This window comes from Pinus tabuliformis, chromosome 7 (assembly GCF_031772625.1).
Source record: "Pinus tabuliformis cultivar Carrire ecotype Pingquan chromosome 7, CPIR1, whole genome shotgun sequence".
Taxonomy (NCBI): domain Eukaryota; kingdom Viridiplantae; phylum Streptophyta; class Pinopsida; order Pinales; family Pinaceae; genus Pinus; species Pinus tabuliformis.
Window position 1 is genome coordinate 1,369,424,714 of NC_142293.1, and position 72,089 is coordinate 1,369,496,802.

The following is a 72,089-nucleotide window of genomic DNA, read 5'->3' on the forward strand; positions in this document are numbered from 1 at the left end:
TACTATCTAGTCTCTAGTTATAGGTGGATTTTTCAAGGGAATTGGAGTCCCTTGAGAGATGGCGTGGATGTGTTCAGTTGCAAGAAAGTGCTTGGCACAACAAGGTAAGGTAACTGGTGTATTGTTATATTTATTTATGCATTGACAGTTATGTGTTTATGGCAGCATGATGTAGGAGATTGCATGGCAAAGAGACTGCAATGAAATCTGGAAGAAGGTTTAGGTTGAGCTTTCCTTGGAAGCACTTGGAACCATGGGGATTAAGTCATGGTGTTTGTTGTCAGTCTTGTGATTTTGGTCTTTCGTGATTTGTTGTGCTTGATTGGCGGATTTTTTAATGTCTAGTGTATGGCCATACCACTTTTTTGTGGAGTCGTGTTGTTATTGGTTTTCATGGTTTTCTTATTGCTTGTTTCTTGTGCTTGCATTTTAAGTTTTGAGCCTTGGGAACTGGTCGGGAAAGAGGAAATTTAATAGATCTCGGGGAGCACTGTGTGGTACCCGAAAGGTAATGTAAGATTCATATGAAGCTTTGTGCATAAGTAAGCACATCGGAAGGTAAGACTATGATAGTTTGTTGGACTGGTTTGGTCCATTGGTGTAAATGGACAGTGGTAGGATAGTCATGAGAAAGATAATAGGAAAGGAAAAGTAAATGGATATGAGGTGCCAGATGCCTTGGCTATGTTGGGAACTTCAATTCTCGATGTTGTGCATGTGTTACACGCATAAAGGAATTTCTCTTAACCTCGACCTTGATATCTGGTAATTAAGTTATGATCATGATTATGTTAATGTTTATATATATACATGCATGTATGCATGTATGTCGTTGTATGATAGTACCATGATTGTTTTTTGCTAATGTTTATGTATATGTATGTATGCATCCATGTATCTATGTCACTATCTAATAGGGTCATCAGGAATCATTCTTGTGAAGGAATGATTGCTTACTCAGGTGAATGACATGAATAGGTTCCTAGTTCATGAGGAATCAAGTGGAAGAGTAGCCTAACAAATCTATGAGGTCAGTATCATGTTGTTATGAGTTGATATTATGTGATTATATTATGTCTATGTTCTGGAGACTTTAGACCAAGGGATACATCAGTGAAATGGAAGTAGTGTGGTCTACGATATGCTGAGACGAGCATGGATAAGACACCAGAAGCAAGGTTGCTTGGTCGAGACAGTGTGGTTTTGGATGTGTGGTACTACTGTGTGCATATGTTGTATACGTTGTATATGTTGCATATGTGATGTTGTGTGCATGCAGTGTTGTGCATATATAGTGTGTGCACATGTTGTTTATGAAATGTTATGTACATGATGGTAAAGATAGTGTTGTGTGAATATTGCATATGCAGTGATGGGCATAGATGATGTTATGTACAGGTTGGATATGCAGTTCTATGTACAAATGATGCTATGTACATGTTGGATATGCAGTGTTATGTACATGTGGTGTTGCTTGCATGTTGTACATATGGTGCTATGTACATATGGTGTTGTTTGCATGATTGTACAAGTGGTGTTGTGAGCATGTGGTTCCATGTACATGTTGTACATAGGGTGTTGTGTGCATGTGGTGCATGTGATGTTGTGTACATGTGGTGTCGTGCATGTGGTACTGTGTATATGTGGTATTGTTTACACGTTGTACAAGTGGTGCAGTATACATGTGGCACTGTGTACACATTGTGTAAGTGGTTGCAATGTACAGGTGGTACCGTGTACATGGGGTACATATGGTACATGTGTACCTGTGGCATTATGTGCATGTCATACATGTTGTGTTGTGCAAATGTGGTACTATGTATGTGCATTGTGTAGTCATCGTATCGTGACATGTGTATTCATTGTGTTGTACTCTGTGTGGGTACATGTATTGTGTGGTGTTGTACATCAGGTATAGATGTATGAGTTGTGTTGTATATCGGGTGTATGTGTATGCATTTTGTGGTGTCGCACATTGTGTGCAGAATGTATGTCTTGTGATGTACATTATGTATGTATACGTGTTGTGTTGTGTCATACACCGGACGTAGGAGTATGTATCGTGTTGTGTTGTACACTGGGTGTAGGTGTATGTGTTGTATGTTAGGTGTAGATGCATGTATTGCATGGTGTGGTATGCCGTGTGTGGTTGTATGTGTGGGATGTACACTATGTGTGTGTGCACATGGTTGAGGAGAAGTCACTTGGTGTTTTTCAGGGCTAGAAACCGATCTAGAGTGTGTATGAAATAAGGACAAAGGTGGAAGCCAATGATTGATTTAAGGATAACTATCAACATTTTATTCAGTTTTATTATGCATGTGATATATGATTATGGTATATGATAATTATATGTGAACTATGATTCTAGTTTATGATGGTTACATTTGATTTATGATGTTGATCTATGATGGTCATGTTTTGATCTAACCAAACGTGATATGTTTATACATGATGTTTTGATCAAACAGTTAATTTGATTTGTTGTGATAGGAAATAAACAAAATTGCAAGCGTACCTTACTGAAAAGCTACCAATGAGGTATGATTTGAATTTATTTTGATTTATTTTGAATCTAATGGAATTTATGTGCTTGGTACAGGAAGCATGGAAATGGTTAATTAGATGGTTGAAATTGACTGCAAGAATTAGCAGCAACAGTGAAAGAAATTGGAACATGCAGCAGTATGTAGGTAGAGCACTTCAGGAATAGGGCCATTGTGGGACACTGCTACCCAATAGTGTCCATTGATTTCTGAGCATGCTATAGCCAGTATGATGGTTGAGGCAGGTATATGCCTTGGTTTTTTTATCTTCCGATGTGAGGAAGCCTTACCAAGGGATGGGCTGCCCAGGATCGGGGTGCCTGTGGAACTTGGAAGGTGAGTGACTACATGGAAGGGGTTGACCGGATTTCCCGAGGGACTATATAGCAGAGAAAGGAAGACTTGGGATGGATTTGTTTTTCTCGTTAGCATTGATGGATGGAATTAGATGCACATTGGGAGTGCGTCGTGGAACAATGAGTCAGTAACTGTTCACTAAGAGGACAGGTGGTGCTGGATTGTAGCATTACACATTAGATGCATATTTGACTTTACAGTGCATTCTGGACTTCTTAGGGAGGAGTTGAATCTTGGTATTACATTGAGGGTGGAGGTTCAATCCTTTGGATTCCCTTGTTGTGGATGCAAGCATCTTATCCTTTTATTTGCTGGTTGAGAAAATGTGCATATATGTATATGTGTGTATTATTGTAAATATTGTATCGAGCTGGATTTATAAATCTCCATAGACAATATCATTATTTGTTGGTTGAAGCAAATGTGTATGTTGTTATTATTGTAAATATCATAATGAGTTGTGTTATAAAGCTCCAGTAAACAATATGTTTGTCATGTTTTAGCAGATGGTCATTGTAAATACTATAACAATTTGTGTTATAAAGCTCCATGGGTAGTATTTTTTGTTTTCAACGGTCTTATTGGTTATAGGTGTCATTGAACGTGAAGGGCAGTGTTCCCCTAAGGGGGAGGGTTTTGTAACAACCCTGGTGAAAATTCCATGTAAAAAAATATATAAGTCCATAATCGATGGGACATGTATTCCAAGTTGAATGGTGGGAGAAACATCCTAGTGGGTGTTGATTTGGTTTATTATGGCTAAGGAGATTGGAAAAGGTAATGGAAAAGGCTTTGGAAAGGAAAAATGGCATTTTTGGCACATTTATTTATGAAAATAATGGAAATTATGAAAAAAGGAAGGTGAAAGGTCATAGGTTGCATGTAAGGAGGAAAATGAAGGAAAATAATGGAAAATGAAGAAAATAGAGGTCTCATTCATAAAAAGGAGTCTGAGGATCAGTGGGGAGGACTTGGTCAGTTCAGTTTTGGAGCTCTCTCATTATTCGATCTCTCTCTCATATTCTTGGAGACCTGGAGTTTTTTTGGAGCACTCTTGGAGGGTGTGTCATGCTTGGATTCTTGGAGCAAGAAGGCAAAGGAAGAGCAGGAAAGTGTAAGAGGGCATTGATATCAACAACTAAATCATATTTTCTTGTAGGTTCCGAGTTGCATGTATGCTTCCTTTGCTAGTTTTGGCATGCGTGGAATATGCATGTGGATTTTTGGTTGTGATTTATCATTGGCATGGAGGATGGCCAGGATTGATAGTGGATTGCCTAGCCTTGCCATTTCCTAGATAGCCATGGTGATTGTGGATTTATTTTCATTGTTGTGTTTTTTGTTGGTTCTCATGTTTCCTTAGCTTGGGTTGAGTTACTAGTCCTACAGCCTTGGTTGAACAAACACTTTGGAGCCATGGAACAACTTAGGTTGAGTTACTAGTCCTGGAGCCTTGGCTGGAGAAATGCTTTGGAGCCCTTGGTGGGTTGAGTTACTAGTCCTAGATCCTTGGTTGGACAAACACTCTAGAGCCCTAGAAGACTTGGATAGAGACCGATATGATGATGGTTTTGTGATGTCCAAACATGAGGTGAAACCACTGTTTGACGGGCTGAGGTGGATGGCCTCGAGAAGCCCTGGATGGTTTTTTATTGATGTGTTCTATGAGATCCAACATTCATGCTTGGAATATGGCACAGGGGTGAATGTCTGAAGAGAGATTTGGCTCAGTCATTCTACGGTTGCGTGGAGCATGGAAGTCCCATCCTAGGTTTGGATTTTGCATCATTAATGAAAGGTTATTTCTCGTTGTATATCTATGAGAATTACGATGGATTAAATGTGGTTTATATGGATGTGATTTCATTGGTATTTCTATCCCTATTATGTCTTATTATGTTGTTTATTTACATGTTTTATGACAACAACCATGAGTGGCTCTCATCATGTTCTTACTTGTTATTGAGAGATCAATGTATCTATGACCTAATGGATGAAATGGAAGCTAATGTGACAAGGAGACAATGATTCATAGAGAATCTCAGATAAGTATGAGACCCCTATGCTCAGATCTATTATTTACACCTGTAGGTTACATATTTACTAAGTGTTTGACAAAATGGTTGTCATGGCTAGTAGGGGTCTAGTCAAGGTCTTGAACAAGTATTTGCTTTAGTACTCACATTTCCATGCTATTTTACTGATTTGAAGAGATGGTTTAATTTTGGCTATTGACCTGGGCTCTAGGCCTAAAAGAGTGGCTCAAATCTTGGAGTCGCTGGCATAACACTGACAAATTGGGTCTCTAGTCGCTCGCAGGCAAGCCCGAGAGAGCTACTATAGGGTTACAGTCACATGCATAACTTGTCATGGGAGTGACTTTGGGTTTAATTCATCTAAATGCTAGGTTAACTCGGGGGTTGCACACCTAGAGTGGTGGATTAGCCCCTGGGGGTCCTGAAGCACCCGAGGGAGGTCTGTGTGTTGTGTTTTCATTGATTCCATTTCCTTAAGGTTACATAGGAGGTTGAATCATATCATAGTTTCCTCTCATCGCATGTTTACCCCGGCTGGTTGGTTGCTTGGGTTGATGTGGGGGGAGGGTGTTATATATATATATATATATATATATATATATATATATATATATATATATATATATATATACTTCTTGTTGATGAGTTGAGAGACTTATGTTGGAAATAATGATGATACTGAGAGGGGGTTGAATCAATATTAAGGATAATTTTAACTTTTTAAGCCTATTTACTTTTCTTATTCAAGCTTGGCACCCATCCATATTATCAACAAAAATATGTAATATGGCAGCAACATTAACTCAACATATAAGCATACACACCATGAGCATCATACACATGAGAAACAAGGTTTTACGCGGAAACCCCTTCAGGAAAAGACCACCAAATATTGTTGTTGTTATTGATGTAAATAAGGTCACCTACTCTATTACATCAATCTTTTTTGTGAGAACCCACTCATAGGAAGCACCAACTCCCTTTGATTGTTTTCTAGCACCGACTAGTAGGAAGCATCAACTCCCTTTTTTTGTAGATACCTATTCAAATTACCAGAAGCACCATTATGAGGCACTGATCTTATGGATGTTTTGCAAGCACCAACTTGCAACTCCTTGTATTTTTGCAAGCCAACTTGTAGGAGGCACCAACCCCGAAGCTTTCTGAAACACCCACTAGAGATGGAAGCACCAACTTCCTGTATGTAGGCACCAATCCACACTCAAATAGGAACTGAATGTTCTTTGTAGTTTGGCAGCCACTCTACTTGATAAAAAATTTGTTCTCTCTGCTCACACTGCTCACTCTGCAGTAACCCACTGGTTTTCTCAACAAAAATCACTCATCACAGTCCACGTAACTTTGTTCTCTTCTCTTCATCAGCAGTTACTAAGCTCTCAGCCTTTTTCTCTCCAAAACACACACACAACTCTTGGCCTTCTTTCCTTGCACATGCACCTTCGTCCTTTCCTGCAGCATGGACACTTGTGACCTTTCTCACACAACATAGGTGACTTCAACCTTGCTCACACAACACAAACAACTTTGGCTTTGCTCACAACAACACACAGGAAACTTTCTCCTTACTCATAAAGCGCATAGGAAGCTTTCACTTACTCACAGAGAACACAGGCAACTTCCACTTTACTCATAGATCGCACTGGAAACTTCCTCGTTTACTCACAACAGCGTAGTTCTCAGGGTCTCTTACCTCTGGATAGGAATTCTTGGCCTTTCTTTGCAGAACTGGCTCTCTCTTAGCCTTACACAACAGTGCATTGAATCAGAGCTTTTCCACTTAGCTCACTTGTAACTATGCTTCTTTCCCCCCATTTCTCATCTGAGATCCTAGGTTTTGCTCCTCTCTACCCCCCAATCGATGTTACCCCTCTGTCCTGTTTTCACAATGTGTGAGTGTACCTCGACATGGATCTTCCCTTCTGCTTTTGTGTCTACCTTGGTCTTTGCCACTACATTAATCATGAGAATGGGCAATTGACGGTTTCTCCATACTGAGAATGAATTCTCAGTTCACCTGCACACACCAACCAGATACGGTCCTCTCTGTGTGTAACTCTCCTATCACTGAAGCTCTATATGAAAGGTAGAATTTGCTACCCATCCTTTGGATTCCCCCCTGTACTTAGGCATGGCCTTCCTTGCTTTTGTAGCATCTCCTGTATGTTTCTTGTCACAGTGCAGAAATAGTGATCGACCTTGTAGTCCTTCATCGACTGATTGCATGGAGCTCCATGCTGAGAAATTAATTCTCAGATGACCTGCACACTACTTCATGAGTCCCATACTTTAATTTAACTGACTGAAGACATGCATTGGAGCACAGAGATGTCTTGTCTCACCTTAAGGCAGATCCAACACTCCTTCCTGAATATCGTGGTCCTTGTTGCCTTGACCCAACAATATCTGATAGTCATCATTACTTCTGAGACCAAATCCTATGTTTCCTCATTCAATCTCGCAGCTGCCAACCCATACGCCTTTACCTCTCTATACTGTGCTATCAGATAAATTCCACATTGGTACAATGTTCCTACGGGGGCCAATATTCCTTTGCTCCCTCTTTTTTCACTTGGCTCAATGGATTTACATGACCAACAACCTACCCAATATCGGAAGCTACCTCTATCAGAACTTTTTCAATAACTAATTGTTCTGAAGTTCTGATATCATAATCCTCTTATCTCCAAGCTCCTTTTGCTTATCCCTCACAGTGCACTTCTCACCATAGGACCACTACCTGTGACCTACCACTTAGCATTAAGGTGGTAAGTCTTCAAACACTTGTCAGTGGCCATTTTCCCTTTGTTAACAACTCTGCACCCTTGGTTCTTTAACCTCTTGTGACCATGTTTTGCCAATTATTGGAAGCCCTCTATATCAATACTTTTCCAAAGTCTAACCATTCTAAAGTTCTGTTGACGGTTCTCAACCCACCAACATGTCAAGGGGATCTCCCTGGTAAGAAGCCCCAATTAGACCTCAAACCGTTTGGTGTAGGAGTCCCAGCAGTGGGTCGTAAGGTAATGCCTTGACCATGATGTCGCATAAAGGCAAGTAAGATAACTCTGTCAGTAGAAAGGGCGTGACTGATGCAGTGAGTCAAGGAATGAGTATGAGAGGTTCCAACACTTCAAAGGGAGAGGAAGGTGAAGGTGAGTTCCAAGTTGAAAGGGATCAATCCCAACTCAGCTAGGAACACACAACTCAAAGGACATGCACAACTTCTAGCAGAGTAGTTGACACAAATGTGGTAGCCACAACATATAAGGTAAGACAACACTAACGACACTCGCAGATGAGTCCGAGATGAGTGTGATGGTTGATATAACAAGGTTCAGAGAAAGGTCTGTCTAATGTCCGGTAGAGAAGTCAGCATGGATGGTGACAACATTAACAACATATGAAACAAATTAACAACAAGATTCATATATTTGCATACAAATCAATTCATATACAAGTACGTAAGTTAAACAACAAATATCATTAAGGCAACTGGAGCAATCCAACTACAATAACAACATATGCATGAAAATATGTTGGCTTTTACTATATAAAGAAGTGTAAGTCACAATCATACAATACGATATGTAAACTTGCTAGCCCCATTAGTGGAACGTTACAGCCACATCCGCCTGCTCCTCCAAAGAGATGTACTAGCTCCATGCAGTGGAGAAGCCAAGATGCATTACAATACTGTCGAAGCCTTCTTCAAGATAGTCTTAGTAAAATCTTGGCTGACCAAAAGCCTATACAATGAGTTATGAGGGACTATTTATAGCAAAGGGTGGGTGGTGTTATCACTCAGGTTGTTCCCCAAAAGATATGAGAAAAGGGAATATGGCCGAGGTAACCACTAACCAATCTTTTAGATGCAGATTCTAGCCAATCTGCAGCTAGAGAGGGCTCTCTCTTTATGATTTAGCTTTGTTTTTCTATATGTTAGGCTAGTTATGAAGTGCAGATAGTTGTTTGATGTTTGGATGGTGACATTCAATATAACAGGGCTGCAAAGTATGAGAAGTTATGACCATTGGGTTAATGGATTCAAATGAAAATAAACTTCTGGGTATGGTTTCTTTGGCAAAAGGAGGAACTACAGAGCAAGATAATTAAATATGGAACAATTTTCAAGCTGGAATAAGATGAAATGGAGTCAGGGAATGAAAGGCAGTTAAGAATCTTTCATTATGCTAATATAGGGAAAGTGTGTAAATATTACCAAGGAGCAGTTAAGAATTCCTTAATTATATTTAGGGTGTAAGAACCAGGGAGATAGGAGCAGTCAAGAATTCCTGCCTATGTTAGTCCTGAAGAAAACATAAAAATTGACAGGAATTGAACACAGAGTACAGCAAAGTAAATTCTGGGCTATTCTTTTTTCCTGCAATTTAGAACATGATATATAGATGATATATAAAACACAAGAACAATAAAACAAGAGTTAAAAAGACTTATTGATCCATGAGGTAATACAAGAATTCTGTAACATATTCTTCTGCCATTAATTCCACAACCAGCAAGTTCATCAGCAAAGCATTCCAACAATCTTTATTCAGAAGAGTTCTCAAATCTACAGCGCAGGTCCAGAATGATATTCACCAACCAACCCTCAATACATCTCTAGAGGAGGTATTTATACAAAAAGAGTTACAAAATATCTCATAGAGAAAATATCAAGCAATAACTTTATCCATCTACTTCTTCAAAGGCAGTAAATGACATTGAAAACAGAGTGCAATGAATGTAGGAGTAACTCCCGCTATACTGGCTGCCTTAGGTGGTCTGATATATTTGACTTTTTGACTCAACAAGTCGGCTGGTAGTTGTCTCTTTAATTTGCGTTCCTGCATTGTTGTCCCGGCCTTTTCATCTGCGCCTGATTCCGCTTTAATGCGTTCTGGCGTGCCTTCCTTTTTCTGTTGTTTTCATTCTCATGATGTGTGGCACGTACACTAAATTTGATTAAATGCAGATGATCAAAAGCAAGAGAACCAAAACTACCTTGGTAAAACCTCTAACATGCCCTGCCACCATTGGTCTGTTGGAAACTGGTGTCTTTGTAGTTTTAATAATGTTTCATCAGCTTTAGTATACCTGTAGTAATTGGGCTAGACTTCAAAAGGATGTGTTATCTCATGCTCAATGTAGAACAGATTTTACAATTTGTCATATAAGCTCTGTCCAGAGGGAGGTACTATGTCTTCTGAAGTGCTTGATGATGTTGTGATCTGATTGGTAACATATGTATTCACCCTGTGTGCATATTGTTCATGTGTCAACAATCTTTGATTGCTGGTTAACAAACTGGGAAGACCCTTTTGCTACAAGACTGTGAACTTTGTTGTAAAAGCATTTATCTCTATCTACATTTCTTGACACTTTCTCTCCATATTTTGTATAAAATTCCTCATAGTCAGCACCCTTTTAATTGTCAAAATGGTGCCTATTCTGTCCCTGATATCCAGAGCTGCCAGTTCTTCTTTGGTGTGAGTGTTCAAAAAATTGATTAATCTGTTGGCCTGGTCGGGCATGTTTCCCAATAATGTCCTGGCCTTTTGAATCTCTATTTGGGCCATTTCTATCAGTTCAATTTGCTCATGGATTGTTTGAATTGATCTCCATTGATCAGTGATGGACTGGCCAATTTTAGTCCACAAAATTGTCTTGATTTCTGATAGAGTTTTATGAAGAGTAAGATCTTTCTCCAAGGATTTTACCTTATTTTCCAAGGCCTTTACCTCTCTTGTTTTTTCAGCCACAGTTATTTTGGATTTATCATATCTTACCTCTAACTTGGCCAGTTTTTCTTTGCCTTCCTTCAGTTCTGATATCTGGAGTTCTAACTCTTTTATTTCCTTTATCATATTTTCCATGCTCATGCTGGTATTTGGTACTATTGTTGTTGCTGCTGTTGTTGATGTAGTGCTTGGTGCTGTTGATGCCGGATCAGTAGGAGGGACTGCTGTTGTGACTGTAGAAGGAGTAGTTGTAACAATTGGAGCTGTTTGAGATGGCTGAGAGGCCAACTCTCCCTGTTTTCCTTGTAGTGCTTCCTCCAATGCCTTCTCTGTTTATGCCAATCTCTCATTCATCCTCATCAGTAACCCCACCATGTCCTCCTCTTCTTTCTACTGTGAAACTTCTGTGGTTTGAGGGTGCATTGTAATTGGCAACTTTAATTGCTTTTTGAGGGCTGCAATATCTTCCTCCTTCTTTCTTATTAAGGCCTGTATGCCCTTGGGATCCTTGGGATCATGTCCCAGCTCAATAATAATTTCCTCCAAGGATTTGATCCTGTTATCCTTGGCTAATGCGGAGGCCTTTTCCAACTCTAATTGGGTAGAGGTGTTATGTAATGAATTTTGCAATTTGTGAGCTAATAATGCTTTGTCTGCCAAGGTGGAGTACACCATTTCTCCGGTTTGTTTATGTAATTCAATCTGGTCCATTGGGTGGATGTCTTTGGACAGAACTTCCAGATTGGTCTTGATATAATCAGCAACTGACTGTGGCTGCTGCATTGTGGGCCTGAAGTGACTAAGGGTCATTTTCCCTTCTTGAATATCATAGGCTGCCATTAGCCTTTGTTGATTTGTGGGGGCCATTCTCAGCAATTGATTATAAAGTTGGATCCTTACTGGCTCATTTCTAGTCTTTATTTCAGTAAATGCTTTCTTGATATCCGAGCCTTGCTTGCTCTGTTGTTTGCTCTGTGGCCTGGTGGATGTAACCTCCACACCATGCTGCCTCTCTAGCTCTTGCTGATATGAGCTAGTTGATGTTTCCAAAATTGGAGGAGCCTGCTGTTCAGTTCTTCCCTCACCGCTCAGGTTGCCTGTTGTCTCTCCCAAGAGTTCCTCTTCAGAGTAAGGATTTAACCTTTGCCTCTTTTCCCCTTGCTGTTCTGCTGATCCACTTATAGGTGTGTCTTCCTGCCTGTCTCTTTTCTTGGCTCTTTCCTCATTGAGAGGAGTTTGTAATACAGGGATTTCAGGTACCTTTGTTTGTGTTGAAGGGCCTTGCCCCTTTGATGCATCTGGCTGGTCTGCCATTGTTTCCTGCTCTGAATGTAGCACTTCTTTGCCTTTGGATGTCCCTGCAGGTGGAGTACTTTCTTGGGCAGGCTGTTGTGAAGTTGTAGCAGATGATGTGCCCGCTCCAATGTGTTGAGGCAATTTGAAAGGGACTTGTCCAAAAGAGTCCACGTCAAGTTTTTTCTCAAGCTCTTTCATTTCTTTTTCCAATCTTTCTTCCTCAGTAATCTCTTCTACTAGTGTGCCTTCTACCCATTCTTGTTGGTTAGCATATTGTTGAATTTCGTGGATTTTGTGGTGAACATATCCTGTAAGCTTGTTTTTGACTTTTCTATAACTTATGAAATGTTTAGGGTCATATGGTGACCAATGAAAATTTTGTTTCAGCATAAGTTGATCCCTTAAAATCTTATCTGCCTCCTCCCAGGCTTCCCTTTTGTTGAAGATAAAAGGGCCCAATTGATTTCTTATCTTGAGCTGTGCCTTTTTCCTAGCTCCATAGAAATGAGTCAAATCTGAACTAATAAATTGCCTAAAGTATTCTAGGGCAAATAGTCTCATAGGGACATACTTCGGCAGCTTGTAGGGGGATAGTTCACAGCCATAAATTCTGATCACTGTGTGATTTTGGTAAAAATACCAGTCACCAATGCTGTAGTCCTTTGAGAGATGCAAAATTTTTTGCATTTCAGCAGAGAGCCTGGCAGGAGGAGTTATCATCAACAAAGAAGTGGCTGGATATATGAACAGGTCAACAAACTCACAATATGTATAAGGGGAGTTGTGGACTTCATGGAATACTGGGGTCCAGAAAATTACAGACCTCCTTTCTCCTTTGAGGTCCAACTTTCTAAGGGGAATTTGAAAACTATCAGGTTGATTGTACAACAGCAAATGATATATGTAGGATGTGTATTTGAACACTCTTTCTCTGTCCAAGTTCATGAATTGCTCATGGATTTTATTGGCTATGAAGGTGGCATAATCATAGTGGACAACAGGGGGCTGTCCTGGAGTGAATATGGACATCAATACTAAAACAGTTTCATCAATATGCTCACTGGTTTTGAATCCCAAGATATATGAAATCATATCAGTAATGAATACACCAGCTTCATTGAACCAGACCTGATTAAAAGGAGGTGGATGTGTGGGTTGGCTTTCTGGTCTCATGAATAATTGAGCTATTCTGGTTATCTCTGAACTGGGCAGTTTGGCAGCTTGGTCAAGCAAGAATTTCATGGTGAGAGGAGCCAGAGGCTGAGTTGGCTTAAAGTGCAGCATCTCATTTATGGATTGAGGAGTAATATAGAAGAGGACAGTCCCAGATGGAGCCATAACTGCTCTTTGTGTGGGGTCATAATTTGCACAGCACAAATGGATGAGATCAGGCAGCACATTTACTGAAGGGAGGTAGTAGATGGGCATGTTGGACTCCCAAATTCCAAAGACATCAGTATTGCTTCTGTAGCTATTCCTAATTTCACAAAAGGCTTGCAGGTGAGGCTTGTCACCCATCATATCCTTAATTTGGAAATCCCTGTCAGCAAGGGGCATCCACTCCAACTCTTTATGTGGTGCATTCAAGGGGGCAACATTCAGGGCCACTGGAGCCTCCATTTTCAAATTATTTTATGACTTTTTAAATTGGAGTTAGGGGCTTTTGCAACAACAATATGGTAAAATGACAATTTGTGGGCTTTTCTGTGGTAATTGCAGGCGGAAATAAGCTTAATTTTAGCTTGATGGGCGAATTTGCAGAGGGAATCACAATTCACGGGATTTCTTTGGAAAAATGGGTAAAACAGTGATGTTAATACAAAGGCGTAGAGGCAGCACTGTGATTTTCATTCAAATTTTGGTTTTGCGGGCAATTTTTTATAGAAAAAATTGGAAAAATAGGGTTTATGAGCAGGTTTCAGGTAAATACCTGTTCTATGAATGCTTGGTGCGAAATGCAGGTAGAAGACCGAGCTGAGGGGCCGGGCTGCAGAGTTAATTTCCCTGGGTGGCGAACTGTGCAGCGAAAATGGCGTTTTGAACGTAAATAACGATGCAGAGCTTGCACAGAAAAAACAAAGAGAAATGGACAAAAAATGACGTTTAATGGCCTTTTGACAAAAATTTTGATTTTGGCGGGTTTTTGGTGCGCTTTGGTCGGGTGACGTTAGCATGACATCATCTTTTTCGGGTAGCGGGGGTACAGAAGGTGACTTGGCGCTGATGTGGCGGACACGGCAGACAAAACAGTGACGAGGTGGCAGCTGATGTGGGTGCTGACGTGGGCGCTGATGTCAGCGGCGAGAAGGGAGAGTGGTTTATGGTTTTATCGCACTGCTTTATGTATGACGGTGGTTTTCGGTAGAACGGATGCGATACAATATGGTGGTGACACGTGGACTTTGTACGACGGTAAAACCGCCATCTTCCCGGAGCCTATCATTCGGTCATCGGGGCGCTTGCGATATCGACGTGGATCGTCTGATGGGAAAGCCCTGATCAGACGACTGATAGAGGGGTGAGTTGGCAGAGACTTATGACATGGGGCCCGCCGTAATATTAACGTGTTATATGTTTTGCAGGGTATAAAACTTTGGTTATCGAGGTTATTATATGGTTTATGTTGGCGGCCTTGGTTATTTTTTTAACCAAATGTTAAACAAATCCCAATGGAGCACGTGGAGGGTTGTTATTGGTCCCGGGTGGATCAATAGCTCCTGACAAAAATTACAATATGGCCATAACTTTAGCCGTGGGGGGGGGGATATTTATAATATTTTTGGGATTTTTTTTATGTATCTTTACATAGTTGGGGGAGGGAAATATACATAGGAGATATATAAATAGAGTTAGGATGTTAATATGAGAAGTAGGTTTACATAAAGCACTAAGTTTGAAAAGTGACTTAGGCTTTAAAGAAACAAGAAAGGAATCCAAGTCATGAATTTGTAGAGACTTAGCATAAAGGAAGAAAAAGATTTTTACACAAGAAATGTGGCTTGTTTTGGCTAAGTAAACACAGAGTTCCACTTAGTAATTTTCATGAAATGAAGTGAACTAGGAACAAAGAACAGATCTCAATGTCCTTGTGGGGATGTTAGTAAATGATTTTTGGGGAAATGAGAAGGGAAATTAGTCATGCTCCACCTGTTTTGCAGCCACTTTGCCATGGTACTTGTGATATCCATGAGATAGAACATATTCCAAAGGACACAACTGATCACAAACTTGCTTCTGCAACATCAAACTGCCTACCCAGCCTAATACACCTAACATTTTTTTCTTCTTTCTCCTTGGGTGCATTTGAGCTAGCAAACCCTTTCTCTCTTGTTTTCTTTTGACTGCCCTCCTATCTAAGTCTGCCCTTATCTCTTCCAGGGGCTCAGATTTCACTGTTGAGCACCCTTGCTTCTTTGCCTAACTACTGATTTTCCAAGCTCAAACTCCTTGGACAGAATTCACTCCCTATTTCTAAAACAAGAAATTTAAACATGGACTAGCCAAGATTGAGTTGTTTGGCCATCCATCAAGTGTGACAGAAGTCACTGATTGCATATTTTGAACTCCTTTGCAAAAAATAGGATAGTAGTGGCATTTTGACTAACACACTTTCCTGGTCTTTTCTTTCTTGACCAATTCATTCTTTTGCCCTTTGATTTTTCTTTTAGGGCATACCCTCCTTACATTTTTTAAATTTTTTATTTTTTAAAATATGGAACCTTTGCAGCATGGAAAGGATGACCATATTTGGCATTTCCACAGTCAATCATGAAATATGACACCTATTGGTATAGGAATCTAATAGTGACTCCACTTGGGGATGGCTTTTCCAGGTGAAAAGCCAAGAACAACAGGTCAGATGGCCTTGTATTCAACTCTTGCTGTAATCTAAAATTTCCTTCTGCTGGAAACAAACAAAACTGTATCTCTATGGTATATATACATTTATCATGTGCTGGTTTGAACAGAATTACAGTTCTGTCTTTGATAGTTTGTCTGAGTATTTGTCATCATTTTTATAGCTCCCAAGTTTTCTTCTTACACTCCTTCTGATAAACTCAAAATATAACGCAAAAAGGTGGCACAATCCCTTGCCTTTTCTCAAAATTTTCTGCATCTTATTCTCTATCTTATTGCTGAAATAAACTGCAGAAAAATAGACACTATTATGTACAAAATACAGTCCTAACACCTTAACAAAGAGGATCAAAATAATTCTTAAGCATCCAACCATTGACTGGCCCATCCTCAGCTTCTGTATCATCCAGGCTTTTCAAAAAGTAAGTGTTGTTTCCTTGTACAGCCTGAATAGCAAAAGGTCCTTTCCATAGGAAATCAAATTTGCCATGTTTTCCTTTATCTTCCCTTCTGGAATCCCATTTCAGCACTTTGTATCCTATGAAAAAATCCTCTGCCTTTGTCCTTTTGTCAAAAATCTTCTTCAGTTTCTCTTGTAGGATCTGAGATCTCTGATACACTTCCTCTCTGGTCTGCTGTAAATGAATTGTTTGATTAATTCTTCTCTGAATATCATTGGGTTCTGCCTGTATTTCTTGTAGCAATTTTATCACAGGGATTCCCAATGATGAAGGCAATACAACCTCCATGCCATAGGGGCTTGTTCCAATAGATCTCTTTGTGGTCAACCTGTCTGCCCACAGTGCATTAATAAGCTTTTTGTGCCAATTCTTCTTGTTTTCCTCCAATACTTTCTTTATGATGTTGATCAAGCTTTTGTTGGATGATTCAGCTAAACCATTACCTTGAGGGTAATAAGCTGTGGAATGGCCTAAGGTAATGTGGTACTTGTGGCAAAAATTAATCATTCTTTTGGATTTAAAGGCAGCAACATTGTCAGTTATTATCTTTTCCGGACAGCCAAATCTAGAAAGAATATTGGTTTCTAGGAATTGCATTATGATTGAGTCATTGGCTTGTCTACAAGGGATGGCTTTTATCCACTTGGTAAAATAATATGTGGCAGTCAAAATCCACTTATGCTGGCCAGAAGAGGAAGGGTGAATTTCTCCAATGAAATCTAAACCCCATTGTTGAAATGGTCTTTCGGTGGAAATGGGTTTTAGGGGTAGGGGTAACAATTTTCTCTTGCCTTCAAAGATTTGACATTTATGGCAAGAAATCACAATTTCTTTACATCAGAAAATAGGGAGGGCCAATAAAAACCAGCTCTTAAGATTTTATCAGCTGTTGATTTCCAATACAAATGTCCACCACAGTCCCCTGCATGAAATTATTTTAGCACTTTGTCAGTTTCATCCTTTGTTAAGCAGCTTAGTAAAATCCCCTCATGATTTTTCCAAAATAAAACATTGTCTACAATATAAAACTTTGAAGCTTTCATTTTCAAGAATCTCTTTTTAGTTCTGGATAACCCTGGAGGAGCCTGTAGGTTTAACAATACATAAATTATATCAGCATACCAAGGTGATTGTAAGAAGGCTTGATTGATCTGTGGAGTCGCCATCTCCTGTTCGTTATCCAGTTCATTGATGTCAAGAGCTTGAAAATTGGTTTCAGTCATCAATTTAGCTAAACCTTGTCCGTTTATCAGTTTTGTTAGCTTAATTTGAGGGCCATATTCCAAAATGTTAGCTATCCATTTGCCTCTTTTTCCTTCAATTCCTTCTTGAGTCAGAATGTCTTTGACCACGACATTTGGGACATAAGCTATCACATGAGAGTAAAAGATGTAAACTCTGAAATCCTTGATAGCCTTTACAAGGGCATAAGCTTGCTTCTCCATGATTTGATATTTTAAATGTGCATCTCTAAGTGCTTTGCTAAAGAAAGCGATGGGCTTCTCACATCCTTGGTCATCTTTTTGTAATAGGACAGCAGCAACAATATGCTCAGATGCAAAGGAAAAGATTATGAAGTCTCTATCAAACTTTGGGCTTGTGAGGATTGGTGTTTTAGTTAAGGCTAGTTTGATATCTTCGAAAGCTTTCTTGGATTCTATGGTCCATTTGACTTTGGAATCTTTCTTCAGCATATTATTCAACAATCTTATTAGTTCAGCCAAGTTGGGTATGAATCTTCTTAGGAAATTGATTTTTCCTAGAAAAACTTGCAATTCCTTGATATTTCTTGGGTGAGGAACTTGGAGAATAGCTTGTATTCTGTCCGGGTCAATTCTAATGCCATCTTTTGAAATTATGTGAACTAAGAGCTTTCCCTCTTCTAGGCCAAACAATGACTTCTTTGGGTTCAATGATATGCCATATTTTCTGCAGATTAGGAACACTTGTCTGAGATGTTCTAAATGTTCTTGATCTGATTTTGAAAAAGCAGTGAGGTCATCAAGATATATGACTAGGAAATCATGGATCCCTTTTGCAAAGGCTATGTCCATTGCTCGCTAAAATGTTGCCCCTGCATTTTTAAGTCCAAAAGGCATTTTTACATATTTGAAATTTCCCCAAGGTGTTGTAAAGGCAGTTTTATCTTGATCATCCGGGTGAACTAGAATCTAATTAAAGCCTGAGAACCCATCTAACAGTGAAATCCTAGAAGCTCCCACTACCCTTTGTAAAATGTAATCCATCTTTGGTAAGGGGTAGTGGTCTTTGAGAGAGACTTTATTTAGATTTCTTAAGTCAACACACAGTCTTATCTCTCCCGTTTTCTTCCTAGTGGGCACTAGATTTGAAATCCATTCTAAGAATCTAATAGGCGCAATTATTCCAGCTTGGTACATTCTTTTGACTTCTTTTTCAATGAGAGGAAGGAGAACTGGATTAACCCTTCTAAGTTTTTGTTTAAAAGGCTTTTGATTTTCTTTTAAAGGTATTGTGTCTTGGATGACCGAAGTATCATAGAACTTGAGGTCCTCATAGCTCCATGCAAAGACATCTTGAAACTCTTTAAACAGCTCAATATATTTCAGTTTTTGAATTAGAGGCAAGGCTTTGGGCAATTTTACCATCTTAGGATTTTGTGCAGTTCCTATATTACAGTCCTCAATTTCTGCATTTAAAGGCTGCATTTTTGGCTTTCTTGGTATATCATTTGAATCAAAAATATCCTCCAAAGGAGTCAAGCCTGTGGGCAAAAAATTGTCCTTCAACTCAATTACTTCAGCTTCTCCCTCAGCAATTTCATCAAAGTCCATTTGCTTCAGCTCTTGTAAATTTTTGCTAGTAAAGATGGTTGGATGCAAAATCTGATTTGCTGTTTCAACTGATGTATGTTTTTCAATTTTGTCTATTTGTTGTTCTTCACAAATGGTACTTGTATCTATGTTTGTGCTTGAGAATTCCTCTTTCAAAGTCAAGAAATTATTAATTTGTGTGTCACTTTCAAACACTTGCCAATTTTTGACATTATCTAGAATAGCAAGTCTGTGTTTAATTTCAGCAGTGAAGTGGTGGTTAGGCTCAAATGGCAGCTTACAAGTGCTGGCAAATGTTGCCAAACTGTGAGCATGTAAATTGTGGTTTCTCAGAATTTTGGTTAGCTGAGATTCTAAGAAGGTGTTGAGTATTTCAATTGCTGCCCCTCTGTAAGCTCTCAGCCTGAGATCATTTGTAACAAAGTTTCCCTTCATCTGTTGGATAATCAAGTCTGAGTCCCCTAGAATTGAAATCTTAGTTGCCCCTAGACTTTTAATCAGTTTGAGACCTAGCAAAAGGGCCTCATATTTAGCCATATTGTTTGTACATCTAAAATTCAGCCTATACCTTCAGCATGATCATTTTGCATATTGTGTATCCAAACCCTTGCCCCTGCTCCTAATTTATTCACTGACCCATCAAACTCTAAGTACCACAAGATTTCTTGATTATCACTAAGATGAGGAGTTTAGAAACTGTCTTAGTGGACAGATTTGGATTTTGTGACTCATATGGTTTGGCTTGTTTGTTTGTTGCATCAATCCCTTCAATAACTTTTAGATACTGAGCAGTGGATTCTTCATTTATGCTTCTTGCTTGTGCTAATTCTAGGAGCTTGTGATCAGTTTTGGGGCACATTTCAGCATTGTATAAGATGAATGAATCCATATCCGAAAGCATGGAATAAATGGGAAAGTTTTGGGGTTTTTCTTGACTGCTGACCACATATTTCATCAATGTTTCCTTGTACAATATCTTTGGTTGGCCAAAGACTGAAATGGTGGCATAGGACATGTCTAGCTGCAAAGATCCTTGGAGTTTTGCACCCCAAGATCTGGACAAAAGCATTCCATACTTTGGTGGGATATCAGCTACCACTACATCCATTAAAATAGTCTTGGCAGGGTATTGTACTAGAGATACACACAAACCTTTGATTAGGTCCAGACACCTAACCTAGCTAGAATCGAATGAGAACAAGTCTTTGTATGGCCTTGTGATATCTAGGTCCAATCTTTCCATCACAGACTTAGGCATTAGGTTATGGGAAGCTCCCGAATCAAACATTGCATTATGTAGTACTTTGTCATGAATGTTTAAGCTTACATAGAATGGAGGGACTCCTCCATCTACTGTTTTACCATTTACCTCAAGACCAAAAATCAATTCTGGTTGGTCATCTAAGACATTCACTGCATCTCTATTCTCTGATATTTGAAGTGACCTGCTGATTTGTTCCCTATAAACCTCATGTTTAGCCAATTCGGACAGTGGAATGGCTATTTTTAACTTTCCTATTTCTGTTTCTAGGTTGAAAGGTTTTTCCACTTGAATTTTTGCATTCCGGGTAGCAAAATTTTCCTTTCCTGCTGTGTTCTCGGTGATTTTTTCTCTATCAGGATTGCTGTTTGAAACTGGATCTATTTTGAAATTATTTTCAGGAGAGCTGTTTGCATTTTCTTTTGGAGGAAAGGATGTGGATGGCTGATTTTTTAAGGACGGTAAGTCTGATATGTCCTCAACCGTAGGTTCTTTTGGGTTGAGGTCTGTTTTAGCAGGGAGTTCTGTCAGGGAGCCTTTATCCTTTGCTTTCTTAGGCTGCTTGGTATCTTTCAGCTTGCTAGGTTCAGGCATATCTACTGTTCTGCTCCTCAATTTGTATTGTTTATGAACCTCATAGACAACTGCATCATACCCCTCTCTGAAATCAAATGATTCTCCGGATTTGGTTTGAAATTGGTTGAAATTATGAGCTTCTTGGTCATCTTGTGTTAAAAATATTTGTTGTTCACTATTTAGACCCATTAGGTTGATTTGAGTATCCTCTGTTGGCTCACTAGAGGTTGAAGCTTCAGCATAGTTCTCTTGGAATGAAGGTCTGATATTCTGATCAGGGCCAACTTTCCCGGTGTTAGGATTTTGATTTTTTCTAAAGTTTGGATTTCTAGTGGTGTTACTTGGTTGACCTTCCCAAGAAGATTTCCTTTCAATGGTGTCCACTCTATTACCCAGTCTATCCATTCTTTTGATAATTGCATCTAGTTTTTGCTCAAATGCAGAAGGCTCTTCTTTGAAGTGAGTCCTTCTTTCAGCTCTAGCTTGAGCTCTTTTAGAGATTAGATTGGCCTCTACACTAACAGCTATGCTCTGCATGTCTTCTAAACTTGGAGGGGCTCTTTCCCTTAGTTGATATGCCATGTCGGAATCAAATCCATCAGGGAATTTGATCAAGGCCAAGTCAGGTGGAGGTCTAAGGTTTTGAGGGATAGCATTGTACACGTTATTGAATCTAGCATAGTAGTCTTGGACTGTTTCTTGTGGGCCTCTTTTCAAACTCTCATACTCTGATAGGACATGCAATGGGTCCTTCTTCTTTTCTCATCTGTTCAAAAAGGTTTGGTAAAGGGCATCCGGATCAGCAATTGTGTTTGCAGCAAGTGCCCTAAACCAGGTCCTCACATCACCGGTTAAACTTTGAACAAAAATTTTCATCCTGACATCGTTATCATCAATTTCATAGTTCTCACAATAGTCCATCATCTTCTTAGTGTGTTGTTGGGCTGTATAGGAGCCAGTACCATCAAAATATGTAAATTTTATTTGATAATCCTGAGGCATAGCCCTTGGATTTGTAGGCAACTGCAAAGGAGCATATCGGTTTGCCATATTTATAGGTATAAATGGGACAGCTGGAAGCACAGGGATAACAGCTGAGATAAACGGAGTGGATGGGGGAGTGGAAGAGGTGCTTTGAAGTGATGATGGTGAACTAGAAGAAGCTGCAACAACAGTAGAAAGGACTGCTGCTTTTCCAGGAGGTGATTGGGTAAGGTTTTGCTGAAGTATATCAAGATTTAAATCAGCAGAATTTTCTAGACTTTCTTGTCTTCTAAGGGTCTTGGAGATCAAGTTAGGATTTTCAAAAATAGCTGGAGGATTGGGATCTAGATTTGATCTAGTGTAACGAGTTTTCTTCTTTGGAGCCAGCTTCTAAATCTGTTTTTGGTATTTTCTGGAGATATTTGAAGAATGATGCTTTTGACAATATCTTTCTAGGAAAATATAAATTGTGAAAGTCTTGAATTTTCCTAAAGATCGTTTGAAAACAAAAGGAAAGTGATCAAATTTTTGAGACAGTTATATAAAGCCTAAAGTTATACTGGAGATTGACTGAAGCAGCTTTTATTTACTCCTGTAAATGCAAAGCAAAAACAGTTTCAAAGGCTACCTGGCTAACTTCAGGCTCCATCTGTAGCTTTAGAAAATAGACAGCAGTAACAAATAGTCATTTAGTTCCCCAGTGGAGTCGCCAATGATGTTATCACTCAGGTTGTTCCCCAAAAGATCTGAGAAAAGGGAATACGGCCGAGGTAACCACTAACCAATCTTTTAGATGCAGATTCTAGCCAATCTGCAGCTAGAGAGGGCTCTCTCTTTATGATTTAGCTTTGTTTTGCTATATGTTAGGCTAGTTATGAAGTGCAGATAGTTGTTTGATGTTTGGATGGTGACATTCAATAGAACAGGGCTGCAAAGTATGAGAAGTTCAGACCATTGGGTTAATGGAGTCAAATGAAAATAAACTTCTGGGTATGGTTTCTTTGGCAAAAGGAGGAACTACAGAGCAAGATAATTAAACATGGAACAATTTTCAAGCTGGAATAAGATGAAATGGAGTCAGGGAATGAAAGGCAGTTAAGAATCTTTCATTATGCTAACAGAGGGAAAGTGTGTAAATATTACCAAGGAGCAGTTAAGAATTCCTTAATTATATTCAGGGTGTAAGAACCAGGGAGACAGGAGCAGTCAAGAATTCCTGCCTATGCTAGTCCTGAAGAAAACATAAAAATTGACAGGAATTGAACACAGAGTACAGCAAAGTAAATTCTGGGCTATTCTTTTTTCCTGCAATTTAGAACATGATATATAGATGATATATAAAACACAGGAACAATAAAACAAGAGTTAAAAAGACTTATTGATCCATGAGGTAATACGAGAATTCTGTAACATATTCTTCTGCCATTAATTCCACAACCAGCAAATTCATCAGCAAAGCATTCCAGCAATCTTTATTCAGAAGAGTTCTCAAAACTACAACGCAGGTCCATAATGATATTCAACAACCAACCCTCAATACATCTCTGGAGGAGGTATTTATACAAAAAAAGTTACAAAATATCTCATAGAGAAAATATCAAGCAATAACTTTATCCATGTACTTCTTCAAAGGCAGTAAATGACATTGAAAACAGAGCGCAATGAATGTAGGAGTAACTCCCGCTGTACTGGCTGCCTTAGGTGGTCTGATATATTTGAATTTTTTACTCAACAAGTCGGCTGGTAGCTGTCTCTTTAATTTGTGTTCCTGCATTGTTGTCCCGGCCTTTTCATCTGCCTCGGATTCCGCTTTAATGCGTTCTGGCATGCCTTCCTTTTTCTGTTGTTTTCATTCTCATGATGTGTGGCACGTACACTGAATTTGATTAAATGCGGATTATCAAAAGAAAGAGAACCAAAACTACCTTGGTAAAACCTCTAACATGCCCTGCCACCATTGGTCTGTTGGCAACTGGTGTCTTTGTAGTTTTATTAATGTTTCATCAGCTTCAGTATACCTGTAGTAATTGGGCTGGACTTCAAAAATATATGTTATCTCATGCTCAATGTAGAACAGATTTTCCAATTTGTCATATAAGCTCTGTCCAGAGGGAGGTACTGTGTCTTCTAAAGTGCTTGATGATGTTGTGATCAAATTGGTAACATATGTATTCAGCCTGTGTGCATATTGTTCATGTGTCAACAGTCTTTGATTGCTGGTTAACAAACTGGGAAGACCCTTTCGCTGCAAGACTGTGAACTTTGCTGTAAAAGCATTTATCTCTATCTACATTTCTTGACACTTTCTCTCCAGATTTTGTATAAAATTCCTCATAGTCAGCACCCTTTTAATTGTCAAAATGGTGCCTGTTCTGTCCCTGATATCCAGAGCTGCCAATTCTTCTTTGGTGTGAGTGTTCAAAAAATTGATTAATCTGTTGGCCTGCTCGGGCATGTTTCCCAACAATGTCCTAGCCTTTTGAATCTCTATTTGGGCCATTTCTACCAGTTCAATTTGCTCATGGATTGTTTGAATTGATCTCCATTGATCAGTGATGGACTGGCCAATTTTAGTCCACAAAATTGTCTTGATTTCTGATAGAGTTTTATGAAGAGTAAGATCTTTCTCCAAGGATTTTACCTTATTTTCCAAGGCCTTTACCTCTCTTGTTTTTTCAGCCACAGTTATTTTGGATTTATCATAGCTTACCTCTAACTTGGCCAGTTTTTCTTTGGCTTCCTTCAGTTCTGCCATCTGGAGTTCTAACTCTTTTATTTCCTTCATCATCTTTTCCATGCTCATGCTGGTATCTGGTACTATTGTTGTTGCTGCTGTTGTTGATGTAGTGCTTGGTGCTGTTGATGCTGGATCAGTAGGAGGGACTGCTGTTGTGACTGTAGAAGGAGCATTTGTAACAATTGGAGCTATTTGAGATGGCCGAGAGGCCAACTCTCCCTGTTTTCCTTGTAGTGCTTCCTCCAATGCCTTCTCTGTTTCTGCCAATCTCTCATTCATCCTCATCAGTAACCCCACCATGTCCTCCTCTTCTTTCTGTTGTGCAACTTTTGTGGTTTGAGGGTGCATTGTAATTGGCAGCTTTAATTGCTTTTTGAGGGCTGCAATATCTTCCTCCTTCTTTCTTATTAAGGCCTGTATGCCCTTGGGATCCTTGGGATCCTTGGGATCATGTCCCAGCTCAATAATAATTTCCTCCAAGGATTTGATCCTATTATCCTTGGCTAATGAGGAGGCCTTTTCCAACTCTAATTGGGCAGAGGTGTTATGTAATGAATTTTGCAATTTGTGAGCTAATAATGCTTTGTCTGCCAAGGTGGAGTACACCATTTCTCCGGTTTGTTTATGTAATTCAATTTGGTCCATTGGGTGGATGTCTTTGGAGAGAACTTCCAGATTGGTCCTAATATAATCAGTAGCTGACTGTGGCTGCTGCATTGTGGGCCTGAAGTGACTAAGGGTCATTTTCCCTTCTTGAATATCATAGGTTGCCATTAGCCTTTGTTGATTTGTGGGGGCCATTCTCAGCAATTGATTATAAAGTTGGATCCTTACTGGCTCATTTCTAGTCTTTATTTTAGTAAATGCTTTCTTGATATCTGAGCCTTGCTTGCTCTGTTGTTTTCTCTATGGCCTGTTGGATATAACCTCCACACCATGCCGCCTCTCTAGCTCTTGCTGATATGAGCTAGTTGATGTTTCCAAAATTGGAGGAGCCTGTTGTTCAGTTCTTCCCTCACCGCTCAGGTTGCCTGTTGTCTCTCCCAAGAGTTCCTCTTCAGAGTAAGGATTTAACCTTTGCCTCTTTTCCCCTTGTTGTTTTGCTGATCCACTTATAGGTGTGTCTTTCTGCCTGTCTCTTTTCTTGGCTCTTTCCTCACTGAGAGGATTTTGTAATACAGGGATTTCAGGTACCTTTGTTTGTGTTGAAGGGCCTTGCCCCTTTGATGCATCTGGCTGATCTGCCATTGTTTCCTGCTTTGAATGCAGCACTTCTTTGCCTTTGGATGTCCCTGCAGGTGGAGTACTTTCTTGGGCAGGCTGTTGTGAAGTTGTAGCAGATGATGTGCCCGCTCCAATGTGTTGAGGCAATTTGAAAGGGACCTGTCCAAAAGAGTCCAGGTCAAGTGTTTTCTCAAGCTCTTTCATTTCTTTTTCCAATCTTTCTTCCTCAGTGATCTCTTCTACTAGTGTGCCTTCTACCCATTCTTGTTGGTTAGCATATTGTTGAATTTCAGGGATTTTGTGGTGAACATATCCTGTAAGCTTGTTTTTGACTTTTCTATAACTTATGAAATGTTCAGGGTCATATGGTGACCAATGAAAACTTTGTTTCAGCATAAGTTGATCCCTTAAAATCTTATCTGCCTCCTCCCAGGCTTCCCTTTTGTTGAAGATAAAAGGGCCCAATTGATTTCTTATCTTGAGCTGTGCCTTTTTCCTAGCTCCATAGAAATGAGTCAAATCTGAACTAATAAATTGCCTAAAGTATTCCAGGGAAAATAGTCTCATAGGGACATACTTCGGCAGCTTGTAGGGGGATAGTTCACAGCCATAAATTCTGATCACTGTGTGATTTTGGTAAAAATACCAGTCACCAATGTTGTAGTCCTTTGAGAGATGCAAAATTTTCTTCATTTCAGCAGAGAGCCTGGCAGGAGGAGTTATCGTCAACAAAGAAGTGGCTGGATATATGAATAGGTCAACAAACTCACAATATGTATAAGGGGAGTTGTGGACTTCATGGAATATTGGGGTCCAGAAAATTACAGACCTCCTTTCTCCTTTGAGGTCCAACTTTCTAACGGGAATTTGAAAACTATCAGGTTGATTGTACAGCAGCAAATGATATATGTAGGATATGTATTTTAACACTCTTTCTCTGTCCAAGTTCATGAATTTCTCGTGGATTTTATTGGCTATGAAGGTGGCATAATCATAGTGGACAACAGGGGGCTGTCTTGGAGTGAATATGGACATCAATACTAAAACAGTTTCATCAATATGCTCACTGGTTTTGAATCCGAAGATATATGAAATCATATCAGTAATGGATACACCAGCTTCTTTGAACCAGACCTGATAAAAAGGAGGTGGATGTGTGGGCTGGCTTTCTGGTCTCATGAATAATTGAGCTATTCTGGTTATCTCTGAACTAGGCAATTTGGCAGCTTGGTCAAGCAAGAATTTCATGGTGAGAGGAGACAGAGGCTGAGTTGGCTTAAAGTGCGGCATCTCATTTATGGATTGAGGAGTAATATAGAAGAGGACAGTCCCAGATGGAGCCATAACTACTCTTTGTGTGGAGTCATAATTTGCACAACACAAATGGATGAGATCAGGCAGCACATTTACTGAAGGGAGGTAGTAGATGGGCATGTTGGACTCCCAAATTCCAAAGACATCAGTATTGCTTCTATAGCTATTCCTAATTTCACAAAAGGCTTGCAGGTGAGGCTTGTCACCCATCATATCCTTAATTTGGAAATCCCTGTCAGCAAGGGGCATCCACTCCAACTCTTTATGTGGTGCATTCATGGGGGCAACATTCAAGGCCACTGGAGCCTCCATTTTCAAATTATTTTATGACTTTTTTAATTGGAGTTAGGGGCTTTTGCAGCAACAGTATGGTAAAATGACAGTTTGTGGGCTTTTCTGTGGAAATTGCAGGCGGAAATAAGCTTAATTTCAGCTCGATGGGCGAATTTGCAGAGGGAAATACAATTCACGGGATTTCTTTGGAAAAATGGGTAAAACGGTGATGTTAATACAAAGGCGTAGAGGCAGCACTGTGATTTTCATTCAAATTTTGGTTCTGCGGGCAATTTTTTACAGAAAAATTTGGAAAAACAGGGTTTATTAGTAGGTTTCGGGTAAATACCTATTCTATGAACGCTTGGTGCAAAATGCAGGTAGAAGACCGAGCTGAGGGGCCAAGCTGCAGAGTTAATTTCCCTGGGTGGCAGACTGTGTAGCGAAAATGGCGTTTTGAACGTAAATAACGATGCAGAGCTTGCGTAGAAAAAATAAAGAGAAATGGAAAAAAAACGATGTTTAACGACCTTTTGACAAAAATTTTGATTTTGGGGGGTTTTTGGCGCGCTTTGGTCGGGTGACGTCAGCATGACGTCATCTTTGTCGAGTAGCGGGGGTACGGAAGGTGACTTGGCGCTGACGTGGCAGACACGACGGACAAAACAGTGACGAGGTGGAAGCTGACGTGGGTGCTGACGTGGGCAATGACGTGGGCGTTGACGTCAGCGGCGGGAAGGGAGAGTGGTTTATGGTTTTATTGCACTGCTTTATGTACGACGATGGTTTTCGGCAGAACAGACGCGATACAATATGGTGGTGACACGTGGACTTTGTACAACAGTAAAACCGCCATCTTCCAGGAGCCTATCATTCGGTCATCGGGGCGCTTGCGATATCGATGTGGATCGTCCGATGGGAAAGCCCTGATCGGACGGCTAACGAAGGGGTGAGTTGGCGGAGACTTATGACACGGGGCCCGCCGTAATATTAACATTTTATATGTTTTGCAGGGTATAAAACTTTGGTTATCGGGGTTATTATATGGTTTATGTTGGCGGCCTTGGTTATTTGTTTAACCAAATGTTAAACAAATCCCGATGGAGCGCGTGGAGGGTTGTTATTGGCCCCGGGTGGATCAATAGCTCCTGACAAAAATTACAATATGGCCATAACTTTAGCCGCGGGGGGGGATATTTATAATATTTTTGGGATTTTTTATGTATCTTTACATAGTAGGGGGAGGGAAATATACATAGGAGTTATAAAATAGAGTTAGGATGTTAATATGAGAGCTAGGTTTACATAAAGCACTAAGTTTGAAAAGTGACTTAGGCTTTAGGGAAACAAGAAAGGAATCCAAGTCATGAATTTGTAGAGACTTAGCATAAAGGAAGAAAAAGCTTTTTACACAAGAAATGTGGCTTGTTTTGTCTAAGTAAACACAAAGTTCCACTTAATAATTTTCATGAAATGAAGTGAACTAGGAACAAAGAACAGATCTCAATGTCCTTGTGGGGATGTTAGTAAATGATTTTTGGGGAAATGAGAAGGGAAATTAGTCATGCTCCACCTGTTTTGCAGCCTCTTTGCCATGGTACTTGTGATATCCATGAGATATAACATATTCCAAAGGACACAACTGATCACAAACTTGCTTCTGCAACATCAAACTGCCTACCCAGCCTAATACACCTAACATTTTTTTCTTCTTTCTCCCTGGGTGCATTTGAGCTAGCAAACCCTTTCTCTTTTGTTTTCTTTTGACTGCCCTCCTATCTAAGTCTGCCCTTATCTCTTCCAGGGGCTCAGATTTCACTGTTGAGCACCCTTGCTTCTCTGCCTAACTACTGATCTGCCAAGCTCAAACTGCTTGGACAAAATTCACTCCCTATTTCTAAAACAAGAAATTTAAACATGGACTAGCCAAGATTGAGCTGTTTGGCCATCCATCAAGTGTGACAGAAGTCACTGATTGCATATTTTGAACTCCTTTGCAAAAAATAGGACAATAGTGGCATTTTGACTAGCACACTTTCCTGGTGTTTTCTTTGGGGTTCATTTTCTTTCTTTCTTGACCAATTCATTCTTTTGCCCTTTGATTTTTCTTTTAGGGCATACCCTCTTTACATTTTTTAAATTTTTGATTTTTGAAAATATGGAACCTTTGCAGCATGGAAAGGATGATCATATTTGGCATTTCCACAGTCAATCATGAAATATGACACCTATTGGTATAGCAACCTAACAGGTGGACCCTTGAAATTCCCCTTTATGACTGTTCAACTACCCTCATGACTCTTCACCTACTCTATGACGGTTACATTCACTCTTGACACTTGAATTACACTTGACATGACTCAACTTTACAATGCACATGTACCCATGTGAACAATGTCTTGAACAAGCCAAACTAGACACCACTCTGACTTAGACAACTATAGAAGTCCAACTGCTTGACATCCTCATGTTGATCAACAGTAACATATTGGTGCCAATATTGGTAGTCTCTGATAGTGTCCGTGTGTTCCGTTGAGAGATCCGTCTGGAACCTGGACCTTGCCTCCATGGCATATGGGTACACTGCTTGGGCTCTGTTAGCACTCCAGGAAACTCTCCTAGGTTGTAGCTCGGAGATGCCTGGTAACATATAAATCTTCAATATCCTTCTCTAAACTATTGGAATGGATTGGGGTTTGGATCAAGTCAGATGAGTGTTTCAACTCTATTTTCACTCAAGACATGCATGAACACCCTCAGCTTGACAAGGCTTTCGACCACTAATGCTCAATAGTTTATAGATTCAATGAATATATGGAGAATCCTTACTGTACTAGCAGATACATACATAAACAAATATGAATGGCTAGCTACAGAAAGTAAATGAAGCTTGCAAATCTAATTTATCAATGCAAAGATAAGATGACAGTCATCTGGCATTCGACGCAGAAGAAAACATGAATAACCTATTCAAGTGCAAGCTTAGAATAGAGGAGAAGTTGGCGATTGAACATGTAACAGCAAAAGAAGCTTGTATTACTAGAATGAAGATGAGACGTTAGGAGGAACAGAGTATCCACAGTCTCCAAAAGTTGAACCCTTATTCCTTCGAACTTTCGACCATTCATAGGCTTTTTACAATACTATCGAACTCATTAAGGCTCGAGATGTCTTAATCTGTCCCCCTCTGTCTTCTAACTACTTGATGCCATAACTAGACAAACATGAGCTCAGAGAGCTCTATTTCTAACAAACATGGTAATCAAATTCTGGTAATTTCGCCGCACTGTCAGGTGGTTCACTCGTGCCAGCACATTCTATGATCATTTGTGTTGGTTCGGCTGCATCGTGTTATTGTTTTTTTCCTTTTAGCCATGCATTCTGTTATTTCAGTTCAACTATCCGACTGTCAAAAACACTGACAAAGCCAACAAATTTCCTCCTCGAGTGATTGGTGGGAAGTGGATTACGGGGGTCATTGGGTTGGAAGGAATGGGTGGAGGAGATCAATCATCGGAGGCTTGAAGTTGTGGCAGGAGCAGAATATGGTTTATATCGGAGAGTCATTGGGCGGTAAGTGGTAAAGGTCAGAGCACGTCTAATTCCATTCATCGGGCACCACGCAGCAGTGGAGGAGAGAGAGGAAACCGCTTTATCGGGTAGGTATCCCTCTCTCTTGTTGCCCGAGCGATATGCGCGATAGCTATTCGATCTGGCGAAAATGATTTAACAGTGGTGATTGGTCGGAGCGGGTGAGTGTAAATCGTTAGTCAGATGAAGTGTGGACCATCAGATCAATGGGAAGATCGATAGCGGGGATCGGAGAATGGAGAGTGCAGTGGAAAGGAGATGAACCGAGAGCAGACCCGCCGATATTTATGAGCGCGGGTGTATAATTTTTGAAGTCTGGCTTATGGCCAAAGTGGAGCAAGAGGAGACGTGGACCATCGGAGCTAAAACAGGGGACATTTCCATTAAAATAGCAGCAGTGCACCTCAGGGCTAACACTGGCTCCTTCTGGGGATGAAAGCCTCCCTGTGAGGTTTCAAGAACTGCAGACTACTGCCTTTCCAGTAACAACCAAAACAAACTTATCTCCTAGTGTTCCATTGGGCATGGATTTTATTTGCATAAAAAAAAAAAACTGAAAAAACCTATTACAATATTAAGGCCTTAAAGCCTCATATGAAGTAAAGTTTCAAAAATCGCCCATTGACTGGGCCATCAAAAACACCTTCCCCCTCCAAATTGTGCAGAATGAAAGTATTGTTCATCTGAACTTGAGCAATGACAAATGGTCCCGTCCATAAGGCATCAAATTTACCATGGTTGCCCTTCTTTTCCTTCAATGCATCCCATTTGAGAACCCAGTGACCAACCTAAAAACTGTCCATTTTTGCCTTTCTATCGAAGGTTTCTTTGATCTTCTTCTGATGAATTCTTGACTTCTCAACCAATTGGTCTCTAATCTGCTATAATTCAACCAAGTTTCTCATTCTCCTCGCCATGTCATTCTCTTCATCCTATTCATCTTGCAAGAATTTGACCACAGGGAGAATTAGCTGGATAGGAAAAACAACATCAGCACCATAAACCAGCTTAAATGGAGAATTTCCTATGGAATTCTTGTTGGTAACTCTATCAGCGCATAGTTCAAACTTCAACTTGGAATCCCAGTTCTTTTTGTTGTCCTCCAACAATTTTTTGATTATCCTTACAAGACTCTTGTTAGATGATTCTGCTAGGCCATTGCCTTGAGGATAATATGAGATAGAATGCACCAATTGAATGCCCATGGATTCACACATGTCCACCAATTCTTATGCCCTAAAAGCTGCTGCATTATCAGTGACTAGTTTGGCTGGGCAACCAAATCTAGTGAAAATATTCTCATTCAAGAACTTATGATAACCTGATGATTAGCATTTTTAGTGGGTATAGCCTCAATCCATTTAATGAAATAATCAGTGGCTACCAAGATCCATTTGTGATGGCCACTGGAATGTGGATTGATCTCACCTATGAAGTCCAAGCCCCACTGCTGGAAGGGACCATTGGCGTGTACTGGCTTCAAGGTTAGAGATTTTAGTTGTTGTCTTCCTGCAAACCTCTGACATTTGTCACAAGAATTCACAAAATAAAACACATCAGAGAATAGAGTAGGCCAATAATACCTAGCTCTCAGGATCTTGTTCGCTGTGTTTTTCCAATAATGATGCCCTCCACAAATGCTAGAGTGGAACTGGTGCATGGCTTCCACAGATTGTCCTTTGTCTAAACATCTCAAGAGGATCCCTGATGGGTCTCTCCAATAGAGCAGGTTTTTATTAATGCAGAATTTGGTTGATCTAAGCTTAATGGCCCGGGCTTGACTTGAGCTATACCCTGGAGAGACTTCTAGCTTCTGCAAAAAATGAACTACACTGGAATACCATTCATAGGTTGCTAGATTTTAAGCCAAAGACTGATTCTGCTCTTGCTCTTTTACTGCTTCCTCTATCCGTTCACCACCTGAATTTGAACCCATGTAATTGATGTCTAACAAACTGCAATTTTCCTCAGCCATAAGCTTAGCCAAGCCCTAGCCTTTGACAAGCTTGGTGGGCTTCACCTCTATGTTGAACTCTATGAATTTTGCAATCCATTTAGCTCTCTTTCCATCAATATCTGGCTGAGTTAGGACACCTTTTACTGAGGCTGAAGGTACATATGCGACCACTTTGGAATGAAGAATATAAATTCTGAATGCTTTTAAAGATTTTATGAGAGCATAAGCTTGTTTTTCAATAAGGTCATACCTTAGTTCAGCAGCCCTCGGAGTTTTGCTAAAAAAGGCCACAGGGTGCTCTACACCTTCATCATTTTTCTGCGATAGAACTGTTGCAAGTGTATCATAAGAGGCAAAAGAGAAGATATAAAACTCCCTGGTATAATCTGGACTAATTAGAGTGGGAGCTTCCATGATAACTTGTTTGATGGCTTCAAAAGAGCTTCTTGCACCATTTGTCCATTTTATTTCTAATCCTTTCTTCAGCATGGAAGTGATGTGCTTCACTAGCTCTACAAAATTTGGAATAAACCTCCTTGTTGGAGAGGTAAATCCCCTCTACGGATAGAGGCGATCCCTACTAGCCCAGAATGGGTCTAGCAACAATCAATCAATGCTACTGTGCAAGTTCCTAATTGCAAATAAAAGATAGGCAATTAACACCTACTTGGATTCCAACGCTATTGTTTGATGAAGAGATGTTGTTCTCGCTCCTTCGCTTTGGCCGGTCACGATCTTCCACGATCCCCGTAGATGGATACCTGCACACACGAAGAGAAACACAAACAAAAACATGAAATCTAATAAATGCAATAATACATCAGTCAGAAAGGATGTAATTCACATTAACCATTACAAAGACAAATGAGAATGGAACCATAACAGTAGTCATCTATTATTAATCAATAACAGAGAAAGTTACAACCAAAGTTCTGACGCTGAGTCCTTCTCTAGAGGGTCCAGGCAGCAAGTCTCTTAAGCATTCACCCTTGGAGGTAGATTCTCCCAAGACAAAGCTCTCTCTCACACAAGCAATACTCACAACCTTCCTTAAGCTTCCTCTAGCAAATCCACACTTGTCACACCAACTACCTACTAGCAGCAGCAGTCTAAGCACTATGAATTCCACACTATTAAAACTAGCTGCTCATGGCAATGGTAGAGGTTTAAATAGGAGAAGGAGTCTCCATGAATGGTGGGAGGATGAGCTTATCTCCAAGGAAGGTGGCTCAAATGACGAACAAACATGCCATAGAAGGTAGAGCGACATTCACAAGGCCAACAACCAGGTCTGGAGTCATCTGGAAGGCTGGCTGTTAGAACAAACTCGCCCAAACAGGATCAGCGCGGGTGCATAACTGGACTGGTGCGCTGACGTTGCATCTTAATAACGGAGCAGGCTGTGTCAGCGCGGCTTAATACAAGAATAGGATGCGCTGGGTCATGAAATTCGACCAGCGCGGAAAACCCGTGTGCTTCCGCGCTGGCAGCGCATAAGTTACACTATCAGCCGCCAGTTAGCGCGGTTATTTTAATAACAGTCGTGCTGATGAAATAAACTTTGGCAAAGTGGGTCATTTTGCCAGTTCAGAGAGCATGAGCATGGTTATTTTGAATTCATGATACAGTAGGGAGACTGACAAGGAGACAGTGACAAATTACTGCGTAACACTCCTCACAAAGTTAATCTTACCTAGGAAAGACTGAATGTCCCTTTTTGACCTTGGGATGGACAATGTCTGAATTGCTTGAACTCTTTTTGGATCAATCTTCACACTTTCAGCAGAAACAATATGTCCCAGAAGTTTGCCTTCTTCTAGAGAAAACTGTGACTTCTTTGGGTTCACAGAAATTCCAAACCATCTGCATTTTAGAAACACCTTCTTCAAATGCTACAAATGGTCCTTGTGACTGCTAGAGAAGATTGTTATGTCATCAAGGTAAATAAGGACAAACTTGTCCTTCTCTCCCACAAAGGCTATGTCCATGGCCCTCTGAAAAGTAGCCCCAACATTCATCAATCCAAAAGGCATCTTGGAGTACATGAAAGTGGCCCAAGGAGTAGTGAAGGTGGTCTTTTCTTGATCTTCTATATGTATAGCAACCTGATTGTAACCTAAAAATCCATCTAAGAAGGACATGACTCTAGCCCCTGAAACTTTTTGCAGCAAGTGTTCCATCTTAGGCAGGGGGTAGTTGTCTTTTTTAGAGCATTTGTTCAGAATCCTGAAGTCAACACAAAGCCTCATTTCTCCCTTCTTCTTTCTTACTACCACAAGGTTAGCTATCCACTTTGAATACCTTAGGGGAACTATGATCTTGGCATCCAACAGCTTCTTGATTTCCTTTTCAATCAAAGGCAATAAGAGAGGGCTGATAGGTCTTAATTTCTGCTTAAAAGGGATGGTGTTATTCTCCAGTGGAATCTTATGTTGAATGATTTTGGTGTCATAGGTCCTAAGATCACTGTACTCCCAAGCAAAAATATCAGCAAATTGTTTCATCAGGGTGCAATACTCGGAACTTTGGGCAGAAGACAAGTGAGTGGATAGATTTATGTACTTTGGATGGGTTGGACTCCCTACATTATGTCTATGAACTGCAGACTCATTTTCTTTTTTGGCAGGCTTATAAGGTACATCATTATGATCAAACATCTTCTCTAGGGGCACCAATCCTTTGGGTATATGGTTACTAGGCAGCTGAACAATGTTATCTTGACCAATCTTGTCCTTTAGCTTGGATTGGTTGCATTCTTCAATGGTTTCATTTTCTTGGTCAATGTGCATTTCAGAAAATTCATCAATGACTTGTAAAAACCTATTAATTTCATCATCATCTTCAAACAAATTTCAGTATTTGACATTGTCAGGCAGAGATGGTCTATATTTCACCTGAACTTCATAAGTCAATTTAGGAGGCAAAGGAGGAATAAACGTCCTAGCAGACACAACAAGGGAATCAATAAGTTGGTTCTTCATTCTAGGGATGTAAGAAATGCTAAAACTATTGAAAGAACCCTTGAGCTTCCATACCTCATCTCTGTATGCTTTCAGCCTTGGATGCTTTGCTTGGAAATTTTTTTTCACCTGTTGAATGATAAGGTCTGCATCTCCAAACACCTTCAGACCTTTGATGCCCATTTCTTTAATAGTGTTTAAGCCCAATATCAAGGCTTCATACTCTGCTATGTTATTTGTGACCTGAAAGGTTAACTTGAAAGATAAATGAATGCATTCTTGTGTGGGGGACACAAGGACTACACCTGCCCCTGCAGCCTCCTTAGAGCAAGCTCCATCAAAGAACATGTCCCAAATTTGTGGGCCTTCCTCTGTGATCTGGCAAACCGGTTTCCTAAGCTGCATGGAGGCCAACTAGGATTCTTCAATCTGAAGAATACAAGCTCCAAAATCAGTGTCGACAACATAGATGGGATGATTAGTGGGATTCCTTTCATCACTCATGATATAAGCCAACTAAGATTCTCTGTATAATCTCCTACTCTCACCTCCAAAAACTGGGACAATAGCACAGGACAGATCATTTTGCAATGTTCCACCTAATCTCTTGATCCAACCTCTGGAAAGAAACATGCCAAACTTGGGGGGTACATCTGCTACCACAATATCCATCATCATGCTCTTCATGGGAAGCTGAGATAAGGTGATGGCTAGGTCTTTGATTAATCCAAAACATTTCACTTTTCTAGAGTCAAACGAAAACATGTCATGATAAGACTTGGTAATATCAAGACCCAACTCATCCATGATAGCCTTGGGCATTAGATTATGGCTGGCTCCTATGTCCAGAAGGCAGTTGTGAAGGATTTTGTCATGAATAGTCAAAGAGACATAGAATGATGGGGAGCTATCATCACAATTTTCAATCATTGGGCTGAGAACAATAGTTGGTTTGTCATCTTGTAGATTTACATAGTCAATGGAGGCTTGGATGGCTTTAGGCTCAAGGGCCTCGGGGATAGATCTCTTGAAGGACTCATTATTCACTAGTTCAATCAGAGGTATAGGTATGCTTAGCTTCTAAATTTGTGATTCAAAACTAAAAGGAGAAGGAGACTCGTCAAGGCCTCTTACGTCGTGAGTTGGAGCTTTGAGGATGATGGGATCAACTGCCGGTCATTTTTGCTTATTAGCTTGTTGTATTGCAAGGACAACAACTCTCTGAACAGGAGTTTCCTTGGAATTATTCATCTTCGACCTCAGATCATATCTGTGTCGATCATCAATTTGCAGAACAGCTCCACCATCCCACTCTTGGCTGATCTGGTCATTGAATAATGACTTTTCATAGGCAGCTAAGGTAAAAAACGAGGCACTACCTTTATCTTCCAGACAACGGATCTCATCATCTTCTTCAAACTGCTCTTCTTCCATGACTACATTCTGGAAAGGGGTCTTCACCCATTGGTCTTGTTGGGCAATTTATTGGACTTAAATTGCTCATAAATTATCGACCAGGGAAACTCGTAAGCTTGTGATGATGCCAGCACAATATATGCAGGAGTAGGCAACTAACCTATGTCTAACTTAATCATTTACGATTCAATATAATATGCAAGGGAAGAGGCTCCTAACTAAGGAGGTCCTGGTTGTCCTTCCCTACAGTATCATAGAGAAACCATATAAAACTAAAAACTTGAAATAAAGACAAGAGAATGAACTTTAATTGTTGCTCATATTCAAGTAGAGAGAGAGACTAACTTAGTCTCTTGATTGTCCTCTCATGCACTAATCCAAACTAAACTAAGATTCATTCATAAGCAGAAGAAATGAAATAAAAGCGCAAAAGAATGAATTTCAATTACCATATAAATCATTGGAGAGAGAGCCTAACTTAGACTCTTGGTATCTCCTCATATGATACTTGAAACATAAAAGCAAAAGAATGAATTCCAATTATCATACAAATCAAATAGAGAGGGAGAGCCTAACTTAGACCCTTAGTTGTCCTCTCATATGCTGATTACATTCTAATTTAAAACTCATTCATCAATCACAAACAAATCCTCAAACATATAAGAAATTAAATGAAATAAGATCTAATATGAAATAACATGTTTCTCTCATCCTTTTAGAGTGAGCTCAATTCTCCTAAGAACAAGACAAATTATTCCATAACTACATTAAGAAAACTTATATCTAAAACTACATAAATCCATATCCTACATTCACAAAATTTATATCTAAAAGTACATAATGGAAATATATGAAAAATGAAGCCTTATTCTATTCCATCATCAATTGGATACAATGCTCTAAGAGTCCTCCTTTTGGAATGGAGGAGGTACTCCTATTTATACAATGAGAGGAGATAACAAACTCATAATGATGATCCATTAATCTCTCTTTTAGTTCCATACATTTCTCAACCATCTAGACACATAACCCTATCCTCCATGATTTCCTCCATGAGGTCCATGATCTTCTCCATGATCTTTTCCATGAGGTTTATCTTATCAAATTCGAATTTGATCATTCAAGGCCACAAAAAGGTGTCTTGGAAGCTTCCTTGCAACCTACACATGTCAACAAACTCATGCTAATTGTTAGGTATAAGTTTAAGCATATTATTTTCTAAGTTTTAGCCATAAATTCACTTAGAAATGTTAAGAATTAATAAACTTTGGAAAAGTATTGTTAGAACCCAATAATGAGGTAAATGTAATGATATGGAGGTGGAATGGAGGTGACATGAAGGTAAAATGTGAAAATATTGGTGAATAATGGAGTGAAAATAGGGACTATTTTGAGGCCCAACATCTCCCCCAAACTCAAGATATTGCATGTCCTCATGCAATCAATGGTATTACATGTCCTCATGCAATCTATTACATTACGTTTTGGTACTTGAGCTTTGGCTCGAACTCTGCATGATATCATTTACTTAACTTTTGCAAAGCATTTTTGATGAATTACAACTTGGTTGGTTCTTGTGTTTCAACCATATTTTGTTTGTTGCATTCAATGTATGACCTTTGCATAATGATAATGTGCTTTTTATTTCAGAGTATTTTTGTTGGAATGCATCATGGTTGGTTCTTGTGTAACAACCATGCTTGTGTTGGCATTTTGTTGGAATGCACCATGGTTGGTTCTTGTGTAACAACCATGATTCTGTTAGCATCCAATTAACTTTTAAATACTTTTGACAAAGCTATTTGTATGCTCATGTAATAGTGAATATAGCTTGAAGGTAAGTGGGGTTAAGAATGTGATATATGAATGTGGATGTTATATGAATGTGATATATGAATGTGGATGTATCCTTCCCCTTAAACGGATGATTTGGGAAATTATGTGAAATGGGGAAAGCAAGGAAAAAGGAAGTGAAGTTTTTCCAAAAATTATTATTCTAACTTTTCAAGGAATTTAATGGTTAAAAGTTAGAAAATATCATACCTTAACTTACCCTTCCAAAATGGATGAGAGCTGTGCACGTGTGGCTGCAAGAACTTTTGTTCATGGTCTTCTTTACTTGGTTGGAAAAATCATGCATGAATCATGCATGTGCAGCTGCCACAATTCTGCTCTAAATCTGCTTCTTCAAGCTGTGGATGAAAGATGAATCTGTGTTATTGTATCGGCTGCTGGATCCTCTGCTGCTGGATGAAAAATCTGAGGAGTCTGCTGAACATGGCTGAAAGTTGTATCTGCTACTGGATGATGAATCTGATGAGTCTTGTTGAATATGGTTGAAAATATATAAGGCTTGGAAGGTATACAAAATATAGAAGTTACCTTTTCCTCCCAGCCTTATTTATTCACTTGTCCTCAAGTGAAATACAATGTATACAATGAATGGAAATATAATGAATGGAAATTGGCTTCATCTGCTACAAAATATGGGTCTTCAAGTCTTCAACGCTCGATGGCACAAATCTTACTATGTGATTAAATGTGTCGATGTCGAACATAGCAAGAAGTTGTTGACTTAGTGGCCGTTAATGAATGCCCCTAGCCAACACAAGAGCTCCCACCATTGATTCCAATGGGAGTCAGGATGCCTAACACATCTTTGTAGGTACGAATAAATTTGTCGTAGTCGAGTCACCTACAAGATCCAACGAACAAGGGATATTAATGTACTCCCATTGTTCATTGGCAAGAGTACTTGCCATTAAGGCATGCAAGCCTCTAGGTGTTTTTTCAATGATACATAGACTCTAGGACTTTGACTCAAGCAGAGTTTTATTGGTGGAAATGAAGGGGAATGGTGAAGACAATGGAAATGGCAATAAGCTTGTAAGAAATGAATGTAAGGAAATGCATGTTGGATGAATAAGAACTCTTGCTGTGAAAAATGGATCTGGAAGTGTCACGCCTTATGGATGTATGATTGGTGGAATTCAAACTTTTTCAGGGAGGTGGAAGGTAGTGGTTGTGGAGATGGATTTGTCTTCAGAATTTTTCATGAATTTAGTCTTTGGAAGACTAATTGTCGTCACAATGTAATCTCCTGAATGATCACTTTGTTATCCTGTAACCTGTGAAAAAAACTTGGCAGAAAGGAAACATAAGTTTGTTCAAGAAGAATTGATCATTTCCTTCATGATTCTTACGCAAAAATTTCATACCAAATAAATCAGATTTAGGAAAAATCAAAGCGTTGAAAGTAACTCAATTCATGATATCAATTTCAATCCCATCTTAAAAACAATCGTGAAAAATAATACTCCCTGGTTATGTTCTTTGCAAAAAGATTGACATGAGAAATATCTATTCTGTTCTGCATATGAGTATGTCACATAAAAGCGTTTAACAGAATGTTGTGATGAGTTAATGCCAACTTGAAGCTTTTGAAATAATTATCGTCTTTAGAATCCTCCATTCGATTTTTGAAATGTGTTTCCAAGTATCCTATTTTTTATTTTCAAATCTGTGTAAATTTTGTGAATTTTTTTTTTTTTAAAAACAAATTTAAAAAGAAAATAGTAAATTTTTTTTTTATTTTTATGTTGATTTTATTTAGATTTTTTTCTTTAAACAATAAATTAAAAACATAAAATTTTTAATTTATTATTTAAGATGAAATTTTTTTTTTTAAATCAACCAAATTTTATTTATGAAAACCTAAAAAAAAAAAAACTATCACTAAAATAAAGTTAGTTGTTTTGTTTTTTTTTTTCTTTTTATTAAAAAATAAAAATAAAATTATTTTGTGTTTTGATTTTTTTATTATCCAAAAGATTAAATGAATCAACACATAAAATTTATTTCATTTGTAAAATAAAAAAACACACAAAATATTTTTTATTTCTATAACAAATTAAAAACCATGGTAAAAAAAACGAAGCAATACACACATTGGTTAGTGTTTTTTTTTTTTTTTTTTTTTAAATAACAAATTAAAAACATTTTTTTAATTTATTATTTATGTTGTTTTTATTTGTTTATTTCTTGTTTAGTTGTAAATAAAAAAAATAAATAATTAAACTATAAAAATAAATGACAAACCATAATCAAAAATCATGGATCTGATGGATAAGCCAAGATCGACTTCTGCGTTCTGGATAGGCGGCATAGGATTCAATTATGCAAATCCTCGAGGTTTGGATCCAGAAATCGGTCAAAACTGGCTGGAGACCCTATTAGAGATGACTGAGATGATGCACCAACTGGCAAAAGCGGAGCAGGAACTAACAAGGATGAAGATAAGAGAGGGGTATTTTCTGAGGCTGGAGGTTCAGTGCTTATCCTCGCATCACGCTTGCATACTGGACAAAATGTCCGCCACATTGTGAGCCAGGAGTCTATGCAGAGCAAATGGAATTTATGGTGGCAGTTGTCGATATTGCACATGTCTCGGATGTGCAGTTGTCATCCACCACTGAACTGAATATCATACTAGGTAATGCTTTTACCAATCGACCGCTCATACCATGAAATTCACGAACACGTGAACGATGTCCAACATGTCTCAATCGATGCCTTCGCACAAAGAAACAAGTTGCAAGCACTGCACATATAGCAAGAAGGAAGATGAAAGCGATTGCCATTATTGACCATGCTCTGTTCTCATATGAAGGCACGAGCCAAAATTCCATATTTGGATCTCCAACATGTTTCAAAAGCATTTCTCCCGCTGCTTTAGAGACGAACACTGCATGAATTGTGACACCATCTAAAAACAGAGACAACAAACCAATTATTGTTAATCCTCCTTTATGCCACTTTAATATCACCTGCTCTATTTTAGACACACGAAACAACTAACGCCGTATACCGCTTCGCCACACGATAAACTTTCAATGTCTCGTTACCACAAAAGCATTTTGATAGCCACATAATACCTCCTCCCACAAAGACGCCTCCTATGCTATTATATCCTGCCTAGAGATCGAAGAAAGCCGACACCGAGGTTACCAATGCTCAGGTGATAATTTGATATGCTCAAGCATATCTTTTCTGAGTTTCAAATCTGCCATTGGGCGTCAATAACATAAAGGAATGCTGGGAGGCCGATAAAGAAACGCACCAAATTCGATGAATATCTAAATGAGAAGAAATAAAATTATGCTGAAAATAATTGCGGTTGCATTGCGACACTATTTTACAGGTGTCCATTAACAGCCCGACCGCTATTAAAATGACCTAAAATTACGCCCCATCGACTGGCATGTTATCACAACGAATCCAAGCTAGATATCGTTCATCGCGGGATTGCTCATGACTTCTTCAGTTGGACTGGTGTCGCAATCCATCTGAGAGCATGTGGCCATTTTACCGATGCGACTGAGTTTGCTATCAGCCGCTTTGATACACTCCTGAGCAGCAGGGAATGGAAATGCATTTAAACATCCTATGGCTTCACTGATGGAAGAATCTCCGTGAATGACGGCAGTGACACATCTTAGCCATGGTAAATGCATTATCTGATAACTGATGTTTCATTAAAATATCCCGAGATTTTCTCCAAAAATATCCGCTGCATTAATGAAAATGAATCAGATTTTGGCTCTTACCGTTTTGCTCACGAAAATATCTTTCTGGTTGAGCTGACACGTCAGCCAGATCTCCAGCGCTAATTTAAGAAAATTGCTTTTGCAAGGTTGTGTCATCATCTGCTCTTTGTGGCTTAATCTGAGGATCTCCGGTGCTTTGGTGGGGCTGTCTATTGTGGTAACTTTCACTCCAGGTAGGAGACGGATCCGGCACCTTCCCAGTCTTGGCAAACTCTTCCTCTTACTCCACTGTGATTTTGCTTGCAAGTAAATGTTGCAGCTGCCTGCAGCTGCTGATTTGAGGAAAGATCGACTGCGCGCTTTATGCTTTCATTGCAAGCCTCCGCGTTGTGGGCTTGATCCTACTCGTAGCTATGACCGTATTTAGTGTGCCAGTTGCTTATTGCTGTGATTTGCTCCGTTACTCTTCTCTCCGGATTTCTACCACCGCCGCCACAAGGTCTGCGAGCTCCACTCCAAGTTTTCCAAGGTCATCGTCAATGGGATCGAGCAGGTTTCATACGTTTTCTGAGTTTGATGAAGGGAAGTGGAGCTGTCGAAGGTGTCTAGCTGGCCACAACCAGCGGCGTAGGAAACCCCAACTTAATTCAACGGCGATGAAAGCTGCAATATTTGCTTCCACCTTCCATGATGACGGGGACGGGTGACTTAGCAGCATCCTGATGGCTAGATCACCTTTCATGCACCCATGGATAGCGTCAGGAGAATTCGCTCGATTTCAAACTTGGAGGATATGGAAAAGGAGCTTTGGCCGAGGGTTAAGGCAGAGGATGTATCATCATATGATGGGCAATTATCAGCAAATACCCTCTCCCGTCATAATGCTGAAAGGTTTCTTTTCCTTTTACAGGGTTCTAAGACTGTACTTGGCAAAGTCAGCACTGCAAAAAGAAAACCATTTATATATAAAAAAACTGATAGAATGCAATATATTTTTATTAGATTGACAATCACCGTTTTTTACATGATCTGTGGATTCGTGCATGTTGTTTTATGCATATGCATATTGTTTTCCATATTGCGCCTTATGCATTATGCATAGTTTATAGGTTATTGCATCCTTTGTCATATTTGTTTCCAAGTATTCGAAATGCAGCCAAGATTGTAATTTTTTTGATAATAATATATATATATAGACGAGATATATATATTATTATTATAGGGGAAATTTTTTTATTTTTTATTTTATTTGTTGTTGTTTTTATTTAAAAAAAACAAAAGAAATGGTTAGTTTTTTTTTTTTTTTTTAAATAAAAAAACAAAAGAAATGGTTAATTTTTTCAATAATAATATGTATATATGTGATACATATATTATTAAATTTTTTTTTTTTTTTTTTTTTTATTTTTTTTTTTTTTAAATCTAAAATTAAAAAAACTAAATTTCATCTAAAAATTTAAAAATGTTTTTTTTTTTTCACAAAATTCTTTATTTCTTTTTGCAAATTAATTCTTCAGCAAGAGTTTTTTTATTTGAACCAAATCAATGGACTTTCTGATCTTCCTGATCGCACGAAGCGCAGGAAGAGAGCATACTTATCGATTGATTTGTGTTTATTTATGCAGGGGGGGTGTTTTTGAAAAGACAAAATTTAAAACTAGCTAAACACTAAATCATCAGAAAACTCAAATTTAAACTCCTTTGTGAAGATCCTGCTGTCACCAGGTCTCACAAGTTATTTTGTCTAAAGAAAAATAAATACTGAATTAAATTCTAATGCCTAATCCCTTAGCACCATCCCCGGCAACGGCGCCAAAATGTTGGGCAATTTATTGGACTTAAATTGCTCATAAATTATCGACCAGGGAAACTCGTAAGCTTGTGATGATGCCAGCACAATATATGCAGGAGTAGGCAACTAACCTATGTCTAACTTAATCATTTACGATTCAATATAATATGCAAGGGAAGAGGCTCCTAACTAAGGAGGTCCTGGTTGTCCTTCCCTACAGTATCATAGAGAAACCATATAAAACTAAAAACTTGAAATAAAGACAAGAGAATGAACTTTAATTGTTGCTCAGATTCAAGTAGAGAGAGAGACTAACTTAGTCTCTTGATTGTCCTCTCATGCACTAATCCAAACTAAACTAAGATTCATTCATAAGCAGAAGAAATGAAATAAAAGCGCAAAAGAATGAATTTCAATTACCATATAAATCATTGGAGAGAGAGCCTAACTTAGACTCTTGGTATCTCCTCATATGATACTTGAAACATAAAAGCAAAAGAATGAATTCCAATTATCATACAAATCAAATAGAGAGGGAGAGCCTAACTTAGACCCTTAGTTGTCCTCTCATATGCTGATTACATTCTAATTTAAAACTCATTCATCAATCACAAACAAATCCTCAAACATATAAGAAATTAAATGAAATAAGATCTAATATGAAAAAACATGTTTCTCTCATCCTTTTAGAGTGAGCTCAATTCTCCTAAGAACAAGACAAATTATTCCATAACTACATTAAGAAAACTTATATCTAAAACTACATAAATCCATATCCTACATTCACAAAATTTATATCCAAAAGTACATAATGGAAATATATGAAAAATGAAGCCTTATTCTATTCCATCATCAATTGGATACAATGCTCTAAGAGTCCTCCTTTTGGAATGGAGGAGGTACTCCTATTTATACAATGAGAGGAGATAACAAACTCATAATGATGATCCATTAATCTCTCTTTTAGTTCCATACATTTCTCAACCATCTAGACACATAACCCTATCCTCCATGATTTCCTCCATGAGGTCCATGATCTTCTCCATGATCTTTTCCATGAGGTTTATCTTATCAAATTCGAATTTGATCATTCAAGGCCACAAAAAGGTGTCTTGGAAGCTTCCTTGCAACCTACACATGTCAACAAATTCATGCTAATTGTTAGGTATAAGTTTAAGCATATTATTTTCTAAGTTTTAGCCATAAATTCACTTAGAAATGTTAAGAATTAATAAACTTTGGAAAAGTATTGTTAGAACCCAATAATGAGGTAAATGTAATGATATGGAGGTGGAATGGAGGTGACATGAAGGTAAAATGTGAAAATATTGGTGAATAATGGAGTGAAAATAGGGACTATTTTGAGGCCCAACAGGTCTTCATTGGCATCTTTGCTTCTTTGCAGAATCTGCAATTGCTCATTAGCTCTTCTATATGGATTTGGGTTTCTAGGAGCAAAGGTATTAGGAACTCTTCCTTTCCTAGGGTGCTGCTCAACCTTTAATTTGGAGATTTCAGAGGCTAATGACTCTATCATCTTGGTCATTTTATCTATCTTGGGAGATAAAGATGATGAAGATTTTCCCCTCTATCTCCTTCTATCAACATTCCCCTTGAGCTTCTCTGCAGCCATGATGTTTGATTCTACTTCCAAGGTTGCATCCTGCATATCAGCCAAGGTAGCACATCGTCTCTCCCTCAACAGTAGACAGAAGTCAGAATCAAAGGCACTGGCATAGGTGAGTTTAGTAGAGGTAGTGGTGGGTTTTACTTCAGCTGGTATCTTGTTGTACATGTGGTTAAGCCTCTTATTAAAATCAGACAACTCACCATTTTCCCTATTTAAGTTCCCAAACTTGGTGTGGTAGTAGAGTAGATCCTTCTTATCCCCCCAGTGCTTTAAGAATGCATCATCTAAAGCCTCAATATCTGCTATAGACCTTGGGGTCAGTTCTCTGAACCATTTTCTAGCCTCTCCATCTAGACTTTGGACAAAGACTCTCATCCATACATCATCTTCACTAATGTCCAGGTTATGAGCATAGCTATAGAATGATTCAAGATGTTCCTCAGCTGTAACACCTTCAGTCCTAGTGAACTTAAGCATCTACTTCTGATATTCTCCAGTAGGCATGGCATTCAAAGGAGTGGGCAGCACTAGAGGTCCATATCTAGCAGCTATGATTCTTTCCATTTTGGTACGTGCTGCCATAGTTGTGGTGGCTATAAGGGTACTGGAAGTCTAAATGATAGAGGGTTGATGAGTGACTAATAGGACTAAAGGAGTATGATGGATAGGAGGAGAGGCTTTCGTTGGGCTTACAATGAAAAGAGAACCTAAAGAATAAGGAGCTCTATGAATCTCGAAGATTTTTTCTTCACTGCTAGTATTAGATGCTATACTCTCAACATGTATTTATTATATCACATGATTTTATTGAAGAGATATAGAATATTGTTTAGAGCTACCTAAACTTGATGCTCCTTTTTGCAATGCCTTTCTTTCTTTGATGATCTTTTCAGGTTCAGGTACTGGGTCAGCTTATGGCTTCTAAGGATTTCTCCGAGTATGCCTCACAAACTAAGCCAGAACTATGGAGTGGAGTCGCCAAGAGGTTCGTCCTCCAGTAGAGTCACCAGATAGATGACTACAACCCAAATAGTGTCCAGACTTTGTCTATCATCAAAGCTGGATCTGTGTCATCCCCCAGGGAAGCTGAGCTTCAGTCTCCTCTCCCCGGCAATGGTGCCAATTATGTTAGCACTCTAGGAAACTCTCCTAGGTTGTAGCTCGGAGATGCCTGGTAACATATAAATCTTCAATATCATTCTCTGAACTATTGGAATGGATTGGGGTTTGGATCAAGTCAGATGACTGTTTCAACTCTGTTTTCACTCAAGACATGCATGAACACCCTCAGCTTGACAAGGCTTTCGACCACTAATGCTCAATAGTTTATAGATTCAATGAATAGATGGAGAATCCTGACTGTACCAGCAGATACATACATAAACACATATGAATGGCTAGCTACAGAAAGTAAATGAAGCTTGCAAATCTAATTTATCAATGCAGAGATAAGATGACAATTATCTGGCATTCGACACAGAAGAAAACATGAATAACCTATTCAAGTGCAAGCTTAGAACAGAGGAGAAGATGGTGATTGAACATGTAACAACAAAAGAAGCTTGTATTACTGGAATGAAGATGAGACGCTGGGAGGAACAGAGTATCCACAGTCTCCAAAAGTTGAACCCTTATTCCTTCGAACTTTTGGCCATTTATAGGCTTTTTACAATACTCTCGAACTCACTGAGGCTCGAGATGTCTTAATCTGTCCCCTCTGTCTTCTAACTACTTGATGCCATAACTAGACAAACATGAGCTCAGAGAGCTCTGTTTCTAACAAACACGGTAATCAAATTCTGGTAATTTCATCGCGTTGTCAGGTGGTTCACTCGTGCCAGCGCGTTCCATGATCATTTTTGTTGGTTCTGCTGCATCATGTTGTTGTTTTTTTCCTTTCGGCCATGCATTCGGTTATTTCAGTTCAACTGTCTGACTGTCAAAAAAACTGACAAAGCCAACAAATTTCCTCCTCGGGTGACTAGTGGGAAGTGGGTACGGGGGCCGTTGGATCGGAAGGAATGGGCGGAGGAGATCAATCACCGGAGGCTTGAAGTCATGGCGGGGTAGAATATGGTTTATATCGGACAGTCGTAGGGTGGTAAGTGGTAAAGGTTAGAGCCCGCCCGATTCTATTCATCGAGCACCACGGAGCAGCAGAGGAGAGAGAGAGGAAACCGCTTTATCGGGCGGGTATCCCTCTCTCTTGTTGCCTGAACGGTATGCGTGGTAGCCGTTAGATCTGGCGGAAATGATCTAACTGTGGTGATTGGTCAGAGTGGGTGAGCGTAAATCGTTAGTTAGATGAAGTGTGGACCATCAGATCAGTGGGAAGATCGATAGCGGGGATCGGAGAATGGAGAGCACAGCAGAAAGGAGATGAACCGAGAGTGGACCCACCGATATTTATGAGCGCGAGTGTATAATTTTTGAAGTCCAGCTTATGGCCAAAGCAGAGCAAGAGGAGATGTGAACCATCGGAGCTAAAACAGGGTATATTTCCATTAAAATAGCAGTAGTGCACCTCAGGGCTAATAGGCTCCTCCGTCGAACTCATCTAAAAGAATGTGCAACATTGTCCTCAATGTGGCTAGACCAGCAACATACTTGCGCATGATGTCTGAATTGATAGGGAACTCTAGACTGGTGGTGACGCGCATCAACTCGTCGAAGTACGAGTTAAGCTCCTGTTGGACCTACTTCTTGGTCTTCGCTTGGGTGAGAGTCCCAAGTGATGGAATCGCATGTGTGTGCACCACAACCTCCATGCTCTTGAATACTCGTGCATGGGAAGCCTGTATGCCAGTGATGAGTTGCGGTAGGTCCTCATAGTTCTAGATCTGACTCCGAATACATGCTTGTAGCTCAACCGCATTGGCCCTCATCATCTTGGGCAAATGAAGCGGGGTTCCCTTGTACTTCATTGTCCATGCCTGCATGTTGTCAACAACAGCATGTATGTTCTTCAAGATGTGAGCTCTTCTCACACATCGATGCTACCAATCGTGAAGATGAACGACTGCTTGATGCACGATACCAAATTTGGAGTACAATGCTCGCATGACTGTGTCCAAGGACAATACTTCATCTAGTATTGCCTTCTTCAGTTTAGCTCGGGTGGACATTGTCACCAAGTCTCCTCCCTGCTTGGTCACCTGCAGTTCCTTCACCATTCACTCTTTCTCAGCTATGAGGAAGCGAACATTGGAGCTAGTGGCTTCGACATACACTCTAGTTGCATCAGCAAAAGAAGCTAGGTCCTTGTGCACATCAGTCACGATCACTTGTTCTTCAACTTGCGCAGGGGATGTTCGGTCCTCCAGAGTTGGTACTCTGTCAGGCTACACAACTCTATGTTGAGATTCATCAAAGGAGCTGTTGTGCATCTCTGCTTCTGGCTGACCACCAAGGATCTCAGTGCCTCCTTGGTCATTCGATATTTTCTCATCATCTGGATACATTGAAGCAGGCGAGTTGACCTCTCTGTGGTGAGGCATGAGGTTAGTACCCTGTTCCAACTCCGGTTGCTCCATGTTTGCATACAACTGTTCAAGAGCTTGTTCTATCTCATGAGCAAAGTCTTGCCCCGGCGAGGGTTCACCCTGTTCGCTTGATGCCAGTTGTTTAGAAGAATCAACTACTGGTACAGGTGCTACTTCACCTGTCTGCACGTGATGCGCGCCCTTTGGAATCTGCTGTTGCCGTGTTTCCTTCTCATGTTGGTGCAAATATTTTTCTTTCTAGAGTTGCTCCCTTAGCTCATGCAACTCCTTCTATGCTTCTTCCATTATCTTTTGATCCCTTTGCCTTCGCGCGATTTGCTTGTCGTGTTGCTACCTCTTATGTTGAATAGCCATAACTGCTTGTTCTACAAGTGGATCTTCTCGTAAATTGCAACTTTTTTCCTCCTCCATGCGATTGACAATATTTCTCTTCCATTTTTCGCGCGCAAGTATGCTTGGCTCTGCTACCTCTGTTGTTGCTGCTACTACTGGTGTTCTCCGTGGTGTTTCTTCATGCTGTCGTGCTAACCATTCTACGGAAAAACCGACCTATACATTGGGTATGGCTTCTCCGTATTGAACAATTTGATGAACATGTCGTCCAATGAGGCATACCAATCCGCAATGCCTAGCAATGCCTTCATCGCTTCTTCTGACATGTAGGGTGGATCCTATTCGAATATGAACTTGTACACTGGGGTGACAAGATGGTCGGATAGCCGTTTGATCACTCCTCTGAAGCTGCACTCAGAGAATAGCTTGAAATATGTGCTCACAACAGTCTCCACCAGTGACCATGCCAACTCTAAGCCTGGGAATTCATGTCAGGTACATACTGCATCTAGAATGTAGGCGGACATGTAAATCTCTGCATGCATGTCTTCAGGTGACTGTCGAGCCTTCGTGACTTGCTCCTTCAGCTGATAAGCCAGTATACCGGACTAGTTGCACAGTCTTCCTTCTCTAGCTAGTTGGTCTAGGGCAACCACCCAAATCTGAGGGAAGATCTCAGTGTTCACTTGGCCACTCAGTCAACACGTGAATATGACCAAGTATTGGTATGCCTTCATCAATATCTTCATCTAATAGATCTGATTAGGGGTCTTGAAATGAGCTGGCTCCTTTACCCAATCCTTCAAAATATCTCTGGAGTGCCATCTGCTGTTGGGCAAGCTAAATGGAGGGGTCATGACAATCATGGGCTCATCCATCTAATACATCTCATCGAAATCTCGTGCCCAGAAGGTTGCAAGCTTCGTCCGACTGACATTGTTCAAGGTCATTTTCTCAGGGTCAGTGCGAGAGATGATCCAGTGAATCATATCCGCACATGGGAATGTAGGGTATCTACATGCAATCTGGTACAGGCCGGACTTATGAATTTTCACATACACATGATAGTCTTCAAGGTCTTCCCCAAAAGTACATGTGAATGTTTCATTCACCTCTTTCCACTTCAGTTTGATGTCCTTGTCTAGATACAACTTCGTATCTTCGTAGATCGGCATGCTAGAGGACACCTGTTCAACTATTGTTCCAACTGCAACACCATCAGTGTCCTGGGATCCTATAGTCTTGGAATCCATTGAGATAGATGAACACCTAAAAGATCTGGAAACAAGCTGCAATGTGCATGCATGGAAAGAAATATGTCAGTGAAAACAAAGCAAATCCGGGGAAGGTCACAACACATACCTGGGGAACTAATGAGCAAGATTGTGCGAATTTCAGTGGGAGGTTGAGTAACTAGCTGCCAAAACTACACAAAAGGCAGTCTGGACTGACTGGGAGGCTAGACTGGCTGCTGGATCTGCAAAACGTGCAATCCAGTTGGGCAGTTGGCTGTTGGGATTTCACAATGTGTGATTCCAGGTGGGAAAGACTGCTAGCCCAGGGACAGTTTTGCGTAAATTTCTGGGCCAAGTAGCCACTTACCTCCAAAAATTCACACTTCAGTCCAGGAGGTTAGTGTTGGGCCAGAATGTGAAAATCTGGAGAGGAAGGTGAGCCTTCCTTCTCCATATTGCGCAACGTAGCCTTGGTGAAGGCAGAGACTGGGCCAAGGTTGGCCCAACTCGCCAACAAGCAGCTAAAAGCAAGTAAGTAGATGAAATGCATGGTGACACTAAGTGATAGAAGAGGTGATAAACAGTGCATGCAAAACATGAATTCAAGATTGAGAAACCAGATCAACATGCATGTGGGTGAGGTCGTTCACTGGTTGGGCGAATGTCCATGCAAAACAATTTCATGCAAGTGACAGCAGTGAGATATAAATGAAAATTGAAACAGAGCTAGGATAAGCTAGAATATATGTAAACAACAACAGACATTCAAAGAAATCAATCAAACAACACTTACATAAGTGAACACACAAAAAGTGACAGAAATGCTGAAAAAGACAAGTTGAGGCCACTTACTCGTGAATAACTGAGCGGGATGTGTCAGAGTGTCCTGGATGTGCTGTGGGATATCAGAGTTCCAAGATTGATGTGAATGAATGAGCTCTAGTGCGTCGAATGAATAATTTTGGTCTCAAGACGCACATGCCAAAAATCTAGAGAAAAGCAACACTTGGAGGGAAACTTCTAAAATAACTTTACATGTAACCCTGGTTGCTAAAAATAGCTCCATGAATCATGGGATGCCTTTTTCATGTTGTCTCTTGCTATTCTAGAAAGATCAAGTCATGCATGCATGCAAGTCAAGTTTCCTCGGTCCCGGGTGGAATTAGTCAACCTGATTGTCCATGCATGCCAGTGCTCAACTGCTCGGGAAAAATGCACATTCCTGACTGTAAGCTGGGATGGCTTCCCAAGTGGATTGCACAATTTCTAGGCCTAGCAGCCGACTGCTCCCCAAATTTGTGAAAATATTGGGCTGAACAACCTGTTGATGGGAAAAATTGTGCAAATCCTGCTGGGAGGGTTGGTTGTCAGGATTGCGCAACTCCTAGAGGGAAGGTTGGTTGCCCTCTAGAAATGGCCAAATTTCACTGGGAAGTTGCTCAGCCTATAGCTCGACCAAGTCTGGGTAAGCATCCTGTGAGGGGAATGGATTGACTATGATCGACAGGCTGCCTTTGTGCGAGGAAAACACTAAAGCTTGAGTACTTGATGAAGCAAGACAAAGTGTTGTGTAAGGTTGGTAGGGGTGGCTCCAAAATAGGCGAAGGAAAAATTTTAGAGGGTGGTTGTAGCCGCTACAACACTTGGTGACACACTGGTAGAACTCTAGCTCTCTGAATGGACCTTGTTCATGAAAACGAGTCTAAGATCTCAGGAAGTATTGTTCAATTCTTAGCTCATCTTGGATTCACACTAGCTTGATGTAAGATGTAGCATCTGCAAGACTCTTGGTCGATTGACACACATTCCAAGACAAGGAAACACATTGTTTTGATTGGGGTTGAGGGGTATATAGGTGCATAAGCAGTATAGTCGTCAGAGTCTTAGTTTCATCTCTGGTGTTGCTCCACTACCAGCAAGCCTGGACAGTACCCCGGTGGAGTCACATAGGAACACAAGCATGGCTCTACTGCCAGCGAGCCTGGTCAGTACCCCAACAGAGTTACTTGCGTCACCTCCCTGCGCAGGAAGCCTTTCTCTTCTTTCACATTATTCATTTTTCATTATGAATTTTCATTCATTTTTTTTTTTTCATTTTCACCGTGCATAGCACTTATTAATTTCATAGGCAGAAGAGGGATCCTGACTTATTGAGAGAAGAGGAGGTTGTTCCAGTAGATAAATAGTTTATTATATCTCTGACATGCATGTTAAGGTTTTCCCCCTCACCTTACTCTACTTGACTTAGTTGACAAGGGTTAACCCAAAACCAATCGACTAGAGAAGGTGACACTAGTTAGCGCACAAGCATTGTGCTTACACCAAGGTTCACTTCGAAGAGTACGTATTTTCCTTTAATGTATCATGGAATAAGAGTAACAAGTTCATCATACAGAGGCAAGATGATAGATAACCAAGTAGCAATAGCTGAAACCTTCATGTACTTTACCCAGCTCGTTTCATGAGTCACACATGGTTTCATGCAAAACTAACCTATGAACGAAACAAGCGAACGAACTAACAATCAACAAAGCAAAGCAAGAGCAGAAGCAAAAATGAAAGTGAAGCAAGTAAACAAACAAGCAAGTAGACAAACAACAAATCAAAACATGAAAGCAAAAAAGCATGCATGCAAACGACTGAAAGCAAACACTACTCCTACTCCTACACTAATGGTGCATGGGCCTAATCACGTGAAGCGATACTTCCAATGCAGCCACCGGCACATTGGTAGACCCATGTGGGTGGAGGCTTGGTCCGTGAGTAACTGTGTGGACCAGCATATAAGAAAGATATAACAATGAAGACAGCTACACTTTGTGTTTCAAAGTGCCCATGGGACATAAGTGAGTGCATGTGCATGACGGACAGTTCGTGGACTTATCATGGTGTTGTGTGACACTACATGCAACTTTGAAGCAAAAGCAAACTCTTGACTGAGACATGCAAGAAAACGAAAGAAACAAATATAACTTGTGTCGCGAATGAGTGCTTGCAATTTAAGACTCCTCCAATGCATGAGCAGTGGCATCCTACAGTTCGAGTGGAGGAAGTGTGATCTGTGTGTGAGGTGGATCTTCAATGCATACAGGCGAGGGATGAGGAGCCTTGGGTGATTTAATAGTTTCATGATATAAAGTGAGACTAACCCAAGAGAACGAGGGCCTGACATAACCATCATCTCGAGTTGAAGTGCCTCGACAGTCTTGGGTGTCTCAACTTCATCATCAGGTAGATCATCATAAACCAGTGGCTTCGAAAGATCAACTGCGATAGATTCATGATCGTGATAAAAAATGGAAGCAAATGAATCGCAACCACCATGATCAGAAAAATCAATGAATTGTTCGGCATCCTCATGATCAGATGGATCAAATAGAGGGGTAGATGAAAAGTGGACGAACTCATCCTTTGTGTTTCCAGAAAAGACAGATGAAGGATCAAGGGATTTTCAATGATTAACTTATCCTCTCCATTGTCGAATGATGGACTAGCATCCGGTGAGTCCAGCGAGTGATCAAAAATGGGTGCATCCCTAGATGAAGATACACATATAAAATCATGGATGGCAGGTTCAACAAAGAAGCTAGGAAGGAAAGAAGGGGGCTCAGATGGAAGGGAGTCATCCTTCATCGAGTGTTGATGTTCAAGCTCCCACTGATACTCTTCATGAATGACAACGCATTTGGTTGTGCAACACCAACTCCGTCAGTGGATTGTTCCTCATTAACAACAAGTGAAGAGTCCAGAATGGATGAACACAAGACAACATCATCTAGAGGAACACCTGAGTGCAAAGACGGAGGTCGAAGAAAAGAATGCATATGGGAACTCGAAGGAATGAAAACCAACTCTGCACAAAAATTAAGTGGAGTGATGTTGGGAGGGTGTGAAGGGTGAAGAGATGTGTGAACATGATCCTCGGCATCACAGGGCGATGGTGGAACTGTTGAATGAGAGGGAGGTGGACAATCTGTTGCAACAGTGCCTTCTCCCACATGGGATTGCACAGTTCCATCAACAAAGAAGGTTGAGCGAGGCTTGACATCATTCTTTCTCTTGGGATGGGTAGATTTATTAAGACAATACTCAAACCAGTCCCAGAGATAAGCGAACTTCATCTGGCTCTTCGGAGCTTGAAACTGTAAGTCACAGAAGCACTGCCAAAAATCAATAACGGATTCATGCGGAGCCCTCCATTGCTGTAACAATTTTCGGTCAAGATGGTTTGGATCAAAATGATGGAATGTGTCTTCAATAAGATCACAAAAGTTCTCACATGAGTGCACGGTGTTAGCCGGTAGGTTGAGCACCCAATGAAATGAGGATTCACAAAGTGTGAATGCAAGCAGCAGACTGGCCTATTCGCTAGTAAACTCATCTTCCTCATAAATCATGGAAAGGAAGTTATGTAAGTGCTCAGGCCAGGCCACTTTCCCTTCACCATCATACATGTGAGTGGAAAAGAGATTGAAAATATTCCCTGAGATGGAGACATATTCACGATTTGAAAAACACCTTGGGGGAAGAAGAATGCAAGACTCCATGAAAGATATGCAAAGGTTCAAAACTGGATGAGAGGACATTGCTTGTCATCAGGGCCTCCTTCTAGCGCCATAAACATTGACAATGCTAGACCCACCAACATGTTAAGGGGATCTCCCCGGTAAGAAGTCCCAATTAGACCTCAGACCGTTTGGTGTAGGAGTCCCAGCAGTGGGTCGTAAGGTAATGCCTTGAACGCGATGTCGCACAGAAGCAAGTAAGATAACTCTGTCAGTAGCAAGGGTGTGACTGATGTAGTGAGTCAAGGAATGGGTATGAGAGGTTCCAACACTTCAAAGGGAGAGGAAGGTGAAGGTGAGTTCCAGGTTGAAAGGGATCAATCCCAAATCAGCTTGGGAACACACAACACAAAGGACATGCAAAGCTTCCGGCAGAGTAGTCGACAGGGATGCGACAGTCACGACATACAAGGTAAGATAAAATGAACAACACTCATGGATCAGTCCGAGATGAGTGTGACAGTTGATATAACAAGGTTCAGGGAAAGGTCTATCTGATGTTCGACAAAGCAGTCGACATGGACGGTGACAACATTAACAACATATGCAACACATTAACAACAATATTCATATAATTGCATACAAATCAGTTCATATAGAAGTACGTAAGTTAAACAACATATATCATTAAGGCAACCAGAGTAGTCCAACTACAATAACAAAATATGCATGAAAATGTGTTGGCTTTTATTATATAAATAAGTGTAAGTCACAATCATACAATACACCATGTAAACCTACTAGCCCCATCAGTGGAATGTTACAGCCACATCCACCTGCTCCTCCAAAGAGATGTACTAGCTTCGTGCAGTGGAGAAGCCAAGGCGCATTACAATACTGTCCAAGTTTTCTTCAAGATAGTCTTAGTAGAAGCTTGGCTGACCAAAAGCCTATACAATGAGTTATGAGGGACTATTTATAGCAAAGGGTGGGGTGACCCTTGACATTCCCCTTTGTGACCGTTCAACTACCCTCATGACTCTTCACCTACTCTATGACTCTTACATTCACTCTTGACACTTGATTTACACTTGACATGACTCAACATTACAATGCACATGTACCCATGTGAACAATAGCTTGAACAAGCCAAACTAGACACCACTCTGACTTAGATAACTCTATAAGTCCAACTGCTCGACATCCTCATGTTGATCAACAAAAACATATTGGTGCCAAGATTGGTAGTCTCTAATAGTGTCTGTGTGTTCCACTGTGACATTCGTCTAGAACCTGAACCTTGCCTCCATAGCATCCGGGTACATTGCTTGGGCTCCTCTGTCCAACTCATATGAAAGAATGTGCAACATTGTCCTCAATGTGGCTGGACCAACAACATACCTATGCATAATGTCTGCATTGACAGGCAAGTTTGGACTGGTGGCAACGCGCATCAACTCATCGAAGTACGGTGATGCGCATCAACTCATCGAAGTACGAGTCAAGCTCCTATTGGACCTTCTTCTTGGTCTTTGCTTGGGTGAGAGTTGCAAGTGATGGAATCGCATGTGTGTGCACCACAACCTCCATGCTCTTGAATACTCATGCATGGGAAGCATGTATGCCAGTGATGAGTTGCAGTAGGTCCTCATAGTTCCGGATCTAACTTCGGATACGTTCTTGCAGCTCAACCGCATTGGCCCTCATCATCTTGGGCAAATAAAGCGGGACTCCGTTGTACTTCATCGTCCATGCCTGCATGTTGTCAACGACAACATGTATGTTCTTCAAGATGTGAGCTCTTCTCACACATCGATGCTTCCAATTGTGAAGATGAATGACTTCATGATGCACGGTACCGAATTTGGAGTACAATGCTCGCATGACTATGCCCAAGGACAATACTTCATCTAGTATTGCCTTCTTCAGTTCATGTTGGGTGGACATTATCACCAAGTCTCCTCCCTGCTTGGCCACATGTAGTTCCTTCACCATTCACTCATTCTCAGCTATGAGGAAGCGAACACTGGAGCTAGTGGCTTCGACATACAATCTAGCTACATCGGCCAAAGCAGTTGGGTCCTTGTGCACATCGGTCATGATCACTTATTGTTCAACTTGTGCAGGGGATGTTCAGTCCTCCAGAGTTGGTACTCTGTCAGGCTACACAACTCTATGTTGAGATTCATCAAAGGAGTTGTTGCACATCTCTGCTTCTGGCTGAGCACCAAGGATATCAGTGCTTCCTTGGTCATTCAAGACTTTCTCATCATCTGGATGCATTGAAGCGGGCAAGTCAACCTCTTTGTGGTGAGGCATGAGGTCAGTGTCCTGTTCCAACTCCGACTGCTCCATGTCTGCATACAACTGTTCAAGAGCTTGTTTTATCTCATGAGGAAAGTCTTTCCCCTATGAGGGTTCACCCTGTTCACTTGATTCCAGATGTTCAGAAGAATCAACTACTTGTATGTGCACTGCTTCGTCTGTCTGCACGTGATGCGCCCCCTGCTAAATCTGCTGCTGTTGTGCTTCCTTCTCATGTTGGCACAACTCTTATTCTTCCCAGAATTGCTCCCTTAGCTCAAACAACTCCTTCTCTACTTCTTCCATTCTCTTCTGATACCTCTACCTTCCCACGATTCACTTGTCGTGCTGCTGCCTCTTCTGTTGAATAGCCATAGGTCCTTTTTCAACAAGTGGATCTACTTGAAACTTGCAAATTTGTTCCTCCTCCATGCGGTCAACAACATTTCTCTTCCCTTTATCACGCGTAGGTATGCTTGGCTCTGCTGCCTCTGCTATTACTACTGTTGGTGTTCTCCGTGGCGCTACTTCATGCTACCATGCTAACCATTCTATGATGAAACCAACTTGTTCATTGGATCTGAAATGATGATAACAATACCTCCATGAGTCTTCCTCGGCCCAATGAAATGCCCCATGGATCTAATTGAACTGAACTCTCATGTAGTGATCCTTCACAATGCAATGTGGGTCATACGGGTTGAAGCTTCGGAGGTTGAACGGGTACTTCCTCATTTGTTCAGCTTCGACATCCACTTGCTTGACACTCTGGATCTCGTATAATCCAAATTGCAATGGAAGAGTGGGAAAAGGTGCCTTATTTTCTGCTGTAGCCTAGCTATTAATCCTGCTAAGATATGATACACTACTTCCTGCATGATAAGCACGTCCAAAGCAAACTTTGGCAGAACATGCGGAGGCTTCTCCGCATTGAACAATCTGATGAACGTGTTGTCCGGTGAGGCATACAAATCCACAATGCCTAGCAATGCCTTCATCACTTCTTCTGACATGCAAGGTGGATCTTGTTCGAATATCAACCTGTATATTGGGGTGACAAGATGGTCAGACATCCGTTTCATCACTCCTCTGAAGTTGCACTCAGAGAATAGCTTGGAATATGTGCTCACAATAGTCTTCATGGTGACCATGCCCACTCTAGGCCCGAGAACTCATGTCGGGCACAGACTGCATCTAGAATTTACGTGGACATGTAAAACTTTGCATGCATGCCTTCAGGTGACTGTCGAGCCTTCGTGACTTGCTCCTTCAGCTGATGAGCCAGTATACCAGACTAGTTGTATGGTCTTCCTTCTCTAACTAGTTGGTCCAGCGCTAACACCCAACTTTGAGGGAAGGTCTCAGTGCTCGCTTGGCCACTAAGTCGACACGCGAATATGACCAAGTATTGGTATGCCTCTCAATATCTTTGTCTTATAGATCTAATTAGGGGTCATCTTGAAATGAGCTGGCTCCTTTACCCAATCCTTCAAAATATCTCTGGAGTGGCCTTTACTCTTGGGCAAGCTGAACAGAGGGGTCATGAAATTCATCGGCTCGTCCATATGATACATCTCATCGTAGTCTCGTGCTCATAAGGTTGCAAGCTTTGTCCCACTGACACTACTCAAGGTCATCGTCTGAGGGTCAGTGTGAGAGACGATCCAGTGAATCATATCGCACATGGGAACGTGGGGTATCTACATGCAATCTGGTATAGTCCAGACTTATGAATGTTCACGTACACCTAATGGTATTCAAGGTCTTCCCCAAAAGTACATGTGAATGTTTCATTCACCTCTTGCCACTTCATTTCTATGTCCTTGTCTAGATACAACTTCGTATCTTCGTAGATCAGCATGCTAGAGGACACATGTTCAACTGTTGTTCCAACTGCAACACCATCATTGTCCTAGGGTCCTATTCGCTTGGAAGCCATTGAGACAAATGAACACCTAAAAGATATGGAAACGAGCAACATCCATGGAAAGAAATATGTCAGTGAAAACAAAGCAAATCTGGGGAAGGTCACAACACATACCCGGGGAACTGATGAGCAAGATTGCACAAATTTCACTAGGAGGTTGAGTGACTAGCTGACAGAACTGCGAAAAAGGCAGTCTGGACTGACTGGGAGCCTAGACTGGCTGCTGGATTTGCAAAATGCACAATCCAGTTGGGCAGTTGGCTGCTGGGATTGCGCAATGCGCGATTCCATCTGGGAAAGATTGTTGGCCTAGGGATAGTTTTGCGCAAAGTTTTGGACCAAGTAGCCACTGACCTCCAGAAATGCACAATTTAGTCTAGGAGTTTAGTGTTGGGCCAGAATGCACAAATATGGAGAGAAAGGTGAGCCTTCCTTCTCCATATTGCGCAATGTAGCCTTGGTAAAGGTAGAGACTGGGCCAAGGTTGGCCCGACTCACCGACGGGCAACTAAAAGCAAGTAAGTAGATGAAATGCATGGCAACACTCAGTGAAAGCTGAAGTGATAAATAGTGCATGCAAAACATGAATGGAATATTGAGCAAATAGATCAACATGCATGTGGATGAGGTCGTTCGCTGGTTGTGTGAACGTCCGTGCAAAACAGTTTCATGCATGTGAAAATAGTGAGATAGAAATGAAATTTGAAACAGAGCTAGGACAAGCTATAATATATGTAAACGACAACATGCATTCAAAGAAATCAAGCAAACAATTCTCACACAAGAGAACACACAAAAAGTAATAGAAATGCTGAAAAAGACAAGTTAAGGCCACTTACCCGTGAATAGCTGAGCTGGATGTGTCGAAGAGTCCTAGATATGTTGTGGGATGTCATAAATCCAATATTGATGTGAATGAATGATCTTTGATGTGTCAAATAAATAAGTTTGGTCTCAAGACCCACATGCCACAAATCTAGGAAAAAACAACACTTGGATGGAAACTTCTAAAACAAATTTGCATGTAACCCATGGCTGCTAAAAATAGCTCCCTAAATCAAGGGATGCCTTTTGCATGTTGTCTCTTGCTATTCTAGGAAGATCAAGTTATCCATGCATGCAAGTCAATTTTCCTTGGTCTTGGGTGGAACTAGTGTCCATGCATGCTAGTGCTCAACTGCTCGGGAAAAATGTGCATTCCTGACTGTAAGCTGGACTGGATGCCCAAGTGGATTGCGTGATTTCTAGGCCCAGCAGCTAACTGCTACCCAGATTTGCACAAATCTTTGGTTGAATAGCCTGTTGACGGGAATAATTGTGCAAATCCTATTGAGAGGGTTGGCTGGCAGGATTGCACAATCTTGGAGCCCAATAGGCTAACAGAGTGAATTGCGCAATTCCTGGAGGGAAGGATGGTTGCCTTCTAGAAATGTGCAAATTTCATTGGGAAGCTGCTTAGCCTGCAGCTGGACCAAGTCTGGGGAAGCAGCTTGTGAGGGGAATGGATCGACTGTGATCGACAAGCTACCTTTGTGCGAGGAAAAAACTAAAGCTTCAGTACATGACAAAGCAAGACAAAGTGTTGTGTAAGGTTGGTATGGGAGGCTCCAAAATAGGCTAAGGAAAAATTTTGGAGGGTGGTTGTAGCCGCTACAACAAGTTCCAATGTCTTCAACCTATGATTGTCGATTTATGATATGACGTCATCACCCTACGTGGGGAATCCTTAGTGGTGACACGTGTCTCTCGGTTCTGGCCCATTAGCCTACTCAATAAGGTTGAATATGCATGTCACATGTCCTGCCATATTGCACATCATGTTGATGTCAGATGCCATTGTACCTTATTAGAGCCAATCAAATGTTGCCATGTGTCCTTATCGGAGCCAACCAGACACTGCCATGTGTCCTTATCGGAGCCAATCACATGCGACCATGTGTCCTGCTAGAGGAGAGAGAGGAGGACCCGTCAACCTTGGTTTTGCACCAAAATCCTTTGTTAATTCTCTTTTGGCATTCCTTGGTGCTTTTAAAGGCTTATCGACACTTATCGATATTACAATATTTTAAAGGTTCCTCACTTGACAAAGTTATGATATTGCGATCTTCGATATGTCGATGTTTTGATATGCCGATCTTTGGGATTTCAATATCCTCCAACCTCCGATACAACTTGATCCGATGTATCACATCTCCAATATTTTGATATCACCGATATGACAACCTCCGACATTCTAGTGTGCTGATACACCAATCTCCAGGGTTCCGATCTCCTGATTCGTCGATATGCTGACCTCTGATCTTCTAATCTCTTGATGTGTCGCTATGCTAACCTCTGATCATCGATGCACTGATACATTGACCTTCGATCGTCGATGCGCCGATATGCTGACTTCTGATCATCGATGTGTCAATATGCTGACCTTCGATCTTCCAATCTCTGATATGTTGGACTTTAGATATTCCAACCTTCTTAGGACTTCAAGTCCCTGATCATCAGCAAGCGATAAATTTTGAACCATGAATCCATTTCTGGACTTCCACATATCATTGGAAAGATATTCTAGAGAACTTTCCAATGGAAAGGGTCTAATGTAGGCTTTGATCCCATCTTCTACCTCTAAGATGGCTCCAAACTCTCTTCCACTCTTCTTCTCCTTGACTCTCCTGAGAGCTGAACTCACAACCACCAAGGTGATCCTTTGCATGAAGCCTGCAACTACCATGGACTTCCATCTGGTCCATCACTCTAATCATTAGTTTATGGCTTCTCCAATAAGCCTGCTAATGTGATTATTCTCTACATGAAGCCTGTAGCTACCACGAGATTCCTCCTGGGCCATTACTGCCAACATCTGCTGCGACAAGCATCCAATCTAGTCTGGTTGACATTAATGCCAATGCTCTTGCCAACAGTTAGACAATGTTGACTGCCCAACAAATCCCCCCAACATGATTTTTTTCATCATTGCCAACACACTTGCAGATGCCTTCACTAGGCCACTGGCCATCCAGACAATGCCAATTGTCCAACAATCCGCCCCTTTAACATTGATGGCAACACTCCATTCTTCTCTTCATGTGATGGCCAAACCTCATGCTTCTTCCACACATCTCATTGCATGAGACACCAATGGCCTGCTTTCTTCTCCAAATTCCATCACAACTTCCCCACAATTCTCTCCCCCTTTGACATCAATGGCAAGGGGCTGCAAGCTACCTTTCTCTCCCCATAAAATCACTTGGTTGTGAAGACCAGAGTATACTTATTGAGTTGTGCATTCTGATTCATAGACATCTCTACTAGGATTGTCGTTGTTGCCATTCCGTACAATGGGCATATTTGATATGCTCCCCCTGAACATATACTACCTCTGATTTGTATGCCTCCAGTTTTAGACACTTTATGGATGTTGGTTGGGCACTCTCTCCACTAATGCATCTTTTGTATAAAAAGATATTGATACCCATTAAACTGCTCATGATATTTATGTTGCTGCAAATACTAATTAATGATGATGCATTTCGGCTCGCACTTTTGTATAAAAACCTGTAGATTCATAAGCTCATGTAATCTACTAAAACAAGAGACAAGAATCTACTTCTACTCTTTACAGCGGAAGCCCATAAACATCGAGAAAACAATAATCGATAGAGTAAGAGAATCAAAGGCACATAACACAATAAATATCTCGGGAAAGCCACAGCTCAAAATCCCACTATTTTTTTTGTATTAATCCAGAAAATCAAGATGAAATTACAATACTTGTTCTCTCAAGAACAATCCCAGCACTCAGCAAATCCAATCTCCAACTCATAAGCAAGCTCAAGGCCAAAGCTTAGAAAATTCACAAGCTCTCCAAGTATCTATTCCAATATGTAATTCCTATGAAGAATAGCTTGTATTTGAAGGGAAATAAAGCCTCTAACATTAGCACAATCCCTCAAGGATCAATTCCTGATTGCATGCATTGTCAATGTAACTCTAAAAAATATAAAACAAATAGTACACTATCCCTGCACTCTAGTCTCAACTGGGTCTTTCTCAGAATCAACATGCATGAGTTTTTGATGGTGGAATCTTCAGCTAGAGTAGCACTAATTAGGTCACTAGTGTCCCAACTAACTGTTTACTCACTATTAGTTCCTGAAACCGATTGGAACTAATTTAACTGTACTTAACTCAATAAACTGAGTTAACTAATTACAACTCATTCATAACTCATCCTTAACTCCTATAAGTTAGGGAGAACATATACATGTCTTCTAAAATACTTCCAATTCGAATTTCCTAAATTAATTAAGTTAATTAAACTTAATTAATTATTTTCAAATTGCTATGAGAAAAAGAATTCTATTTTAATTCACAGTTTAATTCAAGGACAAATTAAATTAGTTTCTTGTTGCCATTTCTCAACACTCCCTCTCAACAAGAAAGGGATTATACACTGCCTCGATCCTGTCTCTGTGAAAATCGAATTTACATCTTGGCAATGCCTTTGTCAAGATGTCAACATCTTGCTCCTCCGTGGGAATGTAATCTAACAACATGATCTACCTTAATACACAATATCTAAGATGATGATACCGGATATCTATATGCTTGGACCAATCATGAAAAACTAGATTTTCAGAGAGTTTGATACAACTCTGATTATCACAATAAATCGCTATCGGATCCATATATTGACCAAACAAACCAACCAGGATCCTCCTCATCCAGATAGCCTCACATGCTGCTTGACTTGAAACGATGTACTGTGCCTCTGTCAAACTGAGTGCAACCGATCTATGTTTCCTGCTGTATCAAAAAATTGCAGCTGACCCAATACTAAAGATCCCTCCTGATGTGCTCTTCCTGTCAAAATTAGTGAAGCCTTGAAGCTTCACTCCCTCTGTCCGTCTGTACCAGAACCCAAACTTAGTAGTTCCTCTGAGGTATCTCAATACATGCTTTTTTGCCTTCCAATACAACTTGGTATGCCTAACCATTGCTTGACTAAGCTGGTTAACTGCATAACACATATCTGGTCATGTGTTCACCAAATACATGAGTGAACCCACAAGCTGCCTATAAACAGTAGCTTCCACTACTTCTCCTGAAGTAGCAACCTCCTTCCTCCAATTACCAGCTAGAGGAGTCTTCATGGGTTTACTACTCTCCATGCAAAATCTCCTGAGGATCTCATTGGCATACTTTCCTTGAGAAACAAATAACTCCCCATCTTCCTGCCATACCTCCATGCAAAGAAAGTAATGCATGAGCCCCATATCCTTCATCTCAAACTCTCTTGCAAGATCCTCCTTTCAAGATTTGATGAGATTCTCATCACCTGTCATTATGAGATCATCTACATAAATTACAATGATCAAAAGCTTACCTTCCACAACTATGTGATACAGGTTCGCATCTGCTTCACTCTTCATGAAGCCCAACCCAGTGAAGTAGCTATCTATCATGGTGTACCAAGCACGGGGTGCTTGCTTCAGCCCATACAACACTCTCTTAAGTTGGCACAGATGTGACACACGGTCCAAGGTTTCAAAACCTTCAGGATGCTCTATGTACACCTCTTCCTCAATCATGCCATTGAGGAAGGAAGTCTTCACATCCATCTGATGGATCTTCCAATCCATTTGTGTTGATAGTGCCAAAATAGATATGATTGACGAGTACCTTCCACCATGAGCAAAGGTCTCATTATAGTCAATCCCCTTTACTTGTGAAAAGCCATGGGCCACAAATCTAGTCATATGCTTCTCCAAACTACCATCTACAACTTGCTTTACCTTGTAAAGCCAACGAGAGCTCACAACTGACTTGTCCTCCGGTCTCGGGACCACATTCCAAACACTGTTTCTAACTATGGAGTCATACTCCATCAACCCAAACTAGTTGTTGTACTGCTTCCTTAAAGGAAGATGGCTCTATCACAACACATGCACCCATAAGTGCCATGTATCCAGTGTACCTCTATGGTGACCTCCTCTATCTGCGCTGAGAAGAGGGTGCTCCCAAATTCTCCCATGCATCATCCAACAATCTGCCAGCCTCTCTAGTGCACTTTCTTCCCTCTCTGGAAGACTCTTCCTCAGTGGATGTCTCCACTCCCGGAACCTCTGCATATGGCTACTCCACATCAATTTGAGGCTCCTCAACCTTAGGAACTAAAAGTTCCTCCTCCGCATGTAACTTAGGCTCCCTCTCAAGGGATAATCACATGGCCTTCTCCTCATCAAACTTGACATCCCTGTGAACCACTGTCATCCGACTGGTTTGCATGTACATCCGATAGTTGTGGGGAGTATCAGTCTACCCCACAAAGATCCCCAACTCTACTGTTGGCTCAAGCTTCTTCCGTGCACCTTTGGTCACATGGAAATAAACCGATGACCTAAAAGTCCTAAAGTGACGAACATCTAGCCTCTTACCAGAATAAGCTTCCTATAGTGTTTTACTCTTAAGTATCCAATGCGGGCTACAGTTCTAAACATAAACTGATGTGTTTCATGCCTCAGCCCACAAGTGTAGTGGTAGGCCCTGATCATGCAACATCGCCCTTGTTACCCCTACTATGCTCCTGTTCTTCCTCTTGGCAACCCCATTCTATTGAGAGTTATGAGGTGTCGTCAACTCTCATTTAATCCCTTTTGTTGCACAGAAGTTCTTAAACTCATTAGAGACATATTCTCCACCGTTATCACTCCATAGAGATTTAACCTTCTTCCTTGAATCTTTCTTGCCCAACGCTTTGAATTCACAAAACTTTGTGAATGTTTGATCCTTTCTCTACCTGAAAAATATCCAGCATTTACGAGAATAGTCATCTACAAATATAACATAATACTTGTGTTTGGTAGTGGATACTGTCGAGAATGGTCCACACACATCTTAATGGAATCTCTCTAGAACAGAATCTTCTCGATTGTCTCTATCTGCAAAGGAATACTTGGTGTATTTTCCCAAAGTACAACCCTTGCATGTATCAACTTGCTCAAGCGTACCTTTGGGAAAACTGGTAGAGCTTTTTTGCAATATCTTCAAAGCACCATGATGCAAGTGGTCCAATCACCTGTGCCACAACTCATCGATGTCTCGGCTCAACATATTTTTCGCTTTTGAACTCAAAGCAGCACAATCCTCTACCTCTATCTTATAGATATTCTGAACTCGAATCCCTATCTTCTTTACTTGACCCATGGCTATGTGTCAAAGGAATGCCTTTCCTTTTGAAAATATCACATCATAGCCTCTATCCTTAAGCATGGAAACTAATACCAAGTTCTTCGTCAGTTTGATTACATGCATAACATTCTTCAAGGTGAGTGGAGCCGCATGCTCCCTCTGAAAAGTAATAGTGCCCACACTAGTAACACTATACTTACGATCATCACCCATCTCGATATGCATCTTGAGATATTTCTCCTCTAGTTCACTGAATAACTCTTTGTCACTAGTCATGTGGAAAGAAACTCCACTGTCTAAGTACTAGACACTTCCCATCATTGAAGACACCATGCATGCAATGAGGGAAAGGTCCAATGCAAATTGGGAGGCCAAAGCCTCACCCGCTGCTCCTCCTGAGGACTTCTCCTTGGACTTCTTCAATGCACAATTTGTAGCAAAGTGACCCATCTTGTGACAATGAAAGAATTTAACTTTCATCATGTCCTTCTTCTTACCTCCATGATAAGAATCTAATTTGGAACAAGAAATTTTACCTTTCCTCTTCCTTGCCTTAATCGCTAAGGCACAGTTATATTCATCATCAGTCTTTGATGAAGAGCCATCCCTGGTGTTCCTCCTGATCTCATCCTGCATCAAATCCAACCATAGTCATTCCCAATATGGAAGCTTCTCCCAACCATTGACAGAGTCCTGATAACTATGCCAACTCTTTGGTAGTCCAAGAAGAGCAAGGCTCACCATATCCTCCTCCGCAACTTTCATTCCGACACTTCCAAGTTCATCTTGACATTGAGTGAACTTGTTCAAGTACTTTGGAATCGTCTCGCCTTTCTCCATCTTGATTTTACAAAGTTTATCCTTCAGTGCCAACTTCCTTTGATCATTGCTATTCCGATACAAGTCCATCAATGTTTTACACATAGCATGCGGAGTTTCCTTGCCATAGAGACTCGAGACAATGTGGTCTCGAAATCCCTCAAGGATTATCCTCCTTGCCTTCACCACACACTTCTTCCATTCGACCAACTTTTGTGCATCCATAGCTGCTGGCTTGGGGACTTCTTGATCAATGAATTCCTTCAAGCCATTATCTTCTAGCAAAGCCTCCATCCTGTCCCTCAAGGCTATAAAATTCGATCTTCCTTCCAAGGCATACTCAAGCCTCAACCCATGGAACTCCATCTACCAATCCTGAAGTATGTATGCAAATTTGACTTTCACCTGTAACCCAAAAACTCAAAACTTCAAAATCTCCTCTAGAGAGTTGATTTTAAATCAGCGATATCTCCCTCATCTGAACTCCAATTCGGCCGATTTGTTTTTTGAATTTGGGTATCTTTTCCCAAGGAATCCAAATCTGTAATATATATATATATATATATATATATATATATATATATATATATATATATATATATATATATATCTATATATATATATATATATATATATATATATATATATATATATATATATATATATATATATATATATTCTGAAAATTTTGCACAGAAATTCCCAAAACTTCTCTGTAAACTCTCGGCCCAAAAAACAATCTTGCTTCGATACCATGTAGATGTAATCTACTAAAACAAGAGACAAGAATATACTTCTACTCTTTACAGCGGAAGCCCATAAACATTGAGCAAACAATAATCGATAGATGGTGAGAATTAAAGGCACATAACACAAGAAATATCTGGGAAAAGCCACAACTCAAAACCCCACTATTTTTTTTGTATTAATCTGGAAAATCAAGATGAAATTACAATGCTTGTTCTCTCAAGAACAATCCCCGACACTCAGCAAATTCAATCTCCAACTCATAAGCAAGCTCAAGGCCAAAGCTTAGCAAATTCACAAGCTCTCCAAGTATCTATTCCAATATGTAATTCCTATGAAGAATAGCTTGTATTTGAAGGGAAATAAAGCCTCTAACATTAGCACAATCCCTCAAGGATCAGTTCCTGATTGCATGCATTGTCAGTGTAACTCAGAAAAACATAAAACAAATAGTACACTGTCCTTGCACTCTAGTCTCAACTGGGTCTTTCTCAGAATCAACATGCATGAGTTTCTAATGGTGGAATCTTCAGTTAACTAGAGTAGCACTAATTAGGTCACTAGTGTCCCAACTGACTGTTTACTCACTATTAGTTCCTGAAACCGATTGGAACTAATTTAACTGGACTTAACTCAATAAACTTAGTTAACTAATTACAACTCATTCATAACTCATCCTTAACTCCTATAAGTTAGGGAGAACATATACATGTCTTCTAAAATACTTCCAATTCAAATTTCCTAAATTAATTAAGTTAATTAAACTAATTAATTATTTTCAAATTGCTATGAGAAAAATAATTCTATTTTAATTCACAGTTTAATTCAAGGACAAATTAAACTTGAATTTCTTGTTGCCATTTCTCAACAACGTTTTTGCTACTATTGATGCTTTCAAGACTATGCTCACATTATTTAAGCATCTCTACTTCTCCCCTTGAGATCATACTCATACAATAGGGACTTCTTTTCAACTAATACCAATTGCTCCAAAGGAAATGATACAAATGGAAAAATGTACCAGGAAAACTCTAATATTTCTTTTCTCAAAAATAAATGTCCATTTTCACATAAGGTTACTCAACATGAGCCCAACACAAATAATTGACATAGCGATACCAATTGAGGGTTAAGGGACATGGAAATATTGCACCAATAGTGTTTCATGAACACAAGACTGCTATGCATAATCAAACTTACAACTTAAATGAAATAAGGGTATTTCACCAAAGATGCAAACCTTTCATTTTCTCAACAATCTCCCTTTCTGAGGCTGCTCATTGTTGTCTGCTACTGCTTATCAAAGCAACTCCCCCTGAGCCAATGCTCCTTAATCTCCTACAACAACTTTCTTGCCTCTTGCGTGAGGACTGATCCTGTGGACCTGAATTTACTATGAGCTTAATGTCATTCCATTGCACCCCATCTTCTTCCCACAACATAAGATATTTTTTTGTACTCCTCATGTTGGTTGCACTCCTCCTTTTCAATGCTGATACATTAAAAATAAATCAATTTATTCTTGTAATCAACAAGAAAACATAAGCATAACTTCACGATCATATGCACCTTTCTATTTATTCCTTTTGTCTTCCTGCATCTAACTTATTCAGCCTCCCTTGAGGCCATTCTTTTCCTTCACCGAAGATTAACAGAGGATCTACTCCCCCTGTGCATATCATCCTCCTTCTTCCTCTAGACCTTCAATGGTCGAGTCCCAATAGAAGCATTGCTCTCCAGCTTCTTCTTTTCCCCTACTTGGGATTCTTCTCAGCTTCACATGGGTAGAGGAAACTTTTCTTTCACCTCCTCTTTCTTCACCCAAATGCTTTTGATGCCTTTCTACCTTATAGAGAGGTCCATCACATGGGTAAGAGGATCATTCTTCTGATTTCTTCATCCTCTTTTCATCTTGCCCTTTTGACATAGAGCACTAAAGACAAGGTTGTATTTTTCAACTCCATTGTTTGGGCTTGAATTCAAAACCCAAGCTGCTACATTCGCATGCATACGCTGAGGAGCATGCCATTTCTTCTTATTTCTGCATCCATCTCTCTTGCGCCTCACATTTCCATAGTTGTAGCATTCAACATGTCTTAAGACCAGGGCAGAGGAGTTACTCGTTTTGACAACTCTTTTGTCAAAACTCCTCTCATGTTGAGCATGCCTTCTCCTAGCCCTTTTTTGCATTCTTGGGTTGTTGCTACCCAAGACATCTTGTTTCCTTGCATGCCATCTACAGTATATGGCTTTATGTCCAAAATTATTGTAAGAAAAACAATGCCCATAAAAAGGCTTATATTGACAGAAGTTACCTTTTCTTTGAAGGTTCTTTCATTGAGAAGGAGGGGTCCTATGCTGGCTCTTCATGAGCCTTCTATGACGGCTTGCATTTCTATCATGCACTATTCCTTGCAGCTACCTTGCCCTTTTCTTCTGCACTTCCTTCTGCTACTTCTTAGCCTTATGTTGCATTAATGGCTGCTACTTTTTAGTCTTCTACTGCACTATCGATTGCTGCTTCTTAGCCTTCTTTCAATGTTGTTTCTTTCCATATTGTTGCTTCTGTCCAACAACCTTTCTTTATTTGTTGTCGTTGGAACTGTTCGCTCTGCTATAACTATGATCTTTTAAAGGCCGAATATAAGCCTCGTCATATTGATTGTGCTCAAAAGAAGATCATGGCATTCATCTTCCTACTTCTCCTTTACTCCAGCTCCTCTCTTTCACCCCCGCTGCCTTCGCTTTTCCTCTAAAACTCTGCATAAACCCCTATTCCTTCAAGCCTTGAGCACAAAGCTTAAACCCCTATAACACTGCATCCACATGACCTTGCACTTCCATAACCCATCGTCGCCTTTTAATTATGGCCGTTGATTGCCGCACCCTGATCCAATGGTCCTCCATCGCGCTTGACGAGAATCTGCGCGACCAAATCCCCACCATCCAATCATCCCTGCCACAATCGAATGGCGATCGCTTCCCCTGCGCCCGTAAAGTGACGGCGCAATAACACGTGATAGAAAGTAGTTTTATCCTTCCCCCGCTGCCACGTGTCACGCTCCGAGTGGTATCGCACTCCATTATACCTTTACCGCTCAATGATCAACGGTGGTGCGGGCAAATACCACTTATTGCTCGTCC